This window comes from Haliotis asinina, chromosome 2 (genome assembly GCF_037392515.1).
Source record: "Haliotis asinina isolate JCU_RB_2024 chromosome 2, JCU_Hal_asi_v2, whole genome shotgun sequence".
In the NCBI taxonomy this organism is placed as follows: domain Eukaryota; kingdom Metazoa; phylum Mollusca; class Gastropoda; order Lepetellida; family Haliotidae; genus Haliotis; species Haliotis asinina.
Window position 1 is genome coordinate 5,005,680 of NC_090281.1, and position 61,703 is coordinate 5,067,382.

General features: G+C 39.9%; 1 protein-coding gene and 1 pseudogene across 1 annotated transcript; both read right to left on the bottom strand.

The window, feature by feature from the left end:
• Positions 1-17,987: 17,987 nt before the first annotated feature.
• Positions 17,988-29,230, bottom strand: LOC137274754 (high-affinity choline transporter 1-like; annotated as a pseudogene).
• Positions 29,231-34,216: 4,986 nt separating this feature from the next.
• LOC137273167 (uncharacterized oxidoreductase MexAM1_META1p0182-like) lies at positions 34,217-58,316 on the bottom strand. Its single transcript, XM_067805654.1, has 9 exons — positions 58,196-58,316; positions 45,253-45,383; positions 43,228-43,320; positions 42,269-42,407; positions 38,875-38,915; positions 38,021-38,090; positions 35,887-35,923; positions 35,560-35,635; positions 34,217-34,428 (listed from the first exon to the last, which is right to left on the bottom strand). Exons 1-9 carry the CDS (start codon positions 58,230-58,232, stop codon positions 34,282-34,284), a joined length of 771 nt encoding a protein of 256 aa, XP_067661755.1. The 5' UTR covers positions 58,233-58,316; the 3' UTR covers positions 34,217-34,281.
• Between the last annotated feature and the right edge of the window lie 3,387 nt (positions 58,317-61,703).

Below are 61,703 nucleotides of genomic sequence, written 5' to 3' on the forward strand. Positions count from 1 at the left end.
GCAGACAGGCAGACCGACATATAGGTGTGAATAAACCAGACACTGAGCGTTCTCTGAGACAGAGACTGCTTACAACAATCAACAAGTTGTTTTACGTAACGAGTAGATTATGTACTTGTTTGTGTACACAACCAAGACTAGACTACTGCTCACGACCTCAGACGCTGGACATGCATACTGTTTCAAGCTCCGCGAACCTATTCACTGCGCATGCGTTATGGACGCAGCGCAGCACAGCTGTTGAAACCAGTTTTCCCCCCAGCGCTGGGGGGAATTTAGTGAAACGTTTGAACTCCGATTTCGCGGGCTTTTTTTCATCGCGTTTTTTTCAACTTTATAGGATGAACTGGCATTTTTTATGATTTGTTTCGGTAAGTTCACATCGAAAGGTACCAGAATCTGCAAAGTTGTGTTTTACGTTGCATGTGACCTTTAACAAAAATGTATTAAGTGTTAAGCAAAACCTGGTCATGTACATAATTCGGATCTGATATATCTAGTTTACTTGTATATGTCTGTTAGTGACATATTGATAAGGAGCATTGATCAGGTGGTTCCGTCTACTTGGACATGGGGACGTGTATGGTCACGTTTCATCATCACATGATTTTGCTGGAAAAGTTGGACAAGTCCTAAATACTATCTGAATATATAAATCTTTGCTTCCTATTGACCTTACACAATAAAATGGCTTGCTATGCGCCTGATCTTTCAAAAGTAGCACATTTGGATAATTTGCAAACGTCTTGGAAATCATCTTCAGCTACGTGTACAAAATTTTCTTTCATCTTTCCGTTAATTAGTTATGGAATGTCCTGTTTAAGCACCGTACGTACAACATTATTACAACTTAATCTGTTACATGAATAGCCATGTTAAATCTCATTGGTATGTCTAATATGTGTTGTTTAAAAAATTTGGCGACTTCGTAATAGTCATAGGGAATTTGAATGATAATTATGAGTATGTAGCTGAGTATGTAGGTGAGACGATTTCCCAGTTCTTAGATTGAAAGCAATTCGACCGAAACTAAATTCAAGAGTAAGTGGGAATTTCACTAATGATGACTCACTTTTGTCGATGCACTGTACCTGTATGGGTTATTAATAGTTTCCTTGCCATGAATTCTCAGAACGCTTATTTTGACATCGTTATATTATGGATGCTTCATCTTTCATGCGATTACGCCCTTCTCATTCATTAGTGATTGAGAAAGAACGATAAGCTCGGCCAATATTAGCTTCAGAAACTGATTATGTCTTTTTCGCAATAATGACATGTATATCATATTATCATGGTTTGTCCTATGTATTTGACATTTAGACGGGGCTGTTTGCCTCTGGATATATGCAAGTCTCCGAACAAGATGAAGTTTACAGATCTTATACAAACCATAGTTAAAGTAATAACCTCGGACTTAGCCAAATTTGTTTGTCTTATATTTCAGGTGAGACAAAACAATAGCTTGAATTATCCATGAATGTTAATTTTCCTTTTAGTGCTATCTTTTAGTGCTATCTTTTAGTGCTATCTTTCGTCACCCATGGTCTTTTCAATGCGGTTTTGGTTTGGTCGTTATCCTATTGGAGGAATAAACAAAATGAAACCCAGACACAGTGGATAGAAGACGGGTGGACACTTGCTTGGAGTATGGTCATCGTGTGTAACAATCCCACAAACTGAAAATGTGTTAATGAAATAATCCTTATGATTGGATTTTATTAAATGCATCAATTTCAGTTTTGTAGAAAAGTACAAAAATAAAGAGAGCCCAAATGTAAATACTATATTTCAGTTTCTCATTGTATCATATGAGTAGGCAAAGATAAGTACAAAAGTACTAAAAAGAGAGTTAAACCACCAAAAACCCCATGTGTCTTTCTTTTGGTATGATCCAATGTTTTGATAACTAATTAATGATTAAACTCACAGTGCTGATCCGTCGAATGCATTTTACTACTCTGAAATCAGGACCGGCGGACCGGTACGCGACCCCACTATTAATTAACAGTAAACAACCTACACAATGGCGTGCTGTATTTAAAGTTATGTGTTTAATCGAAAGTGAATAAATAACATATTTATCTATTACTCAATTACGCAAATTCTTTTACATCCCGTACACAGTTTTCAACATTAATGTCCCGCCGATACAACTACCATCTGAGAAAAGCAAGATGTATGGATGTCAACATCTTTATTGTGAATAACACGACGTTTCGGAGCGTATGCTTGTCCCTTTATCAGGTGAATAGTATCAAGGGGGTATATAGGTATATAGGTAATTATAAATTATAAATATTATATGTATATATTATGTAGGTATATATAGGTATAGGTATAGGTGTATATATATATATAGAGAGAGAGAGAGAGAGACAGACAGACAGACACACACACACACACACAAAAGAGGCACTACAAAGAAAACATGTTTCACAACGTTGAAGACGTAAAAATTAATACAAACAAGAGGCAAGTAATGCACGCAAACAATACTGACTTGATGAAATACAAGACAAACAAGAAGAGACAAGTGATACACTAAAACAACATGACGAGGCCAGTGATGCACCAAAATAACATGGTAATGGTGAGGTAATATAATAATAAACAAACAACACGAGGAGGCCAGTGATACGCTGAAAGAACGTAGTAATAGTAGAGTAAGGAATACAATAAAACCGAAAAGAAGAGGAAGGCCAGCTATACAAACAATGGGGAAGAGCACAGGACAAGCAGTGTGCTTATATAAGTTGGTCCCAAGCACATTGTACATAGACTCCTTGATCACGGTTGATGACTGGCTGTTGTCTCCGTACGTCTATGATTTCCTGAAGCTTCCTTTGGCGCCAGTTGTTGTTGCTGGTGGACGACAAGACGTATGTGGCTTGCCATTTGATGGTGTGGTCCTTGTTCTTGAGGGCATGTTTTGATATGGCGGATTTCTGGTCGAGCTTGATGACGGAGGCTTGGTGCTCCTTGAGTCTGCCCGACGTAACCTGGCTGTTTAATCGAACACGTTCTAGTGGTTACGTTTCGACGTTTACAGCAATTGAGTACATGGTTATATAATGGGGTTCTATTACAGGTACCATATGGGTTTATTTTGGTTTAGTTCCACTCCCAGCCAGCAGTACAAAAATGTTACCCAAGTATGTAAAACGTTGTTCGTTGTCCAACTAAGTTGGCCAGCCTCAAAGCATCGAGTGGCGTTTCCTTTATTAGCGCTCCCAACGCATCGAGACCTAGACAGACAGTTGGTATCCATTGGTATACGTTTGGATGCCTTCATTTGAAATCCTTCGTCTGGTATCCAAGGGTGACAGCGAGGTCTTGTTGAGAGCGATGCCATAGATGCTGTGTTTGTCTTTTCTCAATGCTTTCATTGGTTGTTCGAACGTGCGTTTATCAAAGAGAGCCTGTTTGAAGATGGTGTTTCACCACGTATTTCTTCACCCCCTTTGCCTATCGGATTTCACAGTTGTCGACTTTCTTGATGGAATATATATATATCGGAAGCCACTAAAACGCAATTGGTATTTGTTGCCCTGGAATTTACAAAACTTCTATGGAAGATTTTTACAAGCGATACAGAGGATGTAGGGAAAAAAGGCTGATGTTCTTGCCAATTTCGAGTTTATGTCCCAGGGACTTCCTCTTTTATGAACTTCGATGCTTAAAACTGAACCTTTGACATTTGTCGTAAACGCAATCACATTCATGAAAACCGTTGTGCACACGCATTACCTGCACCCAGGCCCTATAAAAGCACAAGGATCAGTAAAACGCTTGACACATGACGACAAGAATCTTGTTCTCGCAATGGTTAGCGGCGTTTTTTCAGGTGTGATGACTATCAGGCATTGTAATGTGCATCCATACACCGATGATCAGCTCAGAAAACGTTTTCAGGACACCGGAAGTGATGCGTTTGTCTGCAACCTGGTGCACAACCAGCTCGACAAGACCGAAATATAAGAGTCTTACACATCCGAAATCGGTTCGAAACAGCTGCTGATACTGCAAAGAGGACATTTGAGGCAAGACAACGTCATGTCCGCGCCAAAACGGTGCGAAGATGCCTTAAAGCAAGTTTAACGTTCCCTTTGCAGATGGACGTCAACGGATTTATCAACGTCGAGAAAAACTGTTTTTGAACATGGTCGCTTTGGAAGGGGTGGTGCCATGACCAAGGACAAGTGCTGAATTGACACCGACCCTTCAACATCACTGGCAGACCATCCCACAGCTGTTTCTGAGAAACCTGTGTCTTCCAATGCCCCCGGAGACTGTCTTGCAGTGCGCGTTGGACACACACGATATTGACGGTAAGTGACCTGTTCTTTGTTTGCTGTCGTTGTTGCGTCACTGACGGTGTTGTTGATTGGACATTTTCCGATTAAGTTATCCACAGATGTTTATTTAAAACTTATCTGCCAGTTACATCTATATATGTTGAGATTTGTGTAAGTAAAGAAAGTATGAATGTCAAATTCCGTTTTCAGTATGTTTTGGGTCTCAAGCCGACTTATAATAGGTGTCACGACACATTTGTCATTCATCTTGCCGAGCACATTTTTGTTGGTCATGCATTGGGTGGTCTGGAGGGGTAGTCGCTGGCGTCGTATAGATGCATGGTTTTCTTCATGTCCTCGTATACGTCCTCGTTGACTTTCCATCAGCAGGTAATCCGTGCCCATGTACAGCACTTCCCACCGGTCGCCGTACCGCTTCTTGAGCTCGTTGTTATAAAAGTCATATATCAAGTACTTCGACAGATTGAGGATGTTCATCACCATGTAAATGGGTCGATTGAGTCTGATGTGACTTTACGTCATGTGGAGTGCTGTCAAGCCGTCATCAAATATCTTGCTCTGGTTGAACGCTGGGCTGGCTATAAGTTTCCTGATTTCGCTATGAGCTTGCACACGTTTTTCTTGAAATTTTTGGTAGCCTTTTTGCACAACTCGGTGTTCAACCGAATCTAAGGTTCTATCCGAGTTATTTTTCCACGGGCGCTAATGTATTGTTACCCAACAAGTCTCGCTGTTAGGCCGACATCCACTCTTTGTCTGCCTTCAAGCGTTTGGGAGCCAGCGGGTAACTGTTGTGGGAGGCATGCAACGCTTCAGAATAGTCCAAGTCCACCTTGAATATGTATCCTATCTCAAGGTCATTTGGGAATCGCCATGAGCTTCTCCGTTCTAATATGATCGCTGTTGAACCACTCAAAACCGCTGTAGGGGGATACTGTCTCATAGCCCAGCCGCACAGGTTGTTATCAAGATAGAGGAGATATAGAAGGTGGTTAGAGGGTGGATTCAAGAAATGCGCGGTGAAACACCACATCAACCACACCATCTTCAAACAGGCTCTCTTCGATAAACGCACGTTCAAACACCCAATGAACTTGTTGAGAAGCGACACTCACTCTCAACAAGATCCTTAGATACCAAATTATGGATTTCAAAAGAAGGCATCCCGCATATAGCTATGGATATCAACAGTCTGCCTAGGTCTCGATGCGCTGGGAGTTTCCGAAACACTCCCCAAAAAGGAGACTCCACTCGATGCTTCGAGGCTGACGGGCTTGGTTGGAATACGAACGATGTCTTAAGCCCTCGGGCATCATTTTTGGACTAGGGACTGGGAGTGGAATTAAGCCAAACTAAACCCATATGGTACCTGTAATAGACACCCATTGTATAACAACTAATGGAATTTGACTGACATACAAACTGACGACTTATGCACGAAACATGAATGTCTAGGTTCATTACTCGACGTTTGGAATAAATTATGCCAGATCAATATGATTTTTTTAACCTGTGACTTACGAGGTGGCGTTTGAAAAGGTAGCATCTGAAACTAACAAAACCTCAATCTGACAAAAACCCACGCAGACAAAATCCCATAGGACAAACTTTCTTTGGACAAAATCACACACATCATGACCATCACAGGACAAAATCCAATTTCAGTCTGCTATTGCTACCCATTTTCGTCATTATTTATGAAGCCAATGAGGTAAATTGAGCAGCATGCTTTATAGGCATGTTATTTGTACTTGTGTGCTTATGATGAATACCAGGAAATATCATGATGGTGCAAAATTAAAATATCTATTTCGAAATAAATTGTATGTCATTTTTCACATTGTTGGGAGTTGTTCTGTGGGATTTTGTCCTCGCTAACGGAATGGTCCGTGGGGACATATCTCAAGCAAATCTCAATGTCTCTGGGTTTCCGCTGACACAAAAACATCATGTTGGGAGGATTCGGGTAATCCATCTCCGGCACAGATCCCAGACTGCCATTCCAGAACTGTAGTGTATCAGTCACAAAACAATGGCTTCTAGTTTCTAACCATGTGCTCAGCAATTCACAAGCAGTCGTTAGCAACTGAAAAGTTTATACTAGCACACATTCGAGATCTTTAGTTTCTTGCTTAGAATTAAGGCTTCTGTTCAGGCTTAGCATAATGTGAAGTGACAAAATGGAATGTTACACGTAGATATGTTATATGTGTGTTATTAATTGTATGAAAATAATGTAATCACTTTACCAATGTTTGAGATCTGTACTTCACACATGAAGATCCTCACCGGTAGTAAAGTATTGTCATTGTCATATTTATTCCAACGATCACAACTTTTGAATACATTGATCCACATTGCCGTTTATGAATGTCCCCATAATTTGCAGTTTCATCTATGAAATTGCACCATTAGTTTAACTATATTGCGATATCCGTATTCGTTGGGTAGGCTTCCAAAAGATTTGCTTCCAAAATTCACAACCTTGCTCATTTATCAAGAGGGTGTATATGTCGTAGAACGTATATGGTAGGTGCACCTCCTTGTGTGCACGTGTGTGTTGGTTGGACCTCACATGTGTGTGTTGGTTGGACCGCATATATGTGCGTTGGTTGGACCTCACGTGTGTGTTAATTGGGCCGCACAATTAACGCCCCACTCAGCAACATTCCAGCAATATTCCAGCAATATTACGGTGAAAAAAATCGAGTCTGGACCAAACGATCTATTTATCAACAACATAAACATCGATCTACATAATTTGGATGATTGGCCACCCGATGCTGTTGATCGCCTCTTACGACAAGCACGATTTGCAGAAAACCAATTATAACGCGGATTTTCAATGACTTAAGTAACATCAAGACAAAGAAAACGATATTTGTGAAAATACTAAAATCATATCATGTTTCCCCTCTATAGATCTGAACAGTACTTTGTTACGAGTGTGTATTTTCTGTATATTTTGCTATTATTTAAGTAATAACTATGATGGGTCACATTTCGCATAATAGATTGTCAGCATTTTTAAGATTTTGGCAGCAGGTTTTCCGGAAATTATCTGCCCTTGGTTTTCTGTGTGCTAACTTCCGGAGAATATTCGAGGGCATTCCACGTGAGTGGAAAATGACTGAATAATATAAAAAGGCTGGTTGCCGTGTTGAGACACGGACATTCACTGGAGTTGACATCACTAACAAATCCGTCAACGCTTGAATCAGCATTAGCCGCTGTCAGACCACTCACAGTGTTACATTCTGCATAACTGTTACTCTCTCGCACTAAGACTTCGGTGAGTTTGCTGTATTATATGTTGTGTCCCATTGCCTGAAATTTTGTCTCATATGTATTGTATTTGAAATCGGTATTGTGAAATTGACTTGTGACTTTGTATAACTTGCTCTCTTTGCCAAATAATCCCAAATGTGAATGTTTTTAGACTTGTCTTTGTTCTGTTTTGCAGGTTCACCGGGGTTTCACATATCGTTTGTCATGGCAAATTCTTTACGTAACAACTTATGCAACTGTTATCGTGACATATACATTCTTTAAAAAATAGAAACTTGACATGCTGTTTTGTATTTTATTTACTGAATGTATATAAGTGATTCAATCAGGACATTATTGTTCAGTTACAGAAAACTCATCACTTTACAGACTCACCATCATCATCATCATCATCATCATCATCATCATCATCATCTTTATTACGTGCAAAGGCCACAGGCCCATATACATATTAATATACACATTCGAAACGATTTGAAAAACAGGAAACAATTTCTTAAAAGATTTAGCAGTTACCTGTCTACCTGAGTAAATTTTCTTATGCCCGCGGTTGAGAAATATAAGTAAGACGCATATGTACATGTGCAGCTGAACCGGACTTTTTAAAATAATTCAAATACCAATTTCTACTTTTCTAACTTTTCTCTTAGTTTCTATGCATATTAGAAAAAACGAGCTAGATAATACATGTGTTCAGTTTTATTTTGTTTAAGGGTAAAGTATTTTTAAACAAAATCATATTTACTTGCAGCTTCTTGGGCAAAATCTACCCCGAAGACCTTTATGAGCTAGATATGTCAGCAATAATTCATCTTCATATTCATATTCAAATCGAGTGATGGGGAAGGCCATGGTAACCGTTACATCTGAACGCTGTTTTGCTGGAAGAAGTCCTGACAAACACATGCCACGTGAGATCCAGCATTGTCGTACTAGCAAGATAACCTGTTGATGTTACATCGAACGATGTATGCGTCGAACCGTTGATGTGGCCTTTCAAAGCCAACAGCCACGTGCTTCAGATGGGGGTGATGCACAATTTTACGATTCAAGTGCATTTTACTACAAACGTGATTGTAACGTTACTTTTTTGTTCAATGTTTCTCTTTAAACGTTTTGTCGTCGCCCACTGTTAATGCACATGTTCGGATTTAGCATGGACTGTACATTGTATACATATATCAAAGTGATCTTCTGTTGTTGAAGCTCTAACAAACACCAAATGGATTTCAGTTTATAATGATAATATATCAGGCGATGCGTATCAACACAAATTGGATACATGGAGTTGACAATACACATCTGCAGAAGAGTACCTTTATATAATCTCTATCTGTAATTACCTGTAAATGTTCATGCATGCATGTAACATAATTATTTGTTTTCGTTTCAAGATATTTCATGACAAACAAAACATATGCCAGGTGTGGACTGGATTGTCATATATGATGTAGAGACAGACATTTTATCAGCGACAGACAGATAAGGTAATGCTCGATGTGCATACAAACAACATCGTACTGCTGTATTTTCGCTGACTCAGCTATATACTCATCAGGACGATTCCCCACTTGAACATTTCCCCATGTTGACATTTCCCCACGCCTGTTTTGTAACCTGTAGGACAATTCCCCACACCCATCACAAATAAACACAAGGTGCGATTGTGCATATCTTGCATTAATATAGTTATAAATGTAAAATTATGTAATGAGTTCATTTTTCATCAGTCAGTGTAACTTGGAATTCACTTGGAATGGCGAATCTTCAAACTGATAAGATATGGTAAGAGTGTAGCGCTTAGTATGCACATGTGATCTGACAGCAATTTACCAGAATATGTTATACATTATTGTAAATATCACTTTATTTTGGGGAAACTAACTTTGGAGAAGCCTATAAAATTATATGTGGATTTAGCTAGACAGGCTGATGGACACAGCAAATCATTAATCGCTGTGAAAACTTTCACTTCATCTTAAGTCCAATCGTGAAGACCACAGGAAATTGAGTTATTGACTTTGAAACAACACATCTTGATAATTACAATTAAGCTTAGACAATTCTCATTATATTGTATATTGTGGAAACTTAAAGTTAGCTTTGATAAAACCAAAATTGTAATCTTTTCCAAAGGCCGTGTAAAGAACAAATGGGTTTAAACTTGTTGATGAGGAAATAGAAGTTATTCGACTATACCCATACCTGAGGATTCTATTTAATGGCAATGGTAAGTTTGCTAAGGCAATTAAGAGACTTGCTCAACAAGCAACAAGGGCGATGTTTTCTGTCTTTAAAACCATTACGGAACTTGAAATCCCAAATGACTGTCAGCTGAAACTTTTCGATCAATGCATTTTACCAGTTTTATTACATGGGTCAGAGGTATGGGATATGAAACCATAACTATTCTAGAAAAAACGCACTTGAAATTTTGTAAATATATACTTAAAGTAAGACAGTCTACTCCCCATTTTATAGTTTATGGGGAACGTAGTAGATACCCGATTGAAGCAATGATTAAAACAAGAATCATAAGCTGCTGGTGCAAAGTCATTACATCATCACATAAGTTACCTCATATAGTATATAATGACATGACTAATGTGTCCACCTGTATGGACATTCAATTTGATCTTTTATATATGGTTTAAAATATACCTCAAAATGTTGGATTATCATTTATATGGCAGTCCCAAAGTTTTCCTTCCGCAGCCTGGCTGAAAAATTCTGTTAAATACACACTAATAGATCAGTTTAAGCAATCATCGATTGCTGACCTCCAAAACTCACAAATTAAATATTACTCCCTATATAAGAATACGCCCCACCTAGAGCATTATATAACCAGCCTCCCATTGAAACAACGTGTTTCGTTAACAAAATTGAGTACATGTAATCACAGATTACCGATTGAAACCGGCAGATGGTGAATCTGTAATCACAACGCTATATGTGACAAAGGACAAGGTATGATAGAGGCCCTTATTGGCCCACAACATGTCATGATTATCAAAATTTTACAACACGATAATTTTAGCATAAAAGGAGCTAAATTAATTGCTGAGGTTACCTTCAATTTCATTTTTATGTTTTTAGTGTTGTTAGCGCTTTCCTTTTTGAAGACCTCAAAGTTAACATATCTTACAATATCTTCTAGGAACCTACATTTTCTGATTTTCAGATTGATAGAAAAGTGTGAGCAAAGGCGTGAACCATCCCAATTTTTTCACCACGTATGAAGAGAGTAAATTAGAATGCACACCTAAAGAATTGTGGTGGGTCACGCTTTTGCTCACATCAAAATCTTTAAAAAAGTACATTACATCGGTTTATGAAATTGTCCCATACAACATCTCAAAAAATAAACATTGACATAAACTAAAATCTTTAAAAACAATTCATCACATTTACACATCTGTGCCATGATACATTATAATTTGAATGGTTTTGTGCTCTAAAATACACATATCAAACATCTTTATTAAAATTTTCAATATCATAAGGCACTCACAAGGCTGATTTATGAGAAGTAAACATTGGTTTTTGGTTGTTGGTCTCTGCTAGAAAAGTAAGAAGATGTCTGAAGATTTTCAAAATATGATCAAGCAGTACTGTAAAGGTGAGAATCTTTGTTATTATGTAAGAATTTGATCATAGTTTTTCTATCATCTGTGTATCAAACACCTTTGAGTCTCCTGTCAGTGTCAAAATAACACTGTCATTCAACAGGATTGCCATGTATAAACATATGCATTTTCCAAGAACTTATGTACCTTGATGTTTCCAATGACATATTAGATTTCATTTAACCAAAATGACTACACTTAACTGTATGAAAAGGATTTTTTAGCTAGAATAAGAACATTGTATCAAGGTCTAGCAGATGATGAACACAAGCAGACGTCAAGTCATACATAGTTGTAAAGTGTAATATATAAGCTTAAATTCACACTGAGAGGAAAAGGAATATGTAGCCTAATGGTTGCAATAATGGACTGTTGGGGTTTTTTTGTTATCAAATCCATGTAACTTTTCTTTCTTTTTTTCAAAGTTTGTTTATCAAGTAAACAATGTTTTACTAAACTGTTTCACATCAAATCCAAATATTCTAATTTTTTGGTAAGTTTGGTAATCTATGTTACAACACTGGTGAAACAAGCTTCAATTAACATCATGTAAATCTTTTCTTGAGACACTGACCATTCACCTTTTCAAGTCGGTCTAGTTGCCTTTGTTCCCAATATCTTAAATTCATATTTTATATATTTTGTTCTACTTTAGGCTTGTGTGAATGAAGAGAAACAGTGGATGTTTTAATATCTTTAAAGTGGATAAGTTGTGAATAATTACTCTGTGAAGTCTTTTGAATAATGACTTTAACATGTGCATGGTGTTAATATGAACCTGCACTGACAATGAAATTTCACCCGAAATGGGCCCCTTTGAGGTCAAGACCTGTGATTTTTTAGTGCAACATGGTTGGCTATTGTAATAACATATGATGATTGAGATGTTAGCTGCATATTTGCTAAACCTGGTTGTAAATGCTGACTTGTAACACTTACTATTTAGAATGAAGCTGCGCCAAAAATGTAGCTCTACCCAAAACAGGCCCCTGTGATTCTTAGTATAACATGATTGTTATCATGCGTACATGTTGTACAATGGACCCATGGATTACATTTGCAAAGAATGCTGTGAATAACGACTGAGTTTGGGGGGACACAATTGGCAAGTAATTGAATGAACAATGTTTTGCAACCCTAATTGGGCCCCTTGAGGTTAAAACATTATGATTGACATTGACATGTTTTTCAGCATGACTACCTGCCGTAAAACCGCTGTAATTTGTGTGTAAATAAAATGACAAAATTATGGCACACAGATATTTCAGACTTCTTGTTATTTTTCATGGGAACTGATAGAATCCAATTTGCCCCCCCCCCCCCCCCCCCCCCCCACACACACACACACCCGCAGTAAAATTACACCTCAGAACATATAAAATATAGCATTTTTATGCAAAGCTAACTTGTCTCTAAACAAATAACATGTTTTCAGCCAATTCTGTTGGTGGACCAAAAACCATCCTTATCATACCTTGTCCTTTCATATTATCCTATCATGCACAGCTCTAGATGAAGAAAACGTATTCTTCCCAGCCATGTTTGCAATAATCCCCATATTGATAAATCTATTGTCCTTATGAAATCTGACTATTATCCTTTGTTACGAGTGTGTATTTTCTGTATATTTTGTTATTAATTAAGTAATAATTATTATTGGGGCACGACATTTAGTGTTTTGAATAATACCTATGATGGGTCACATTTCGTTTTAATAGCTGGTCAACACGTTTAGGATTCTGGTTTTCCGGAATTTATCTGCTCCTAGTTTTCTATGTTTCTACTTCCGCGAGACTTATTCTAGGTCATTCTACATTATTGACGATTTTCGTTTATGTCCGAACTTTCGGGAAATGACTTAGTAAATATATATATAAATTCTGCTCCTAGTTTTCTATGTTTCTACTTCCGCGAGACTTATTCTAGGTCATTCTACATTATTGACGATTTTCGTTTATGTCCGAACTTTCGGGAAATGACTTAGTAAATATATATAAATGCTGGTTGCCATGCCGAGGGTGACACTCACATTCATTCATATTTGCAGGAGTTACTGCCATGCTTACCCGTCAACGCCTGACCTACATTATCTGCTGTGGCACCGATCGCTGTGTTGACATTCTGCCACAGCTGTTCTCTCTCACACCAAGACTTTGGTGAGTTTGCTACTATATATATCTTGTGACCCACTGACTTAGATTTTGTCTCTCTAGAATTGTACCTGAAATCTGCATTGTTATAATGACTTGTGACTTTGTATAACTTGCTCTCGTTGTATAATAATACAGAATTTGAACGTAAACGTCTTGTCTTTGTCCTGTTTTGCTGGTTCACAGGGGATTTCTTAAATTGTTGTCACGGTAAATTCTTAACCGCAACACCTTTAGTAAAAAAATTGTCTTATTTAACTAAAATTGTATTATCCCTGTTTTAGTTGCACATCTATATTATATTCATATGCATAGTAGCCATAATTGCACATTGTATTCATACCAACACATGCATATCCTCTATATCATTTTGTATGATTTATGAGAATTGAGTAATCCTGAATCTTGAATCCTGAGCATGCACGGTATAGAGAACTCTTCCTGTTCCGTAATCCGCACCAATCGTACAAACCTTCCAAGTTCTCGACTCTGAGGCAACAGATCCTTTATCAGCAGCTTGTACTCACAGGTGAGCACTACACCTGCTAGACCAGGTAAGTGCAAGGTCTGTTCGACAGACAATATGTGCCTGCCCCATCATCTGTTGCATGCATACCCTGACCAGTGTGTTTGTGGCAACCAAAGGACCCTGAGCCTCTCCATCCTTGGACGTGTTTGTCATGATGGAACTTGATGAACTTGATGAACTTGATGAACAATCACAAACTCTTTCTTGCGGGACATTCCCTCACTTTTGAGGATCTGCTACACCTTGTGGGACTATTCTTCTTCTCTAGTGGACTCATCTTCCATTAACTAACTCGCTAACTCTTCCCTACTGCTCAGTTGCAAGTCTCTAAGTTTGGAGGAGCTAAAGACACTCAGTTAATCATATCGCATCTATTGCACTCCAAATTTATGGTGATTAAGAAATTGTACTTCTGGTTACAAAACAGGTGTTGGGAAATGTCAGCACGGGGAAATGTCTTCGTGTGGAATTGTCCGTACAAGTGTATATTCCTAGGGATGCATATACAAACTACAATGTGATTCTGGCTCCACATACATAGGTGAAGTATTTGCCCATTTGACATCTGACCGCAAGAGCACAAAACACGTGTACAAAAACTGGGCCAAAAATCAGCTCACTCAAGCTACATCATAAAAAACCCTTTTCACCTAATTGACTGACAACAATCAACCGTATTAACCACTAATGTCCATCAGCAAACTATTACAGTCTTTTATGACAACCGCAGCTGAACAGGGACCAAGGAGTTTACCTTCGAAGTGCCTGAGAAGTCAAATAGGTCATGACTAGCTTCCACCAACATCTGTAGTAATCATTTGCATAAACTCTTCCTTTGTGTAAACAGTATGGCTGTTGTCTCTATGATATTCATCTCATGTTTCTTATTTAATATATTCTACATACATGTGGCACTGGTTTACACCATTACAATTAGTATATATCCTCATTGATGTATCTTGTTTGTATCAATTCACTTGGTAAAGGAATAGACAAACAATAAAGAAGACGTTGTCATCCATAGTATTTGCCCTTTTCCTCAATACCAACCTCTAAATGCCACTCAAGAACCTCAGGAATAGGTTCACCTTTGTGTCAGTCACATATCTCACCTCGCACGTTTTGTAATGTCTGTAGAGAGGGATAGGTTTACCATGGTGTCAGTCCCAGATGTCACGTAGTCCTTTATGCATGTCTGTAGAGAGGAATAGGTTTACCATGGTGTCAGTCCCAGATGTCACATCGTCCTTTATGCATGTCTGTAGAGAGGAATAGGTTTACCATGGTGTCAGTCCCAGATGTGACGTCGCCCTTTATGCATGTCTGTAGAGAGGGATAGGTTTACCATGGTGTCAGTCCCAGATGTCACGTCGTCCTTTATGCATGTCTGTAGAGAGGAATAGGTTTACCATGGTGTCAGTCCCAGATGTCACATCGTCCTTTATGCATGTCTGTAGAGAGGAATAGGTTTGCCATGGTGTCATTCCCAGATGTCACATCGTCCTTTATGCATGTCTGTAGAGAGGAATAGGTTTACCATGGTGTCAGTCCCAGATGTCACATCGTCCTTTATGCATGTCTGTAGAGAGGAATAGGTTTGCCATGGTGTCAGTCCCAGATGTCACATCGTCCTTTATGCATGTCTGTAGAGAGGAATAGGTTTACCATGGTGTCAGTCCAGGATCTCACGTCGTCCTTTATGCATGTCTGTGGAGCTGTATAGTTTACCATGGAGTTATGTTGTAATCAACATAAATTATCCTTAGTGATGCCATCTCTGGCATCAGTACAAAAAAGAACTGTGCCATCACTTTAAATGTGTGATATGTGTACTTTGCATGCAAATCTAAAACTCCATATACTCTCTCATAACATATTTCGAAAACTGTTCCCGAAAAAAAACCTCGAATTTGTAAGCAGCCACAAATCAAGATATTATTTTAAATTGCTTCAAGACCCTATGTAAATAAAGTGTGTTACCGTACATGTGGGCTAAAGATTCATTTACATAATTGGGAGCTAAATACGAATGGAGTAGTTATCTAAATAAATATTCTATCATCGGTGAGACTACATTCTGAAGTGGCGGTGTCATTTATTGTGTAACAATCTTCCAAGTGTAATAGATTAAATATGTCGGTAGGCAATGAGGAGTAGTGATATACCGTGTTTAAACCATGTGTGCCTTTGCACTATATTCTGACCCAGAGAGTTCTTTTTGTGGGGTGTATTTTGTTGGCATATGAGCCGGCATATCTCTTGCCTCATATTTCACAATACATCTCAAGTTACAGCAGAATTGTGATGAGCTGGTCTTTGCGTCACATTGGCACTTTTCCAGCCATTTAGTGACGAGATCAAGCTTGCATTTATTACCGTTCTAAGGACATGGTACAAAAGGTTTCGTTACAAAAAGCTATATTTTCATTTCCCTACCGTTTTAAAAACAGAAAATGACATGGCATGAAATGCAAAATTCCATATTCACTTTGCAAAACTACTGTTTATGGTACAGGTCAACTTCACTCAGGTAATTTGCCCCCTGATTTCTCGCAAGGAGTTCCTTGCAGTCGAAAAGTCCGTACAGTCAAGCAACATATGCTTGATGGTGAACACTTCATCACAAGAGACACACATGGGAGGTCCATCCCCATCCGTTTTCAACAGATTGTCAGGAGGAAGACGGATGTGGCCAATACGTAAAACTACTTCATCAAATCTTGACTGACAACTCAAGTAGGTATAAGTTGATTCCTACCTACCTTTGTGTCCACCTTTTTTGCATCAGCTCATGAGTATATCTTTTGGTAGTGGGTTTAAAGTCACTGTACGGGATCAGCAACGTGTATTGCCCCTCTATATATAATTATCAGTTGATGAGAATTGTGACTTTGTGAAGCTTGGTGACATTGGTGACTATTCAGCACTTTAGCTAGCTTGGATGTTAAGTGACCGCAATTGCCACCAGAGCAAAAGGTCTTAGTGACAGAAGTAATGTGAAGTCATTCAAATACCTAGCCGTACATTTTGAATGCATCATGAAGTACAGGCAGATGATGTTGCAACAACATTTCCATCGAATATACCGAAGCTTGAAACTTTGAAGAATTAAATTCAATACATGGTAACAATGACGTATTTGACATTTTCGAACTGGTCGTAGATGCTAATGATATTTGTGGTGGAGTTTTTGATCATCCGATCTGATATTTTTCAAAAGAAATTGGCAACCCTGTCCAGAACCACCAGAAGTCTCTATAAAAATTAGAGTTGATAGCACACTGTGATGTGATTCCACTGAAAAAAAACATCCATCTGGAAGTGCATCCTTTTTTCATCATGAACGCGGATCTTTGGGGATATGGCGACTTGCATTAACGTCACGAGTGAGTATGCCACTTGATCTCGTTTTGTATCCCTTTTGCTAGGTTACTGGAGGAATGCGTAACCTTCATTTTCAGGTTGAGAGTTCCAAACAATTTTAACAGTCATTTTGGAACCGTGATATCTGCAGAGGAACAGTGACACAATACAAATACCAGTCACAATATTTTAAACGCTCAATGCGTATTTCACATTAACCTCAATATACAGTTAAAATATTCAATATGTACTATCAACATCAGAGAAAAGCCAGTCAGGAGTTTTTGACAGATCCCATTGGGCATAATAGGCACAAATGTGGTAATAAATATATGTGAGTGAGTGAGTGAGTGAGTGAGAATGGTTTTACACGGATTTCAGCAATATTCCAGAACTATCACGACGGGGGAGACCAGAAATGGACTTCACGTATAGTACCCATATGGGGAATCTACGTTCCACCGCTTTAACCACAAGCCAACCACACCGCCCCCTAAATGGTAAAGACGTCCTTGCCCTGCAGTGTCATCCGCTTTTCCTACAGTTGACATAGAACTGGTATATCAATACGTTCCAAGGTCGGTAAATACCTTATTATTTCAGAAGCCGAGATGGTTCCTGCAGAACGTAATGTCTGTCGCGATACTTGTTAATCCTCCCATCCTCCAGGGACCGTCCAGTGATCAACATAACAATAAGGCAATGTCACTGGCGACGTCGACTGTTGGCATTTTAATAAACATTGTACAGAAAACAATGAAAATATAGAGTTACAAGGTATTCAAGGGTGTGATGAATCTATTATACACATATAAATATGGATTCATTTATATCTACATATGTTTATATGTATGCATCTATACTATACATTTACATTTCATTTAGAGTATGTGCTGTTCATGAGAAATAGGACACTCATTGTCAAATGAGTACATGTGTACACAAATATGCACTTTTGTTTTAAGAATTTCGTAAACACTATGTTGCATATAAAAATTAATTCGACCTACAATTTGGGAATGTACCTCTAACTTTCATCATAGCGATGAATACAGCGGAACCAGGGCATGGTCTCTGTCTAAATACGTGTAATAAAAATATATAGTGTCTTGCAAACATTGTTCATTCCTGGAACGGTTTCCCTTGGACGTTGGTTCCAAACGCATCACCGTCTGATGTGTGAGACGTTGGTTATTTATTAAGCATCTCTTCAACCTCTGCAGTCTCAAAAGTTGGTTTGTTCCTTGACCGTTTCAAAACGTCGAACTTTGGCGGAAGAATTTCTTTGTCAAACAACGCATCAGTCAACCGGGATACGCAGTATATCACAACGAACGTGATGATGCAGATGAAGGTCCTATAGGGGAACCTCTGACCATCTGTCCCTGTGTAGAATGGGAAGTTGATGAAGGTCGGGAGGTGGATGAGGGGCTCCCCGGCACCTATCCGGAGTACAAATCCGATGATGAAGCCAACTAGAGACCCGTAGGAGTTAGCGGTTTTCGAGTACATGACGCTGATGAACTGGGGGAAGAGGATGACGTACATGAGGTCAGAGGAGAGGACAAACAGGCCGTAGACGCTCTTCCCGACTATGGCTAGTATGGTAGCTAATGTTCCAGCCACGATGATAGTCAGTCTCATTACCCAGATCATCTCTCGAGGGGAAGCCTGCAACAGGATGCGCTGGATGAAAGGAAAGTGTCATAACATTTTGCATAAATCGGTTTAGATCATGTTTGAGAGTGCAGGGCGAGTTGCGAACTCGACCGTCTATCTCATCAAAATCACTCCACGGTGGCGTTGTACAAAACAAGGGTAGAACTATGGTGAGCCTCATACCTCAACATAGACTTATGACTTTCTCAGCGCTAAGGTTGTTTTGCGTAACTGCGCCCAAATATGTTGCCTTCACTGTAGTTTTGTCATCTTGATAGTACGACGTCATTGCATTCTGACATCATGTACAGGATATGTGCGTACAGTAGCCTATATTTCTATATTTAATCGCGACACTTTGGCAACTTAAACTTAAAACCACACACTTTGCGTAAATCCCCGTGACCGTGTAAGCAGCATCTACGGCAGTTGTCATTTAGGAAACTTGAGACTGACTTTTGACATGAGTTCGAATGTCTGAAACCCGTGAAGGGCTGTGGTGGAATAGGTCTCCAGCAACCCATGTTTGCCATAAAAGGCAGTTGACGCAATCGGGTGGTCAGACTCGCTGACTTGGTTGACACATGTCATCGGTTCCCAGTTGCACAGATCGATGCTCATGCTGTCTGGTCCAGACTCGATTAGCATAAAATATTTATCACAGCGACATTTAGCTTGGTTCGAATATGTTTTCGTTATTTCAATAAATTTCGAGTTTCTCGATTAGTTTTCCGTTCATTCGAACATTTTCGCGTTACATCAAGTTTCAGTCTACAAATGTATTTACGTGATCGTTTAACTCAAGCTTTCTATTACATCGACGACTTAATATAGTTCAATAACAGTCAAATAATCACCTGCCTTCAACTGATTCACACACCTGAACCTGAAATTACGGAGACAAGCCTCAACTCTTTCATATTTGGATCTGTGCATTAAGATTCAAGTCAAAACATTAATTACCTAACAGTCTCGTTTCCTGTGTACTGGGTTCCGTCTTATTGTGCAACTTAGGCCGATGACCAGCCAAACTTTTTAGACTATTTCATTTAATAAAGGTCACATGCAACCAAAAACTCAAACATAATTAAAAGTTGTCACTTACTCATGATGTATAAAATGCATTGCTATCTGATAAAGAAAAAAACAAATAACCCAAATTATAAGCGCATAAACGCAAATCAAAAGTGCTAAGTGTGTGCTGTGCTAGGAGTAGATTATTCACTTTTTTGTGTACACAACCAAGATTAGGCTACTGCTCACGACCTTTTACTCCGGACACGTATACTGTTTCAAGCTCAGCGAATCTATTCACTTTTCCCTCCAGCGCTGGGGAAAATTTAGTGAACCGTTTGAAATTCTATTTTGCGGGGTTTTTTCATCGCGTTTTTTGTTCAACTTTGTAAGTTGAATTGACATTTTTGATGATTTGTTTTGGAAAGTGCATACCGAAAAGTATCAGAATCTGAAAAGTTTTACGTTGCATGTGACCTTTAACTGGATGCGTACGTATCAAAGTCTCAGCACTTGTAAATTGCAACACTACGCCCCATCTAATCCTTGCAAACAGGTCGTACAGCGTGCTCTGTCGTACAGTATGCTCTGTCGTACAGCGAGCTCTGACAAACAGAAACCTAGAGATCATGGAAATCTCAAAACGAGGCACTGATGCTAGAAAACGTTGGGGGTCTGTAAAGGAACTGATATATATGAGTAACAGAATTACGCTGAGAAAGCGGGAAAAACGCATAACACGTGTAACCAGTGAGCCAGATGCATTGTGAATCATTGTACTTCATCAAACAGGGACGTCTGTGATTTCTTAGTTAAGGTATGCTGCCCAAACCTGGACATAAAATATAGAAATACGGTGTTGTTAACGTTTAAAAGTAATATTCATGTGTAAATAACGTTTTTTTATGAAACAAGGAATTGGAATCCAGTGTAACCAGAGATGCTTATGGTGTCTATTTTCACTCCCACACGAGAAAATTCGGAGTAGGTCATTGTCTAAATATGTGAATCAGACTCATATTTCGGTATGACAGTGAAAAAAGAAGGGCAATATTCTAACTTTTGAGGTACAATCGAACATTCAAGCCCTGAGTAAAGTCTTCAAGAAGTTATACGGTAGACGTCGAGGAAATTTCCAAAATCGATGTATCAGTGACAAAATGAGGGGTCAGATGCGATTCCCTATTATCCCTTATACCGTACGTTCCTGAATTGTTTCAGGTGAACAAATGATTAGACTTGGCATATGGTGTCACCTTATCGAGACCACCTGGTAACATCTCTATTTCATAATGATGCATAAACACATGCTCTGCCATCGTATCGCATGGTGATAATCACTAGATACAGCTGAAGCAAGTATCTACTCGTGATATAGTCACAGCTGTACAATCGACTCACATAATTCTGAATGATAATGAAACCTCATCATACAGGTATACGGTGGTTTGAATGCATTTGAATGAACATTACAGAGCCTTACTGGAGTGCTTAAAAAACTAAAGTTTAAAATATATGATCAAATTACCGAGCCGATTTCAGGGCAAATGGAAGTTACCCCATGTGTGCCCATGTATTAAATGGCTACCATATTTTTATACCTGTTAAATACAGATTCATCGTCAGTAGATTGCTCTGTTATATGCTTGGCCAATTGAATGCAGATTCAGTCTGATGGTGTCATATCAGTTTCCGTCCACGTGAATGTTAGAGCTTACCGTCGTCCGAATGAGGCTTTTGTAGATATTCTTGGTGAAGACCGACGAGGTGACGAGAACACTGGAGTCAGTAGAGGACATGACTGCAGCGGAGACGGCACCAAGACCCACGACGGCGACGGGGGTGGGGCACAGATACTGAAGGGACAGAGGCAGGATCATCCCCATCTGGCTTGGGGGAATCGGAACTTCTCCAGTGTACGATGTAGCGTTCCAGTCTGTATAATCATCAGGATATGGAGGTATTAAACAATTCATTAGGAGATGCTAATCCTTAAAGATCCCTATTTCTGAGCTGTTTCATTGTTCACTTAAAGCAGTGTAGCCAGGTTATTTCTACCTGCAGCTATCCTCGGCGGAGGTAGCCTTATGGAAATGAATTGCATGTATATCAATTTATTTAATTCGTCACAGATGAGAAAATGCTCGAAATGACTACCTACCTGCTGATGCTCCAGCGACGCCGATAATTGCTGGGGGTACCGACAGCAGCAGGCACAAGATACCGGCAATCATGGTGGACGACCTAGCCTGCTCAGGGTGCGACAGGCAAGTGCCCGCTGATACACCTCCTAAAATATACATCAGCGTTCATAATTAGGGCAGTAAAATACTTTCAAAGGACAAAAATTCCTTTTGTTTCCGTCATGAAACCGTCAGTATGTTGTCCCTGGTATGGGGATCTCCTTTAGTTGTTGGCGGTCTATAGCCAGGTTTTATATTGCACTGTCCAAATAGTGCTAACAGGTTTAGACTTCTCATGCTAGTTTTAAATTCTAACTGTCATATTCTTGTTGTTTTAATGTCCTTCGTCGACAGCTTTTTCATAATATGCATATAAAAAGCTGACGTCAACCAGTCAGGATTTGATTTGATTAAAATGAAATGTCAATGAACACGTCAGTGTTAAGAATACAATTGTCATGTGAAGTGTGAATAGTGAACCCACAACTATACAGTCGAGCATTCGAGACCAATAGCGACGTATTGCTACTCAGTCATAGTTTGTTTATTCGAAAGTGAATAAGGCCACCGGTCCATTTTATAGGCGAGGGTATAAAAACAATCATATTACCTTTAGAGCGCCAGTTGAATTGAACAATATAGTTATAATGAATACATATATAAGTACAAGTTACTAACTTCACTTCAGTAAAGTAAATGTGAAGTAAAGCATACGGAAAAACATACTTAACAAGACAGTGATATAGCTAATGAAATTACAAAGTGGAAAAGTTTCTTGTAAGACATTAAGTCATGGTAATTCATGGATGAATGCAGCATAAAGCGATACAACAACAACGTTATTATGGAACACCACATGTAATGGATATGCAAAGTTATAACAATAACATATGAGTAAATACATTATGTTAACTTTAACTTTGCTACTCAATGAATACAATGAATGAAAAAAATGTGCTTTTTTCTCAGACCTGCCACGTTGTACCTCCTAAGGCGATGAGACAGTAGACGTCAATGAAAATTCCGATCTGTCCAGGAATTATCTCCCCTTGCCACGTGTCTTGAATACTGGTTAAGTCAACCGCCGGATGCATCATGGCGAATGGAGCTGCTATTGCCTGTCAGAGAATACTAGATATAGATCAGCTCCCATACAGGGAAACTGTAACTTTCTATGAATTGAAGCTATATTCTTTTGGAGAAAGGTGGCACAATGGGGGTTGGAAGATTATTTTCCTAAGAAAATCCTCTATGCATGATCATAATTATGGGGAAAACAAACATTGTATGTCTGCAATTGCCTCATGCACCATACATTGTGTTCCTCCATTATAACACCGTGTCGTGAAAAACATATAAGGTTAAATAAAAAAAATGTGCAGTGTTTCTGTGATATCGGCTCGTCACTTTTATTTGTGCGCGTAATAATTTTCCATTGCCATTAGAAAAAAACAAGTTTGACTTGGTCGAATAAATACACTTTTTTCTATCAAAAATTGAAAAAAAGTGCTACCACCCTCGTCATTTTTTAAACAAATATGCCCTAGAAACTTTTTTTTTTTATGCAGCCTAACATATATATAGATTTCGTGTGATATTGCGTTACTTTAGTCGACATGGCAAAACACAGACGACGAAACATATCTTCCTGAGGGATACGAACACCTGTCGTCATTCCGGGACCAGGTGGCCAGGCTTGCTGACTTGGTTGGCACGTGTTCTCGTATTCCAATTGCCTAGATCAATGCTCATGCTGTTAATCACTGGATTGTCTGGTCCAGACTCGATTATTTACAATATAGCTGGCATATTACTGAACTCACTAACTCACAAGGGCTGCAACGATTCAACCAGACCTCGATTCGAGTCGATTTTCGATATTGGGTCCTCGATTTGGTCATGTTCTATTCGATTCTTCATATGTGTGAAAAAATTGTTATGAGAGTGTATTTCCTGTAAATTGTGTTATTGATTAAGTGATGATTATTATTTGGGTCACAATGTTTAAAGTTTTGGGTGAATGTTATTATGGGTCACATTTCGTATCATAAATGTTCAGTGCTTTTAGTATTTTGGCTGGAGGCCTTTCAGGAACTGATCTAGAGTTGCCCCCCCCCCCCCCCCCCCCCCTTGATTAATTGTTTACTTCCGGAGACTACTAGAGATTTCTACGTTGATGGCGATGATCTTCTGAGCTCGAACATTCAAGAATTAGTGACTGTATATATAAGGGCTGGTTGTTGTGTTGACGACACGGGACACACGCAGATTAACTTGAGTACTCTAAACTGTCCGTCTTTGTCAACGTTCGACCTTCATAACCGCTGCCTGACCGATCGCTGTGTTGCTTGCAGTAACAATGTTTCTCACTCTCACACCAAGACGTCGGTGAGTTGACATTATATTTGTGACCCATTACTTAAGAACTGACTCAGTTGTATTGTACGTGAAACCTCTGTTGTGAATCTCTGTATCTTGCTTTCTGTTAATACAAAATTACTGGAAATTTTAGACTTCCCAGAGTTATATTTTGCTGGTTCTGAGGGGGTTTCTTATACCTTTTGTCACGGCAAATTTTTAACGGTAACACATTAAATACAATTTAACTCTCAGACTCGGCTTTCCCAGCGTGAAATCCATCATCAGCTTAGCCACGTCAACTAATAACACTCCTCATTGGACAATTTCACCTCGTGTCAACCAATCACGTTTCGTCTTATTTTAGCGCATGAAATTGCTTGAGTTGGAGCCAAAATTACTTTCTGCCAGTGAGGAAATAAGTTAAATGGGTATTCAAATATCGAATTCAAATAGTGATACTCGTGGTTATCGAAAATCGAAACTAAGGTGTCAGATTCGATTTTCGATGAATCGAACCGAGTTGTTGCAACCTTGTAACTCTCTCCCCTCGTCACTCACCAGACCGACGGCCAAGCAGATGAGCTGTACAACGTCCGTCCAAGCGACTGACCAGAGTCCACCCAGGAAGGTGTACATGACCGCGATGACTGCAGACACGATGATGGACAGCGTCTTGTCCATGTCTAGGATGATGTGTACGGTGGATCCTGTTCGAGAAATGGCGAACTACCAAGGCCCCACGAAGTGTAAAGTAACACAGGCTTCGTAATGAACACTGTCGAGTTGAGATATTTAAATAAATTAGGGGATAAACATACCGTGTGTGAAAATCAGATGTATATAACGAAGTTATAATAGCTCTAATTTAAAAATGTACCCGTAGCGTTAATTTAAAACCGAACGCACAGCGTGAGGTTTCGTATGAAAAAATGTAGGGCTATAATGATTTCGCTATATACCACCCACTTTCAAACACAGTACGTTTATCTCCGTTCTACCGTAACTGCGTTAAGAGTTTTAAAACATACACACTGTGTTGGAAAATCAGACGTATTGACGTGATTTTATACCTCTGAATGACTTGGGTTAACCAATCACACTCCAGTATTTACTGAAGTCATGGTAGAATACATGGTATTATATGAGTGCCCAAGTGATGAATGCCTAAATGTTGGTACTTTGTCCGAGCGAGATCGAAGGACATACCGATATTTAGGCACGAGCGTCCAGAACATAGTATGATATGGGCACTCATATAATATTCTGTTTATTACTGAAGTCGTCAAACTGAATAAAATATACCCAAATCTACCTTGGAACTTAGGCTGGCTATCCTCCTTCACCGCAAGTATAACGCAACGTCACAGAAGAAACGTGACATCATAGCATTGTTCATGATGTCAGGTCACCATGATGAAGAGATATTTTGCCCTATGGCATCGTATCAAAAATATGAACATCGATCTTTTCGCCCTCGTAGGTGATATAATGATAATGATAATGATAAGTAAATGATATTAACAAAAGCGTATCTTACCGCTACTTATGTTTAAGAAAGGACTTACGATGCTGACCTCAGGCGAATATCGTATTGTTCTTTGGGACAAGTTGCAGTTTGTAAAATGCAAGACTGTGTGTTTCATACCTCTGCTACAAACATCCGCTTTCTGATGTGTTTTGACTTACCAAGGGCTGAGAGAATGGCTGCCGACCAAAAGAGATCTGCCAGGAACTGGGGGATGCACATGAGTGCACCAACACGTGTCCCGTATCTCTCCTGGAAGGGGTCAAACATGGTCACGTAGTTGGCACGTCTCATCTTTGGACAAAAGAAGTAGCCACCTACAACAATACCTTCCGATGCAAATACGACAAACCAATCAGAACGAGCGCAATGCTTGTGTGCATTGATAAAATTAATCCCGAGAACCTAATATTTTTCGGCATTGAGTTGTTCTTTCAAAAATCCTGAAAATTGTATCGTCACACTGGGAGTACAATAAACATGACAGAGTTGTGCTGCCTTGTGTGAAGTAAGGATGGAAGTAAGGTGTAATAAGAATAAAGTCATGAAAGGTGAGGGATTCAAATGCACACGCATGCGTTTGTTTACATAACAACTCGAAAGTTTGAGTGTCTTTCTGGCGAGTTTTAAATATATATATGTCTATACGACTAATGAGTATTAATCTGTAACATTTCTGTTATATTTCACATCTCCAGTATAACTTAGTAAGACTTTCCTGGGGTCGTTCATGTGTGTGATAAATAGTTTTTCCGCTTAGTTGTATCAAAGAGGTATAATACGTAAGAATAAAAAGACAGCAATACAATGTACCATAGGAATCAAACAGAAAGTGTATTTATCGTTCTTGTTTGAAGTAGATCTGATGTTCAAGCGCCAGTATGAAATCCTTCGTGGGGGGCACGAGGAGGAATTCGGCTTGTCCCGGAATAGCACGAGTTGGTCACGAATGACAACAGTACATCACACAGGGGAGTGGAGCGCTAGGTCGTGTTCATTCATCATAAACGCCCCCAATATTAAAGGCACAATGCCATTATTCACTATTTATTTATTCAATAAATTGGCCTACGTTTTATATAAGACTTATTAACCATTACGACTGAATTCAAGAACTCAAACTTCGAGGCGAGCAGCTTGTAAACAGATAACGCTTGCCATATATGGACTGTAAACGATTGCGCTGTACATCGAACACTGTCGCATGTGGTGTTTTTATTTACCGGAGTGAGCCTCAAGCGCAAGTTGAAAGGGATATAACTCTATGGGGTTCGCTTACAATACTTTTCGACCATTAGAGGGCGCGAGAGTCGATTTAATGCAACATTGCATTAATTAATTCGAACTTTTTTATTTAATATTGTAATCCAAACACGTATTTATAACAAATTACATGGAAGCTTCCTTGATGTCTGATAGTATTACTGAAAGCAATGCATTATATATTCTTAGAGAAATGTGGCCGTCTTCAATGTTTTGACGGTGACTTTGTTTGATCTCGAAAAAAATGCTGTGAAACAAGTATGGCCGCCTTTTGAAGGAAATCAAACCAATGGATGATGAACATCAGTTGAAGACTATTTCAAAATTCAGATATTGTAAGCGTTCATCCCACGACCACGTCATCATTATGCATCAAACATACATCCGATTTTGTCCTAAAAAACTGATATCATCCTCAAGATCTATTTATATATAGATAGGTTCAAAGACGCGCGGGTAGAGATAATTAAGAGCAAAAGAAGCGCTAATTTCGAAAAAATGAAATTTCACAAACGTAAGCGTTCATGTCTTCTATTTAACACCTTGACAAAACAGTTGCGTTTCTTTTGATGTTCTGCATATATAAAGCAATCCCGAGGTACATGTACTCTGACTGTACTTGTCCTTGTATCCCAAATAGTCACACTATATCACATTGTGAAAGGACATATAATTCATCTTACCACTTTTTCAGTTACTTTTGAAAAGGAATACCGCTCTCCCTTACGCAAATTTTACGTTTAACATAGGCCCATGGGTACCCATACTTACAGATCATTAGAGAAGCAGAGTAACCGAATGGACCTTGAGTCCACGCTAATCCTTGCAAGGACATTATCTCAGCAGTGCCGTTGATGAAGCCGCCTCCTACCCAGGTAGCTGGAGAAATACTAGGAGATATTATCGATAATGTTGACATTTACACCATAGTCCAACTAGCCATACGCCGACTGTCTCAAGAGACACATCAACATATCTGTCCTACTGTGCTAATCAAGAACTACGAGACAGTGACAGTTAAATGATGAGGCTGTTTTATTTCAAAGAGTGGCAGTACCAAGAGTATGAATGTACACAATCACATCGTCATATGATAATGAGTGAGTGGGTTTAGTTTTACGCCGCTTTAGCAATATCACATCAGGGGAATAGCCTTGGCTTTACACATAGGTCCCATGTGGGGGATCGAACCCGTAGTCTGTCACAAGTAACTGAACCACGTTAATTTCCCAATTCTGTTACTGTCAAATAAGACATAATCCTGGAGATGGGTTCGTCTATCGATCCAAGCTCTGCCGCGTGACGAACAAACGCTTTAACCACTTGATCAACCCACCGCCCTATATAGTTCATAGGATCTGTAGGACTTATTTAAACATAGGCATATGTCTTACAATTAAAACTGGCCATAAGTAGACATTGGCGACACCTTTCCCTGAAGACCCGTGAAGATCCGGGTTAGAATATTGGTCTTCAATAACCCATGGTTGTCGTGAGAGACTGCGAACCGGATCAAGTGGTCTGGTTCGTTGACTTTACTGATACATGTCATCGTATCCCAGTTGCGTGGAATGATACTGGTGATGTTGATCCCTGCATTGGCTGGTCCAGACTAGATTGTTGTCATATAGCTAGAATTTTGCCGAGTGCATCATTATTCATATACACACGCACGCACGCACGCACGCACGCACGCACACACACGCACACACCATCCAACCTTTCAGCTTTCGCTGACACACAGGGAAATGTGACAAAAACCAATCACAAGCATATCTTACCTGTGATGGTAAACAGGGACACAACGGTGCCCATGTTTCTGTCTGCAAGGAAGATCTCTGTTAGAGTCTTTGATTTGCTGCTCTTCCTTCCGGCATAGATGCCAATGACGAGGATGAGAATATAGAACACCAGAACGGAGATCAACCCAGCAATGTTGACAGCCATGATGCACAATCTCTCACTGCGAAATATCTGAATGTCTTGTGACACCTTGTGACTGTATGATGAAGTGACTGTATGATGAAGTAACCATCCTCAGAACTTAAGACATGTGATTCAGTAAAGCCGCATCAGGTGATTCAGTAAGAAGTCATGGGCTGAGGCATGACACGTGAGGGTACAGCTCCGGCCCACGTGCTGGTCAAACCCATTCATGGTCTAAATACACAGATTATATTCTCTACATGTCTGTTTTAACCGTATCTAATTGGCGCCTGACTTATCATTTCAACACGCTCACACAAATGTTCAAGATGACCAGCTTCCTGGTGCCATAGGTGTCAACATCGGTTCAAACCCGGAATTTGCCATGGTCAAATTGACAGCACATACTCGTCCTTTGTTCTCTCTCCATTCACTGCATCTCTGACTGGTTAGCTAACTTAGCGGGAACTATATATGACCTTGATATGTCACCCACATTTGCTATGATAATTACCTTGACGCGATCCAGTCTTAGAAATTCCAGGCGTACAAACGACGAAACTAATACGACTTACACAGTCATGTTTTGCCGAATGGAAGTATCTAAAAACGACAAACCAAAAACAAAAGCAAAACTAGACAAATCAGACTATACACCTATTTCATCTTTCGACAATTTTATTAGCATGTGTTTCACTATGACACGGTGACACAATATTCATAATGTTCGCGAAAAGGTCAGCGTATCAGCGTATCCACGCGTGAACAAACACATGCAGAGGCTAATAAATCGTGCACTTGAAAACCCCAAGAACACAAGCCTTTATAAGGATATGGGTCTAAAATGGGGCATGACAAGTGGTAACAATGGTGACCAGCTTTTAATAGAAACTCGTGCATGGCCTTTATGACAGAGACGGATATTGTGTCAGTGTAAAGGTTTCTTGTCTTTGTTTTGAATTACTATCACAACAAAGTGATATGATATAGGTACACTTCTATTTGTTTAATCATATGAGCTTATACACTCCACTAGAAACCACCTGTTTGGTAAATGACATAATTTCTCAGTGATTTCAGAACTAGTGCCTAGTCTAAACACTATGAGTAGTAAACTGGGCCACTGTTCACATTAGTGAGTGAGTGAGTAAGTGAGTTTTGTTTTTAGCGGCACTCGGCTGTATTCCAGCTTTATGGTGGGGGTCTGTAAATAACCGAGTCTGAACCAAACAATCCAGTGATTAACAGCATAAGCATCGATGTCCGCAATTGGGAACCAATGTCATGTGTCAACCAAGTCAGCAAGCCTGACCACCCGATCCCGCCAGTCGCCTCTTACAAGTATTGTCGCCTTTTATGAGATGCATGGGTTGCTGAAGACCTCCTATTCTCCCCTGTATCTTCACGGGTCGCTGTGCATATACAGTAAACAGTGAGGTTCAGTTTGGTTTCCAACATTCATTTCCACGTCAGGGTACATACATTTGCTGACATTGTCAAGTGGGGTAACACAGCGCGAAAACTGCAAGCAAGGAAATTTGTTTCAGCAGACTCTTACAACTCTTTATTTTGTACCATTCAGATGAATTCACGCTCAAACTGGCCGTCGATGCCATACCTGCCGTCTTAATATATAGTCGAAAACGATCAAGGATCAAGGATATGAACTGATTTACGAAAGGAAACAGATCAATGCTCTCGCTGTTGACCACTGGGAGTTTGTACAGTGAGCACTGAAACTCAGGTGTAAATGAAGCATGCACCCCACCCCGACCCACCCCACCTTGGAAATATTACTGAACTCTTGGATTTGCCTGTGATCTTTTATGTGTTGCTCTCAGAATAGTTGAGCTCAGTATATTCAATCTGTTTTATTGTCATTTTAGTTGGTGAGTAATAAGAAAGTGAGATTCTTTACGGATAACGACCTCTTTATGATATATGATGCGACGTTTCGGTATGGATTCCTATGCCGTTGTCAAGCAGGAAGAGTTCATTTATGCCTGTTGTCAGGTGGGTTGTATTGAAAGACGTGTCACTACCTGTGCGAATGTTATTTCTTGCGGGTTTTTTTGTTTATGTTTTTGTTTGTTTGTTTTTGTTCGTTTTTTGTTATTTTTTCAGAGGATACGTGAGCCTACGCGCGCTCGCACGTGTGTGTGTGTGTGTTTGAATTCAAACGTATACGTAACACGTATACTTCACATATATAGCCAGCACAAATGCTTACCACATGTTCTTTACACATTGCACGGAGCAATATTCCACTTGTATGGAAATGAACGCCTGAAAGGTCGTCGGTCTCTACTATGCAGCCTGGTACATGCCGTGCGTTGCCTGCTGATCAGGCGGGGTAGTCACTGATGACATTCTTAACTGCGGTTAGAACCCTGCCTTATGTTGCTTAAAGCAGCACCAAGCAATGTCCCAGTCACATGGCATGTAAATGATTGAGTGTGGACCATTTCCTATATTGATTGATATCGTGCACTGTCGTGCAATGACGACGTCAAGCACCTGGACACTTGACTGACTGATACAACCAATTTAAAAATTGGATAAGGGCTTCTAGTCACAAGGACTTTTTTATGTACTCATTTACCATTTCTTCTATAAATAACTTGGCTTTTCATCGGTCCTCGTTGCTCACAGGCAAAGTGTAGCGTACGTAGGTTTGCGCAACAAATGAAAATGACCAGTTGTCCTAACTGAAGTGCACAGAGGTTGTCAACCAACTTTCTTCGATTCGGTTTGAAAAATAGTGTTAATATCACAATGAAATATCGCCACCATCAAAGGTGGACACACATTTCCTCACAGGGTTGTGCTCTCAGATTCCCAACCTCATATTTAATGATTCCACACGTATAATATATACTACCGACAGAAAATAAGGGAACCAAGAAATTGAATGTAGATGACTTTGACTGTGACAGGGTCCGTTATCGTGGCGTATCTCCCAAACGCAACATCCAGTGACAATGGAATTTCGCATAATGCATGCCCAGCACGTGCTACACATGCATACAGAAGTTAACTCCTGTAAATGTACTGGAGAAGTCGCAATCACTAATGCAGTAGAGATTGACACTTACTAACAGAAAGGCCTCCGAGGCAGTATCTCGGTGAAGCAACAAAATGGAGAATTGTGGGGAATGATGATCATCGTTATGTGGAGTTGCCCGGCAGATGGGTAAATCAAAAAGTGTAATTTCACGCCTGTGGGATAAGTACCGTCAAACGGGTGGGGTTGCAACGAGACCTGGACGTGGTAGACCAAAATCAACGACACCACGACAGGATCGTCTCATTACGTTAATTGCTCTACGCGATAGGTTTAAATCGGCCCCTGCCATCAATACAGAATTCCGCACACTCACTGGAAGACGCATTTCAACCTCAACCGTTAAAAACCGACTCTATCAAGCTCGTCTGAAAGCAAGACGGCCTTTTAAGGGTGTCACCCTTTCAGCTCACCATAAGCGCCAAAGATTGGCATGGGCTAGGCAGCATCAGGGACGGGCTATGCGCCACTGGCGTTACACCATGTTCTCTGATGAGTCAAGGTTTTGCCTACGATTCACAGATGGCAGAAAACGTTGTTGGCGTCGGAGCGGGGAGCGATATGCCAGAGCAGCAATTCTTGACCATGATCGATATGGAGGTGATAGTGTCATGGTGTGGGGTGGGATTATACATGACAGACGATCAGATTTGGTCATCATTAACGGAGCCATGACTGGTCAGCGATACGTTGACCAAATATTGCGTCCTGTTGTGGCTTCACTGGCTGGAGTTATCGGCCGAAATTTTGTATTCCAAGATGATAATGCCAGACCACATTGGGCCCGAATTGTCTCCGTTTATCCCAGACAAGAAGGTATCCTGACATTGGACTGGCCCTCTAAGTCCCTAGACCTGTCCCCAATTGAACATCTCTGGGACGTTTTTGGTCGACGGGTGTACGCCAGGGACCCAGGACCCGCCAACCTGGCCCAGCTTGGTGCAGCTCTCCAAGAGGAATGGCGGGCAATACCAAGGGCAACCATAAGGAAATTGATTAACAGCATGCCATCAAGGTGCCGTGAATGTGTTGCCCAACATGGTGGACACACCAGATATTGAAACTTGACGCCTAAAATTGATTTACTGGACATTTAAAGCAGTTTCAAATTCGCCATTATTTCATTAGTTCCCTTATTTCTTGTCGGTAGTATATTTAGCTGTAAAGCTCCACTCGTGGTACTTGGACTGTAGGAATCCCACCCTAGTACCATATAAAAGGAAAGTAATGTAACGACGAACCCACTCCCTCTTCAATCAAGTGTTACAACTGAATCATTATTTCAAAAGTTATACGCCACGACACATCGAAACCAGCTACCTCCGCAATTTCACTCCAAAATCATGGATCACCAAAAACATCGAAAACTCACCTTTTAAATTCCTTTATACGCACCGGCTACGTTGAGCACGCCTATGTATTCGATCGGCAGTCTCATTCCACTGGTCTAAAAATTGGTTGCATCATCTACAGCAGTTGCTCCTTAATGAATGGTAATCTTACTCACTTGTCGGCCATAGGTGGCCTTGACATTTAAGTGATCTGCGGTGATCAGCACAAACTTATTCGAGTCATGCGATTGGTGGAAAATAACATATACTGTACGATTTTGACCGATTACTGATGAAATGTGAACTTTGCAATACTCCTTCTATTTTGGATGCTGCACTGAACAGTAAATTGTAAGAATAATTTTAGAGGCTATAAAAATGCATTTTGAAATAGATTCTCTCTCAAGAAATTATATTTATAAATATTTAACCTATAAAAACTATTCTTAACAATTCAAAAAGACCTTATTTGCGCCATAGCTTTCTTCAGTGCGTCATGCAACATGAGTTCTCGGAGCTCATCTGTTATTCTCATAACCTACCTTAACAATAGTATGCATATTTAGTATAAGAGAACGTTGTATTTGTGAAACCAATATGAAGACAATAGCATTATCATCTGAAGAACGTTTAATATACAACGTTTTCAATACATGCGCACTGCTGAAGAGTGAGTCTCAAAGTCTCCAGCCGCCGTCAGCGAAGAGAATGTCTCCCGTGACGAACGCTGCCATGTCGGACGCAAGGAACGCTACTGCTTGTCCAATCTCTTCTGGGGAGCCTGGTCTTTTGAGAGGCGTTGCCGCAGTCAGTTCCTTTGCCATCTGTTATAAACATATATTGGACTATACTTCGTGTACAACATAAACTTCCCTTGTCAATGAACGCAGATTTGAGTCCTTGCCAAGAAACATTAGATGCTTGTAAATTGCTCGTGTTATCGACCATTGCTTTGCCTGCTTCTGGTTTGCATTTGACCGGCCAACTTTGTGAGTGAGTGAGTGAGTGAGTTTAGTTTTACGTCGCAATGAGCAATATTCCAGCTATATGGCGACGGTCTGTAAATAATCGAGTCTGGACCAGACAATCCAGTGATCAACGACATGAGCATCGATCTGCGCAATTGGGAACCGATAACATGTGTCAACCAAGTCAGCTAGTCTGACCACCCGATCACGTTAGTCGCATCTTACGACAAGCATAGTCGCCTTTTATGGCAAGCATGGGTTGCTGAAGGCCTATTCACGGGTCGCCAACTGTGTGCTGGTTACCTGTGTGAGTATGGTTTTGCGCCGCTTTTAGCAATTTTCTAGCAATGTCCACCAGAAATGGCCTCTACCTCTTTAACCACTAACTCTCTAACTCTTTAAGCACTATGCTACCCCTGGTGCTGTTAATGTGGCGGTATTCAACCAACAACTAGCATATTTGCGACAGTGTGTACAACACTTCCTGCACAAATGCATTACTAAGCACCGACATGTTGGGACACAATTTCAACTCTAGAGGTAGTGACTATATCATTCTTTACGCAGCATTATGATGATTACCTGAAACGACTCGAACCCAAGTCTTGAGCCTGACGAGCGGACGCTTTAACCATTAGCCTACTCCATCGAAGGACTGAAGGACTATGTTTTAGTGAAGGGTCGCAATACAATCAGGTTATGTCCACGAAGACACGAATACATAGTCCGTAGTAACCCATGCACCGTATTCTCGTTGTGGGCTTTGCATAAAACAACTTTAATGAAGGGAGTGCAGGGAGTACTTTGTTTGTAATACACCTGAATGAAACGCGACATTCCACATGATTATTCATATCGTATTGTCTGTTTGGTGTTGCATGGAAACGTTTAGTGGAGCTTAGGGCACAGTGTACAAATTTACGTCCATACATAAGACCGCACAGATTTTTTTCACTGGTTATCTACATTCTGGACTGTACTACTCACCTCATCAGGCTTGTACCCGTCCAACATCTGGTCAAGGTTGCTTCTCCGGTAGATGTCAGTGGGAACAAAACCTGGACTGGTGTCAAAGGGTAAAGCAGGCGGTATGGTTTCAGAAAAAATGTTTGTGGGTTAAACAGGTATACAAGCAGGGTTTGCCGGTCGACTGAGCTAAACTAACGAGCAAAATAAACGACACAAAGTCGAATTCACTCATATTACAAAACGACAAACCACCACTGTGAAAAAGGAATGTGGATGTTTATAACAAGTGTATGACCAGCACACATGTACGTGTTACAATACTTAGCAAAAAACTTTCATACATACTTGACAGAATTAACTCGAACTCCTTTGGGTCCAAGTTCTGTAACACAGATGACGAAACAGTTAATATGAACTAAATCACAGTGAGCTGATCAGCATTAACGCCACTTTTAACACAATTGTAAAGTTTAACCGACGTTGGAGTTTCGATAGGACCACAATTCTAAACCTGGGGACGGCTGTTCAAAAACCTGTTAAGTGTTAACGGACCGTTAACTAGTCCTTAAAGAGACCTTTACGAGTTTATTATCATGATAAAGTGAGTGAGTTTAGTTTAATGCCACTTTTAACACTATTCCAGAAAAAGCACTGGGCGTCCACACACACATTTATCGGAACTTCTCACGGAACCTTATGTGCCCACAAGTAATTGCCTCACTAACTGGTAATGAACGTTTCTTACGGCAACCTGTGAAATGAAATCCGCGGCCTGGTAAAGGTTAATTGTGTCTACGTGCAATGTTTCACGAACTCCGCCAGGTGTAATGGCATATGTTGGGTTGACCACCATAAGATCACAAGCCGGTAGAGATGTGATTTGAAGTCGTGCTTTGTAGACATACCGCTGGTGTTGGAAGAACGGATTAGTTTTCACATTACCCGCTTTAGCTGGAATATTGCAGAGTGCGGTGTTAAGCGACAAACAAAACAAAACATATACTCTTAAAAAAGTAGCGGAACTGTACTTTCAATGTAAGATTGTCGAAACTGGAAGATATATGTGATTGAATGAATGTTGATGTATTAATAATGGATGTTTTGAGAATGCATCACCACATGGATTTCAATCAAAGCAAAGCTGTTCGTTCAGTTATCCACCTTGTTAGGTGACTGGAGTATGACATGGAATTTTCAGGTTTACAATTTTTAGTCAGTAGTGTGTGATTTTGACCCTGAAGAGTCAGACATTCATTCAGACGACGCGGCATACTGTGTATGAGTCTCCCAATAGTCCTTGGGGGGTGGGGGGTTGGGAGATGAGAGTGCACGGGTATTATCATCCTGAAAGATGAACTGACGACCGCCCTGCCTCGCAAAGGGAACAACAAAGGGTGTCAGTATGTTGTCTTGGTAGTACTGCCCTGTGACCTTTCCTTGCACAACATGAAGAGGGGTTCGGTCAGTCATGGTGATACCACCCCATACCATTACTGACCCACCTCCAAATCGGCCGTGTGGTCTCACACTGCTGCTAGCATGGCGTTTATTTCGCCTGTCAAGGAAGTCCATTGTGAATCTTGACTCGTCTGAAAACATGACACGTGACCAACGACGATTTCTCCAGTGTCTACGTGCTCTACACCACTGTCGTCTTTGAGCCATGTGACGATCAGTCAAGGGGGTACAACACGGGACCGTCGGGCATGCAAAGGCGCTGCATGAAGGCGATTCCAAATCGTCTGACCAGAAACTCGAACACCAGTAGCCTGATTCAGATTGGCTGCACTTTGATCTGCCGTATGAGCTCGAATCCTTAAAACCTGGTTACGAATGAAAAGAAACGGTCCTGTACTCTTGTTGCTGACCTTGGACGACCTGGTAGATATCGACATCTCGAGTTTGCTGGTATTTGTTCCAAAGTCTGCTAATGACTGGCTTGGAAACATTGAAGGCGTTGGGCACTGCTCGCTGGGTAGTGCCAGTTTGCAACATTCCAGACTGGCTTGGAAACATTGAAGGCGTTGGGCACTGCTCGCTGGGTAGTGCCAGTTTGCAACATTCCAGACTGGCTTGGAAACATTGAAGGCGTTGGGCACTGCTCGCTGGTTGCCAGTTTGCAACATTCCAGTTGCACGTAAACGTTCATTATGTTGCATACGCCGCATTGCAAATTCAAACAATGAAGCATACACACACTAACAACGGTGCGATTCACAGATACAAGAAAAGTATCGGAAAAATGGTCTACAGTGATTTATCGACCTGCCTGAAAAACGTCACGATTCATGACACCCCATGCACGTGTAGGAGGCTCCCCATGCATTCTGTTTGTGTGTGGTGATAACGTGAAATGATGCTACATATAGAAGATGAATGTCATTGTAACGTTCCTCAATGGGTTTTCTTTCAACCAGACTTCAAAGTTCAGGTTCCCCTACTTTTCAGAAGAGTATATTTAACACTTCAACTAACACACCTAGAGCCAGCACTTTGGTGTACATGTCTAGGGCAATCTTGCTCATGGAGTAGACTCCCTCGATATCGCCCTGAAAAACATACAAAAAGGGTTTTCTCATCAATATGAATTCATAGATGTTAGAAACATTATTATCACTGACAAGTATGTGGGTGGAGTGTTTTACAGTGACCTGTTACGCCCGCTTCTATCAATTACTGCTTGGCTAACAGCCCATGACTTGTACAGCTTGAAACCAGCGTCAGTGTTGGGGGATTGGTGTACATGCAACAATATGCCGTGGAAGCAAATTGTGCATGTATATACAACTACACACAGGTCGAGGAAGTATATATAGAAGCAGGTGAATGAGATTATTGCATTTTGTGGCACAAGATTGGCACATTGACGTTAAAAGCTCATCGGTGATGTCCCTGCCGAATGCCACTAAAACCTATGCTGTATACATGGGCACAACATGGGTAAATAACAGTTGTTAATGTGATTTAGAGTCTGTTTACAGAGATAAAGAGGTCAAACCGTCATCACTACGTGACACCGCGAATGAAAGACGAAGACGAAGTAACTTACATTCTCTCCCAACATCATTCTATACCATTCAAATAAATATTGGATATTGGATTTATCAGACTGATAAAATGCAAATGGTGAAGCCAAGGAGTAACTGAAAATGTGACAATTTATTCCATTCCAACTGTATGAATACAAATGACTTTTTCTCATATGCATTGGCATTGGTTAGTGGTATGTTCGAAAATGAAATATCCCCTACTTTTCATAATGATATATGTGCAACATCACCTACATTTATAATAACATATATGCGAAGCCAGATTGTACTTGTGACTACTTACCGGCTTGCTGGATCCGGTAGACGAAATATTGACAATGTTTCCTGGAACACAACAGGAGTAGAAGCAACATAGGGAATGGGCCGGCTGTAGATTCTAATGCTCACCTTCATTTGGTAAAACGAGTTTGTCTTGATGCTGTTCTACCATTAGGAGATAAACATCATGTGTTGGCCAATGTCCGGGTGTTATTGAGTATTTGAAGCACGGGAATGCATTTGGAACCGACGGCGTCAGCCGGAGGTTTCAAATGGAATATTCCCGTGCTTCAAATACTCAATAACACCCGGACATTGGCCAACACATGATGTTTATCGACATTGTAAACACAAAAGTAAACCAAAGGGGGTTTAGTGTCTGCACTCGTTTACATCGAATACGGACACAGCAGTGAAGTGTCATCAGCTGGCCGTTTCAGCTGGTTCCCATGGTAGCATCTGGAGTTGCTCATTTGTGACGTCATTCTAACTTTACGTCACAATATGATTTGAATGACGTCACCACTGTTGATGACACAACAAAACAATTGTTTAGGTGTAAATACGCAGTGAATAGTCTTGCAGTTTCCGGGAATCTAATACCATTTGATCATGTTTTTCAACCAATCAGATTACAGAACACAGTGACTTTTGGTTTACAATTAGAAATAATGAGTTTGATAAAGCCAGTGAGAATGCTGTTCATAAGCCTCTGTGTCTATGACGAACTTTTTATATCCATTGATTGAATTAAGTCGACGGTGCATTATGAGCATACGTACAAAGCAGTGTGCAGGTAGTCAATAAAGACGTACCGTCATACTGGTAAATTCATACCTAAGTCAACCCTGCACATGAATAAATGAACAGTAAAAACCTGCCAGTTCCGTCATACTGATAAATTAATACCTAACTCAACCCTGCACATGAATAAATGAACAGTAGAAACCTCCCAGTACCGTCATACTGGTAAATTTATACTTAAGTCAACCATGCACATGAATAAATGAACAGTAGAAACCTCCCAGTACTGTCATACTGGTAAATTAATACCTAAATCAACCCTGCACATGAATAAATGAACAGTAAAAACCTCCCAGTACCGTCATACTGGTAAATTCATACCTAAATCAACACTGCACATGAATAAATGAACACTAAAAACCTGTCAGTACCGTCATACTGGTAAATAAATACCTAAGTCAACCCTGCACATGAATAAATGAACACTAAAAACCTCCCAGTACCGTCATACTGGTAAATTCATACCTAAGTCAACCCTGCACATGAATAAATGTACAGTAAAAACCTCCCAGTACCGTCATACTGGTAAATTCATACCTAAGTCAACCCTGCACATGAATAAATGTACAGTAAAAACCTCCCAGTACCGTCATACTGGTAAATAAATACCTAAGTCAACCCTGCACATGAATAAATGTACAGTAAAAACCTCCCAGTACCGTCATACTGGTAAATAAATACCTAAGTCAACCCTGCACATGAATAAATGTACAGTAAAAACCTCCCAGTAGTGTTTGGCTATGAACATAACAAAGAAAGTAATCAGAAATCAGTTAAGGTCAAATATAAGAGAAGACAGTGTATTTCATGGAAATAAAAGAAAAACCAGAAACGCGGAAGTATATGCGTTCGGATAGGTCTTTTTACTGTGTATGGGGTATAATCAAGCTGCATGGACTAACTGTGAACAGCTTTGTCATTTCCACACCCAAGCGGTATAAATGGTTTATCGGAGAATCGAGGAGATAAATTCCAAATTTGATGCCTCATTAACCTAAATATTGTTAAATGCATTTCGCTATTTTGGCGCATACCATACGTTCCGTATTCAAATGAAAATTTGACTTGCATGTATATGTGTTTGTGACGTAAGCTGCCAATGGGGCAAGACTTCATTCTCCATCACTATTCTTACTCAGCATATAGAATATAGTGTGGTTCGTAAAATGTCTTCCTCGGATGTTTCGTCTTTCAGAATCACCACCAACTTCCAAAACAGGTCACCAATTTCTTCAAACATGCTTCTCTCCTCTGAATCTTCACACAACTGTGCGCTTTGTGTATGCATTGAGCTTAGAATCAGCGCTATACAAATGATATTTAACTCTGCGGAGAGTGTTTAGTTACTTGTATTTTATGCATAAAGTAAGCGCCACCCACCCACCCCTCCGCCCTATATGTCATGTACAAAAACAATTACACCGTCCACACCCCACTCCCTAATTTTAAGGCCTAACATTTTAATATTTTCAGGTACAAAATTGCTGACCCCTCCTGCTGCGGGTGTACAAAATTGATGACACAACCTCCTCCATCCTAACCCGGCAGAACAAAATGGGTGAACCACGCCCACCCCTTAGATTCATACACACACCCGAACATCGCACCCCCAACCCCACCCCCCTCCATAAATTACGAACGGTCCCTCATAGCTAAAATACTGCCCTCATTGACTCACTCATGCACTGACTGACTGACTGACTGACTTACTCACTGCCAAGTAAACAGGAGAACAATTTATCTATGCACCTTGCTACTACCAGAAATAGCAACCAACAGGCAAACTATAGCGCAAATGGGATTGCGCAGCATAGAGAATATGACAAGTCGTCATATATGCGAGCGAAGCGTGCAATGGTTGGCAACGTACTTTCCTTTCAACGCATCGAAAAATATTTTTCACCTTAAAACAAAATATCGCCATCATCAGAGGTACACTTCCACTTCCTCACTTGATTGTGTTCTCACATTTCCAACCTCATGTTTAATAATTACTCACGTGAAATATGCTTTATTCAACATTTTAAGCGCCACTCGTGGTATTCAGATCGTTCTTCGCCTCCGTTACCCCTGCCAGCTTCCGGCTGAACGGAGTGACGGAACAAGAATAAGCAGACATTGAAGAGAAATACCATGTTGCCTAATTTTATCATGAACCTATTGGAGTTTATTTGTCTTATCTGTCGTCGCTATTGTTAGAATTTTCGTAACATTTATTCTACATAAAAACTCTTCTGTCGTTGTGGGCGAATGAAGCAGGGGAGTTAACTGTAAGTATTCCATGTGGAATAATACCCTCCCGTTCCTTCACTCCTCTGAACCGGAAGCTGGAAGGAGGAATGGAGGCAAAGAACGGTATGATGAATGTTGAATAAAAATATTTCACGTGAGTAATTGTTCAACATGGGGTTGGAAATGTGAGAACACAACCAAGTGAAGAAATGGGTGTATACGCTTGATGGTGGCGATATTTTATTTTGACATGAACATTATTTTTCGAACTGAAGAGAGGAAAGTACGTTGCAAACCTTTGCTCGCTCCGCATATTCTCTATGCAGCGCAACCCATTTGCGCTACAGTTTGCCTGTGAGTAAACTAACACGTCAAATACACACCTTTGGTTTCAATCAGGTGTGGGATGGCGAGTTTCGTGAGAAGCACCTGTGCTTTCAGATTGATGTTAAAGATGCTGTCGTAATGTTCCTCGGTGACGTCACAGAGTGGACTCACCTGAAAGACGCCAGCGTTGTTGACCTGTAACCAATCAAGCAGTCTCTTAACCTCCACAAACCACCCGCAACGATTATATTTACACGACTGATGCCTTTAATAGCATGTTGTTCATGTTGAGGTGTGTCAGGTTTAACATGGGTCGAGTGCCTCAAGTGAAACAGTCCAGTCACTCACAAGCATTGGACTGGTGAGGCCTCACAGACGGGGTCAACCGGGTACACACTCAAGGCCATGGCCTCTGGTGTGCCCAAGGGAGATAATTCAGCGATTCCTCATTTATGTACATTATGATTTTGTGGCTTTTGCATTTTATATCAACGTAAACGCTGTCCACCCAGAGTATCAAAACGGAAATGATATAAACTCGATGTTTCGGATAATAGCTAAGGAGGTAAATAGGCGTTTTAATTATTTTTATTTCTTGGGTTGCATCTAAGCTTTAATTAGTCTAGAGAGATTCGATCTTTCTACAGGAACATATTCTCCAAAGTAGTCGACACTGTTATTAGAGCAGTGTTGCGCATTGCCACACTCCTCTGCTTTTCGACATTCCGGGTGTGTATTCGATATACCATTCGACAGGCCAGGTGTAAACCACGTAAACACTGCACCATGTCCTCCCGTTATATTATCTGAGGCGGATGGGTTGCCTAGAGGCGAAAGTGATCGCTCGTCAGAGGACCCGTGGTCACTAAAATGGATAGTATTTGTGAAGTCCATTTCCTGTATGTCAAGACCTGAATATTTCTACAACCAGCGTAAAACCCAGTTCACTCGCCAACATCCATTGGTTTGAACTTTCAAGATGTCCACTTAACTGCCCGTCTTACCTTGCACTCACCAGAACATCTATCCTACCGTACTTGTCAATGGTTCTGTCCACGAGGCTCTGTCGGTCCTCTGTTTTGGTTATATCTCCAACGGTGGTGACGATCTGCAGACAATCCGAATAATTCTATTAATTACTACATAATACCGCGGTATTGTCAGATATTGAAGGTGTCTGTGTAACGGGCTCCACCAAAAAGCAAGGTCAAAGAACGAATAAACTCACAATGTTTGCACTCTTTTAACCAAATTCATTCTTTTATAAAGCGTGGTACCGAGCGACTGAAAGTGGCCAAAGAGCCGTCTGCTTAACTCTTGCCTGCCAGCGAAACCACAGACACGTTACTTAACTCTGTCGCCAAAGCCCTGCAGTGACGTCACGCGAGGAAGGTTTTCAGTTAGTTGTATAGAAAATGTGTAACAAGCTCGCCAATTTACTGATTTCCCGACGTCAACATGTTGCTGTCAAATGCTCCTAGGTGTCGGGTGATGGTGTCACCATACGCAGATTTCCACCGGACCTCTCAGTTTGTGCTAAATATGTTGTTATGCTTAAAGAGCACTGTACGTATTAAATCGCGTGGTTCGACACCTGTACCTCGTTTCAAAGATACAAGATGCTAATGAGATTTGTTTCCGTCGAGTTAAAAACATTAGAATACTTACTAGTTGTAGTGAATGACTGATGACCAAAAGGATTTTGCATGGCACAACTTGTAACATTACGCGGCACGCTTTCTTCCTCGGAAGCCAGGTTTGGGGTGAAGTCACAATAATATTGTAAATAGTGTCATACTGACACACACCCCGCTCCCAGGTGTGAAACTGTTATAACTTATAAGCAATGTCATCCAAGATCCTATTGTCCATCAATCAAATACATATTTTACTACCAGAAGAAAGAAGTTAAGATTTTGTAACAATCGTAAATACTAGCACCATTTACACTCATACTGGATGATGTTCGCGACAGGGCCAGTTTTTAAATCGTGGCGTCAGTTTGAGAATCATTTTGATTATGGTTTTGTTACAGTTAATAATTTGCTGTTGCCAAAAGTACAAGAAATCCCATCAGAACCAGCAAAACATAACACAAACAAGTCTAAAATGTTCAACATTATGTATTGAGTAGACAAGAGCAAGATTCACAGTAGAGGTTTGTAGTATATACAAACCTAAAGTAATGGTGCACAAATATAATATCAACTCACCAGTCTAGGTTATCAGTGGGAATCAGTTCTACTAAATCTTTCACAAAGAGCTTTCTTAAATGTGGGTCAACGTTGGCGAAGAGGCAGACAGATACAGACAGGCCGAATAATGACACTTCTCCAGTAAAACTATGTGTGTAAATCCGTGTGTATCCCGTCAACACAATAACCAGTCTTTATTTACAGTCACTGATTCTTGAGCATTTCAGCGAAGTATGGAAACTTCGCGATCGGCCGCGTGTTTAAGAACTGTCAAAAACACACACCTATATGCAGAAGAGCGCCGAAAGGGAGGCAGCTCTAAGCCGATATTTTAAGGCGTGCAGCTAAAACACTATTACCGATGATACGAAAAGTGACTATCACATAACTATCACTCAAAACTCTAAACAATGTGACCGAAAAAAATACTATCACTTGATCAATAACAATAACAGTTACCGAAAATACGCTCTCGTAACAGTTTGTTTTCATTAAGTTAAAACTACTTCTTACTCGAAGTGGAATATGTTTTTGAATCGTGACCAAAAACGATTTTGCTTGACAGAACTACAAGAACGAATTTTAAACATTATGACAACAAGCGACTTTGACCGAATCGTCTAGGAAAACAAGTTGTATCTCGGAAAATACGCAAAGCAGATGACAAGATTAAATGGCAGTAGATTTTGAAAACACAGAGACTTCATTTTTCAAGACAACTGTCGCGATTGCAAGTTTAGAAATAGATGCCAGAAACATGAATTCATGCTTTTAATATTTTTTTTCGAAACGTGCGTGTCTTTTCTTGTTCAGTATATTATGAGTGAAATATGGGGGCTACTAACATCACTTTCACCCAAACCAGTTTCCTTTGCCACAGCCTCCAGATTGTCTTGTTTTCGTCCAGTTAAAGACAGGCGACATCCTTGTTTCGCCAAATACTTCGCGATTCCAGCTCCGATGCCCGAACTTGCGCCTGTAACGATAAGTGGGTTCCGATTGTAGGCTTCACGTCATGATCAAATATAGATGGATCTGATATTATCGACATATCTTATCCTCTGAGATGAGAGAAACAGGATCGTAGGTTCCAGCGAGGTAGCTACCATTGTGAAATATAGCCCTGGCCATCACATGATTACTGCTGAAATGGCTGGGCACGAACTTGTATCTAAATAACAAGCTTCGCATTCTATAGGACTTAAACGAAAAAAATGGCTTACTAAGCGCCTTGGTTCGAATCCTAAAACATGTTTCTGTATGTTGGTGAGCATCATGACCGAGGGTTTTACCAATATGTTAAACTGGCTGGAGATAAACGACTGTTCATAGTCCTGTAATTGTTACGATAATTGAACAAGATATCAACAAGAAGACAAAGTCATCAATATCCCCCACAACGGCAAAATACTCTCCATGAATATGTCTACTAATTATGATTACAGCGTGTCAGTGTTTTGGTGTGCATATGGCAGAGTGGACGGAGAAATTTTTAAACTTTAAAGATCTGCTCCGGAAGAGAACACTACCATCAGTCAATTCAGTCAATGTCGAATTTGTTGCCATGGAACACAAAAAATATTTTACTCAGAAATATAACCCAACCAAAAGGCATCAGTGTACCACCAGACGTATCAATGTGTCAAGTCTGGTGAACAAATAGTGAACGGTTTTAAAGTTGTGGCCAGAAAAAGGGCATAACCAACAATCTCACAGTCAAATTTGTTGTAATGGAAACCACAAAAATAAAATTCACACACTGGTGAACATGGCGAACAAGTGTACCAAGTTTGATAAAGGGAAAGTTTCGGAGATGGACGACGGAACTCGTTTCCATATCTTCCGCTACTTTGTTGCGGGGGATAATAACGAAGGGGCAGAGGATCAGATAAAAACTTTTTTTAAAGTGCTTAATATTAATAAGATTATCTCACTTATATGACCTTTCCAAGAGCATGGCGCAACAGCAGATTCTTAATGTTTATGCATGTGACCTTTGACCAATTCCAAAACGAGGTTATACCCGCAACGATGGCTGCTTACCACTATTGTGTACCTCATTGTACATCGATACACGAAACGACTGTTCACTGTCATTTCACACGTTTGCAAAGTCCGAAGATGTTCGAAAAAGGTGAACACTTGCTATTCGACGGGACGAAGGACGCTTCTTTTACGGTAGGCTATAATTTTCTTTCAGGTTTTTCGAAATTAAATCTCGAGTAATTTGAGGCTCCAAATACAAACTGCAACCAATATTATCGGAGCTACAGCTGTCAATCGGCGTATAATAAAAAAAAGTGGCAGTTGGACCCAAGAACAATGATTAATTAAACAAGCAAGTGTGTATACAACTGTTTAGTGAAACATGACTTAGATTTCAAAATTTATAACAACAATATGCTTACTTTAATTTAACTTGTATTTAGATAAACAGGAACATGGTGTATGCTCGAAGCATTTCCGGCCTGAGGACTATGTACAAGTACACACTGGTAAGGACCCTCAAGCAGGGATCTGTGCCATCCATATTTCCTTGGAACTTGGAAAATATGAAGTCGTGGAAAGCACCAACCATCCGTCATCCACTGATGCCGAAAAACTTAATTTAATCTGAAAGGTTAGTTTAAAAGTTGGAAACAAGTTTGTAGATATGAAAACCTTTTTATTTTAAGCTGTACTTCAGTTCAAATTCTCTTTCAAACAGAGTTTTCTTTCTTTTGTGCAGCATTGCTTAATTTTAAAATATTCAATCTGATCATTATTTGAAAGACCTAAGGATTCATAATCATTTATTCCTTTAAAATGAAAATGAATTTGACCTAAAGAATTCATGATATTCAGACATGAACACACGCACGCACGCACGCACGCACGCACACACACACACATTTCTTGATTTCCACTTAAAGTAAAATTCTTTTTCTTTTTCAGTCCTGAAATTACAAGTTCCCTGTCACATTGAGACCTCTATGAAGAAGGCGCACACAGTTTGTCAGCTCAGACCCAGACAGATGTCAGTCTGTCAGATACACAGCTTAAAAAGAATTTACGAGCTTGAGGGGGAGAAAGATTTGTTAAAACAACAGCTTATCGTCGAGTGATTTGGTTTGGAAAGATTTGCTGGAAATGATGATCTCATCCAATACTACACATCTTATAAATGGTTCAGACTGCTCTTTGAATTTGTAAAATCAAGAGCCTCCAATATGTGCAGTATATATTACATATGCGCAAGTGCCTTTTGGTAGGCCAAGAAACATGACCCTTGTTGATGAAATGTTAATGTGCAGTATTGTATGCCTGAGGCTTGGTTTACCAGAACAGAATTTTGCTGATCGTTTTAATTGTCATATTCTGACTGCTAGTCGAAAAATGATCACCAGGGCATTCTTTTGTATATTGTTCTTGGCTCAATTCCTAGCTGGCCTTCCAGAGTGACAACAGACAGATACATGCCTCCCGAGTTTCAGAAAGCTTGCCCATCCACAAAAGTTATTGTAGATTGTACAGAGCTCAGGATCCAGATTCCCTCAGCTTTGGTGTTGAATTCCATGTTTTATTACCATTACGTAAGGGACAGTGTTATGACTGACACAGGTTTTACTTTTGCCAGTATACTGAGTGAGAAAGGTGTTGGTGTGAACATTCCTCCGTTTCTGTATTCCTCTGAGCAGTTCACACCTAGTGAAGTAGAGGAGACCCAGTCTATCGCATCCCTTAGGATGCACGTGGACAGACTGATCAGAAGGGTTAAAGAGAATCACCTCACATATAATTTTTTAAAATTTAGAAATATGTCATAATTTTATTCTGTTGAATACTATTATAACAAAAGAAAGATTTATGACACATGCTCAAATATGAGTTAATGAATATGATTACAGATCAGTAATATTTCGACTGTAAAATTCGTGAATATACAGATCTTATACATTTTATTGGCTGATAGGTGTAAGTATTTTTCAATGTACACAGAAGATTGTAAAATTAACAAATACACTTGCGAATAGGATATGTATCACGAATATTGGGTTATTCATGAATAATAATTGTAGTTAATGATTGATGCGCAGTATAGAACCCCCATACTGACTGCTGATTTGTTGTTGTCACTCATCTGACATGACGCTCAATTTAGTATGTAATAGACTAATAGCTATAGTCCACAGTGCCATGCTAGTACAAACTAGCTAGTACATATTCCATTCTTGCATATCATCTCACGTTCAAAAAGAACATAAGGGCACAAATAAAACATGATCCAGTAAAAATATGTAAATGTTCACTCATAAACTGTCCTTGTGACCACGAATAACGAAATGAATTCATGAAGGGCTACAGTTCATTTCACCGAATATACGAGTGCCTAGTAACAGCTTTGGCACAAATGCTCAAAATTATTATTTCCTGGAATTGTGATTATCTCCCCTTAGCCCATACCGCAGTACCTGACTAGCACTGAATTAGATCACAACTGCAATGGTTTGTTTCTAATGATACATTACAATACACGGTACATGTTTTATGTAGATATGACATACTTACCTCACATAATGTTTATCAATTACACAATGAAAGAAGTTTTTCTTGTACGTTTCTGAATGCATGGACTAAAGTCGTGATGTTAAGAATAATGTTGATTATATAGGTAACTGAAATAGAAAGAACATGACTGCTAAGAGAGTGGTACAGACCCTAAAAAAGAACGTAATCAAAGCAAAATTAATCTGCCTAGTCTTTCACACTTTGTCAGCTCTCAGGACAAATGTCAATCTCTCAAGATGGCGGTTTCAGAACAGACAAACAAATCACACCACTTGAAACCAGTCGCTGCAAGCTGCATCTGCATCTGATGATAGTAGTTATCTCAAGAGCAAGCTGACCATTGCTCTTCTGACTGAGGTATTGTAACCTTGTTCCCAGGGTCTGGACACGTCACCTCCAGTAGGCCAACAGAGGGGTTGGAGCTGTGGTCTTGCACCTTCCGGTCTAGAGATGCAGCCATCTATGCTCCTGTTAGACCTATTACAATCCCACAGGGATATATACTCACTAAGCCCTCCTTGAGCTGAAATATCAACGTACCATTTAAAATACCAGTATGTGCGTACACCTCCTTATAATTATGCATGTTGATATTAGCCTCCTCATCAAAACGTGAGCTGGGACAGCTGTCAAATCGCTTCCGGATTTCGTTGCCATCACGATTCGCAGATTCCGCGGGAGATTCTTCGTTTTGATATCGGTCAGAGGTCACATGCGATGGCATTCCAGCAGAAATAGCGATTTCAGTATATGTACCAATATGCAAGGGTTGAGGGCTTCAGCTGCTAAAATTCTCGGGACAGACATATATAATGTATTTATTGTACTCTACCATATTGTATATCAATAACAAAAGGTAAATGATTTATATGAACACATTACATTATGTGAATAAAACCGACACCAATATGCCAAAGACACTGTTTCGTCATTTCGATTGTACAATTGCAATCTATGAGGGACAGTGCGATTTTCAATGAAACAGGTCATTTTGCTTTCTACTTTAGGAGACCCAGCCACCACCACTAACACGACCCTTCCATAACCCCACAAATAACCATTACTTTCCACACATGTCAACAATACGCTGTCCCATACACTGCTCGGATTTGTACTTCATACATGAAATAGGCAAATTAACGACAGATTCAGTCCGTTTTAAAATACGCTAAATCAAATTTAGATTTTTTTATTAGAATCCATCCTATTTAGGCGTCTCCTTTTCTTGCATTTAACTCTAGTCATATTGTTTGTGTGTCAAGTATACAGGTAATACTACTTTAATCAGGTGTGCCTATACTGCAGATGCATAAAACATTACCTTTGTAACTTCGGGTAGATGATGTTCATAAAGTTTATATCGATCTAAATATTTCGTTTGTCAGCAAATCAGACACCGTTTGATTATATTCGATATATTGTATATGTACATTTCAGGCTGGAGTACGCGTATGACGAGATTTTGCAGTTAGAGGAGATTGTCGAAACGACCCCACCTGCTAGACTACCCGATCGAATTAAAGGAGCGTTTCGTAAATACCAATTCAGACATTCGAGAGACACTTCATGTCCCCATGACAGAGCAAGACTTTAAGGAGATAAAATCTGCTCGGGGAGTTTAGAAGACCTCTTCAAGACTTCACCTTGGTTCCTGATCACATTGGAGAAAGCTATCTAGATCGAGGCCACCAGATTTCGTTTTCGTTCGTCAGAGCCCCAGGAAACTCCTCTCTCACAAAGAGTCTTCTTAATGCATCATGTTTATAACTTCATGATGAAGATCGTGACATTTATATTGTTAGTTGTCGTTATGGTCCTTATTGCATGCCGCATGAACAGTATTTGGGACAAAGCATGAAGTACAAAAACAGTTAAAGACTATATAACTAGTGTGGGAAGTGTTTTAGGTATACCCTTCGACACCTGCAGAGGCGACGAGGAAAGGCTTTGATCGGGGTTTTTCAGACTTAGAAGAAGATGATCTAAATTTAAGGTGGGAGACAATTCAAGGCGTTTAAGGACAGACCTGCAGCATCTGACAGAGACACGTGTGAACATCACAGTCAGTGCCTTAAATGTGGATTAACCGAAGTGAAACAGGAGAATAAGAACCTTGAAGAAAGGCTGAAATTATTGACCGGTTCCAGAAGCGTGGAAAACTAAAATGATTCCGCCAACCATACATATGAAAGGATACCATGTCCTTTCCCGTAAAAGGAAACGATATGCTGATTGTTATATCCCTGGAAAATGTAAACTGAGAGACGTACTAGAGCGATGTAAAGACGAAGGGAAGGCAAAAGAGAAGTGATAAAGTTTTATGCTGATAATGAAACAGAGAATGACAATTTACTAAAGCTTGTGTATAGACTTGATATTTTACCATTAGTCATGAAGCATATCACAAACCGACAATGCTGTATATATCACTTCCTTGTTCTTATTCAAAGAGTATATTCCAGATTAAATGAGGATTTTCATATAAAGCACATTCCTTGAGGGCTAGGCGTCCATCAGACACTCCGCGAGAGACTTTGACCAGATGGTGTTCCTGCTTTAATTAATGAGACAATTTGAATGAGGAATTTGAAGATACAAGAACCCTTCAAGTGAAGATTGCTGCCGATGGAACCCGTATTGGCCATGGTAAACGAATACAGATTGTAAATGTATCCTTTACCATTATGAATGAAAGGAGTTGTGGTTCAGGGGAAGGTGAACTACACCCATGCAATACTTTACACAAACGAGAAACAAAATGATCTCAGCACAGCACTGCAGACGCAGTGAATAGAAACAAAATATCTGCAAGGTGCAAAGATGATATTTGCAGGAACTGAATTTGACATTGAACTATACGTGGGAGGTGATTATAAGTTGTTATTGCTTGTTGTAAGGATACGTTCTATACAAGTACAGCACAACTGTATTTACTGTAAATATTTCAGAACAGAAAGGCAGCAGCTAAACAGAGTGTGGTCGATGACAGATCAAGCACATGAAACAAGACAAATGTATGAAACGCCAGCAAAGGAAGGAAACTCAAAGGCCTTTTCAATTTCAAATGAGCCTTTATTTCCAAGTATTCCCCTTCGAAATGTCGTGATAGATACCTTACACCTCTTCTTGAGGATCTGTGATAAACTGTTCAGCTTACCAGTGGGTGAACTTCGGCTGCTGGACAACATTTGTGATCAGACAAGGTCTAGAGGTCACCTATCTACAGACTCGGTAAGCCACATAGCTAAACTCGAAAAAACAGCTGGAAGATGCTGGGATAAAAATCGAGCTAAACGTTAGCAGTGAGACAAACAAACTCGAATATCGAGACTTTCAAGGACCGAAAAGAACAGGTTTTTCAAACACGTTAACGCTGCTAAGTTATTAAACAGTCGGCAAAGAGCGTCAAATGTTCAATCCACATGGGATGGATTCTCGCCATTTAATGACATGTGACAAAGTGTAAAAGATTTAACAGATAAGGTTAAATGGTGACATTCAATATACGTTGGTACATGTCAGAGTTGTGCTATAACGCCATACATCCACATCCTCCGTCACCATTGTTCCTGGGTTCATTCAAATTCATGGTAATGTTGTGAAGTTTACGCAGCAAGGATTACAAAAGCAAACTGACATCCTCACCAAGCAGTTTCTACGCGCTAATAATCATGTGAGGAATGCCCTGAAACAGGTGCTTCTGAAACAGAACCGTATCACGCTGCTTGAAAAATGCAAACGTCACAAGGAAAGGGCCGTAACGTGTGGACATTGGCAGACAAAAAGACACAGAAAAAAACAAATGTTCTACAGAATGCGACCTGAACCAGCCTCAACTGAGGTGATTCAATAACCGAAACAATAGATGTAGACCGAGAACAATATACCGTTTACACCAGGAGACGAAGAAACTGCTGATTGGTTCTGTTTGTTTAAATCTTTTCACATAAACCTCTAGTCACTCAAATACGAAGACTTCAGGGGGCTCGTTGCCTTACTTTAGTAATCATCGGGAAAGTTGGAACACCCCTGTCCTCTCATAAATGATAGATAATTGGAGCATTTTAACAGAGGGTGGTAGTTTCATGATACAGGAATTTATCCAATCAGAATATTATTTCACATACCAGTAACATATGATCATCGCGTCATGAATGTTTTCCTTGTTATCAATTAGATGGCAGTCGCTGTGTTTGGAATGCAACCATGCATTTAGTTTCTTAATTCTGTGAATACAACTGTAAACATTTTGTCTTGTTTCCTTTCATTTATCAGCAGGATGACCAAAGAATGCTGACGTACACACATTACATTACTTCTCAAAAGCGCCGGGGATACCGGATCACTGTACAAGAGGTGGGAATTCCAGAGAGGTATACAACCAAAGCTGTCTGTTAAGAGGGTGCTGGCACCTCCTACTAGGTACCAGCTTGAACTGTATATATAGCCTTTTGGCTCAAGGTGGCTTTATGTGAAAAATTTAAATAGTCCTAAAAATACTTGCTGATATATTTACGTAATTAGTCCATTAAATACAGTGCTGCAGCTTATTGCTGATTTATCCACAACAGAACAAACACAAATCCGTTTGGCTTACACAGCATACGCATATATGTACACAAATTACAATGTGTGTAGGGATTCGTGTAGGGATACAGATTGTGGTAACACAGACCTTAACGCTTTGTATTAAAAAGACAGCAATTACTAGTCACCAGAACATTGTTGCATTTTCCAACTGGCAAAACCCTTTCCTAGCTAAAGCCGAATGCATTAAACTGCATGTGCATTGACACAACCAAGAAAATCAGTTTTCTAATGGCTGATACTAAATTAAACCTAAGTCTTAAGGCAATATGTTGCTTACAAGGAAATCTATTTGAACAAAACAAACGGTGGAACGGTTATATTAAAATATGCCGTGTGCATTTTGTTCTCACCAAATGACATCATTTGTTAACATATGTACTTCATGCAATGTATCCTAGTCCTATGAAAACAGGTGTCAAATTGATTTATTTCCTCCAAACGTTCGTGTAATTTCAGACCTCCCCAAGTCATTTAACAAAATGGCGATAACTCGTGCACAAAGCAGTGTTCACGTTCATGATTTCACGATATGTGAGTAATGTCATGTATTGCAGAGAAATCTTTCTGGCCACAGTTATATGTTATATATCGTAACAGGAACGTAATGGTCCGTACAACATCCCGCTTCTTGCTGGGAGTCGGATGTCCAGGTCAAAACTTCTCATCTCTGTCTTACTCTACCCAATGTTACCCCATAATGTCAGCACATACACTTTTTTGTTTGTCAAGGCTGTGGGGTTGAAGCATCCGCTGGTTTCATTCGCTAGTTGTGTACAATCCCATTTCGGGTGTCCCCGCCGTAACATTGCACTGGAATATTTCTAAAGGCTTGCTAAAGCCCGAAATGTTATTTATAGGAGATATTATTTGTCATGAGATATGAGACATGGATAATGGCTACGTCGATATCGACGACCTTGAACAGCTGCGACCCTCGTGTTGACACAGTGCATGAAACTCCTAAAAAAACGGGACGCCCACCAGGCTGATAACTGAAAATGTTGCTGGCCCTGTGAACATGCAACCAGCCCTGTATTAAAAACCGGAATCTGAGGTAAGGTATTGCTTGTGGTATTGCTATCCAAGAATTGCTTGTGGTGAGGTAAACTTAAACAAATGCAAAAGCAAATTTTACAAAGCCTAACTTGATCATGATATTTACATACAGCTACCACAATTGTAAACTATTCTCAAAATATCACCCGTAGTCAATGACATGGTAAAATGTATACTTATGGAAAATGGACTGTCCCGGCACAGGGCTGGCTATTTTCCCCCTGGATGCCGAGTTATTTTTCAGGCGCACATTTTCGTAACGTTTGAAAAGTGAGCGTTGTGCGAGATTTGCGATCGCGTGGCCCAGGTTCTGCGTACGGCTATGAAATTGCACAGACATGTAGAATATTTGATTTCCTATCCGTTGTTATAAATATAATTGCGGCTACCTCAGGGGTTTGAGAAATAGACACTGCTAAAAGTTGTTCAAAACTTTTGTGTGTGTTAAAAAACAGTAAATTTCTCAGTTTTTTATCGTGCACCAATAAAAGCACTCTGCTACGATTTTTTTAATTTGGCATCTTTACGGAAAGTGTGAGCGAAGAAAATACAGCTTGATATCTGAACGACATGAGTGTATATGAAATGGATGTATGTGTTAATGCATAATGTCATACTCACAAAATCACAAATGACCCGCAATAAATGTCAAAAATCGATTTTCTACTATGACGTCAAACGTCGACAGAGAGGTCATGCACGTATAAAGATAAGGGGGCATAACTCAGCTATGGTTTACATTAGGTCAATGTAACTCAGTTCACATGGAGAGAATTTGCTGTGGATATGGACAGTACATTTTCGTGATGTTTTGTTCACAGTGAACCAAACTATTCCAATACAAATTTCCCCAATGTGAGAGGATACCTTTTGGTAGTTTCACAATTTGTAAGAAAAGATGCAAGTGTACTACATCAAAAAGCAGGCAATAGCGATTTGGATGTCCCTATCCGATACATATTTTAGTTCTTAGATTCCCATATTCTCCTGTTTGTGTATATGTATTTTTATTAATTTTGCATCATTATTAACAGAGTAACAGCCACATTTTCAAACGTAATGAAATAACTGAAAATAATGCGACATTTTAGTTGACGTCACAGCATGTTTTGTGCATTTTGTGACGTCGGAAAAAGACTACTCTGGTTGCTGATTAGTATATATCTAACCTAATTTCCATTCAATGTGTAAAAGATATCGGCTTCTGTGTCAGAATTCAACACTTTTTAGCCAAAATATAAAATGAATGGTTTTATCACTGAAATAGTGTCCTGAATATATCAACAATTACACGGTTTTACTACATATCTTATTGTGAGCAACACGCGCACCTGCCTAGCATCAATTTAGCTTAAATGAAAATTTCACAACACCTGAATATTCATTGAGTATTCATTTAGGAAAAAGACTTTTCTTCTCATGATTATGAAATCAATTCCCTTCATAAGTATGCAATGAAAGGTACAAAGAGATCGCTTTTTCAGTAAAGAAGTATTAGAAAATGGACGTAATGCTTGTCGAAATTAAGACTTGACCTGATGTATATATTTTTAACAATTTCCGTATAAATATTGTTTGAGTTAGACATTCTGCCATCAGATATATTTTAATCGCATTTGAATTGACTTTATTATCGAAAAACAATGATAATGAATCATGTAACGTTTTGACAAAGTCGCACCTGGTCAATTAATATTCATAATAGTTTTGTCTATAAAAACGACACAAACCAATACAATGAACAAGACAATTCCTTTAAACAGTAGTATGTGTGCCCCTACATTTGATAAAATGTACAAATCATTTTCATTAATATTATCCGTTTTACTTCTAAGTTGGAATTAAATCGCTGTTTATTAACCTGTTCATATGTAACTGCAATATTTGTCCCAACGTATTGAATATTGCACATCACGTGAACTAAAGCACATGTTGCAGTAATGGCTACGTGTGATCTTCCAACACTTGTGTAGAGGCTTAAAATGTGGTATAATACACTTACTGAGTCAATTTCCCATGTAGATATTATTAAAACAATCAAAAGCTTTCAAAGAATAAAAACGGATACCTTATATCCACACATGATATGGTGTTGAACATGGATATATGTAGATACTGAAATCAGTTTCATGAAAAAATATCTCAACGATGCGCAAAATATACATCACAATACAAAAAGTGCAATCGGAATGGTATGGGCATTGTGTTTACTCTTGTTCAACCGACCTTCACCTCAAAGAAATTGCCTAATATGTGCAACAATGTTGACGTATGACATCACTACCGATGACAGATTTCTTTCAAAATGGCGGCTTCGCTGAGAACGGTACACGGGATTTTGCGACGACTTTTTGCTTGATTCAGGGATCTTTTGTATATAAATGTGAGATGTAAGTAATCAGAATTATTCTGACTATTTGTGTATTGTGATATGTTCTTATCGTTTACATTGTAAATGACGGAACAAGCCAGAAATGCCGATAAGTACCGTTGTCGTTCTGCGTGATTTTGCGTCAGTCATGGCGTCACGCTGCACTGAAAGTTTGACAGTTTCTTATGAATTACCAAATTATTTCATTGTATCTATTTTCAATTTGCTATTTTTTGCCACGATACTCTTCCCCTGAATATACTAAGCGTATTGAGCCATTGTAAGCAATGATTAGAGAGCTGGATGTTGGGAAATTTCCGAAAATGGTACGCAGTGTAAAATTGGAAATTTTCTTTGTTTACATTTCAGTCAAGCGCTGTCTTTCGAGCACAGCGTTCGTTTTCATACTAAATATATTTCGTTTCGTTTTGTCTAGACAGTTGGTATTGGTGACAAAGACCATTTGTAATTTGATTCTAAGATATATGGGGAATTCAATGATGCATTTGTCGCAGCTAACTATGAAGTATACATGATGTAATGGGCTTCTCAGTACCGGCCTTCTCGAAACGTGATTTTGTAAACACTATCCAATATGGCGGAAAGCGCACTTCGGCGTTCGTGTAAGTGTATTTTCGAAAACATCCCAACCGATTCTGGGTACATCGGTGACGTTTCAGAATTATCATTCCTGGTTACATGAAAACTTGATATCAGTGATCATTAATATGCTATTTTTGAAATTCATTACTCCCAGTAATTATCCGATTTTCACATTTCAAAACATACTGCAAATAACGCTGTTAATCTCGATTTTGTACAGTTTGAAAAATGGCGACATTTACGATGAAGCCTATTTTGAAAGGCGATTTTCAGCACTTTAGCTTGGTCTGAGATGATAGTGGATGGTATCAATAAACTGGGAATTTTCCGCAGAATTCAAAATTGTGAAGTATTTGTATATGCGTGGTATATTTAGAATTTTATTGGACTTCCAAGTGAGGTATGTAGAGGAAGGACATATATGTCCCTGTGGCATCCAGGGGGTTAAAAAGAGTTGTGAGCCCGCCATGTATCTAGCAAGAAGCGGGCAGCCCGGCAGACGCCATTTCATACACTGCGACATCACATATTCACCACCAGAGTCTGCATGCAGCAGCCTCTGCCACCGCTGCTCCACTCCTGTTACCCAAACATGGGCGAGGTTGACAGCATGTACCTACCCGTTACAATCGCCACCTTCCCCCGTAGAGACTCCATTGCTGTATGATAATTTGGGAACAGCTTTTGTTGACAACCCTCGATCGACTGAACGTGTTAGCTTGCCAGCTCGCCTTGGTGTTTGAGTTTTTTTGCAAGTATCTCACAAAGCTATGCATGTTCGTACGGAAGCCTATTAGGGCCACGCTCCGCTATTTTTCGGCATCTTGCATCTTGAAAATTCAACTTAGTATGTTGAATATTCAGCTTGCTATCTTGAAAATTCAACATCCTATCGCGAACATTCAACATCCCACCTTGAAAATTCGACTTCGCATCTTGAAAATTCAACATCCCATCTTGAAAATTAAACTTACTTTTGTTGAATATCCAAGGAAATATCTTGAAAATTCAACTCGGTTTCTTGAAGATTCAACTTAATATCTTGAAAATTCAACCTACCTTTGTTGAATATTCAAGAAAGAATATTGAACATTCAACTTAGTACCTTGAAAATCCAACATAGTAATTTGAAAGTTCAAGATACGAGGGTTGGCTGAAAAGTTCTCAGGCTGAGTGGTTTTTCCCCACCAGGTAGAGACAGGTGTTTGCCACCAATGAGGACAATCGGTGTCACCCCGGGAAAGCCACATTATAAAAATGACATATACCGCGAGAGCCACATTTACGGTTGATTGCATTTCACCTACTCTGGACCTAATTACCTAATCCGATTACCGTTACCTGTAAAAGAGCGTCCCGTCTTTTTTTTTCAGAGCGTCTCGGTATGGGTGAATTCAAATGAAAATATCCTGTTGGGAGTAAGTAATGAGTTAGAGATCAAACATTTTCTTAATTGGCATTGAGTCATGGGTGATTCCAAATGAAAACATCCTACTGAAAGTAAGTAACGAGTTAGAGATCAAACGTGTTCTTAACTGACATTGAGAATATCCTGTTAGAAATAAGATATATAAGTGACATTGCGCTCACTAAGTGTCACAATCATGGCAAATGCACAAGGTGAGATCAAATTCATCGAGAGTGTTAGAGGTGGTGTACATTTGTACTATGACGGCTTCAAGTTTCGGTGCAGAAGTAGTCGCCAGGGGAAAAGGTACTGGTCTTGCGTTGTGAGAGAATGTACTGCCAGGCTCACAACTGAGGGCGAGATACTCTATGCCATAGAGATTTTTGGACACTCCCACGATCCACTTCCCTTCGAGTTTCAAGTCGACGCCTTCAAAGCAAGACTGATGGAGAGAGCAAGGACAGAGACGACTCCCATACCTACTATTTACGGCGAGGAGATCTCAAGACTGCGTCAGAACCACGACATCATCTCAGACGACATGCTGAAGCAGATCCCATCATTCAAGTCACTGAACACCATTCTGTATCGTCAGAGACACAAGACCTTGCCCCGCCTTCCTGAGAGTCGACCCGAAATCAACTTTGAAGACAAGTACGCAAATGTCCTAAATTGTTTGATCAGATATATTGTGTACATGCTGTGGTGTTTTGTCACATAGTTCCACTAGTGTACTGTTTACTGTCCAACAGAAGCGCAGAATGCTACACTTAGATGTTTGAGTAACTGTGTGATCTTGCTGGAAGTCAAGACTTGCAGTTTGCCCCGCATACTGTACAACTAGACTTTGAACGTGCAGCTCACAATGCAGTGAGAGGTGTATTTCCAGCTGCTTCTGTGAGAGGGTAATCCAGCTCTTCCAACGGGAACAGTCCCTCACAGAGGTCACCATACTCAGACTTTCACATCAGCCCAAAAAACCTTCACGTCGAAGGAGATATCGTGCAAGCAGCTATTAAACCAGAGTCTCAATGAGATAACGTATGCAGACCATGTGGGAGACCTTCTGCATCTGCAATGAAGTGATTTCAGTGAAGTGAAGTGACTATTACAGTGGCTATAAGCACACAGCTGATCAAATCATAATTATTTGTTTATTTATTAGTATTTATTTTATTATTTCATTATTATTTCATTATTATTTCATTATTATTTCAAATGACCCCAAACACTATAATCTAAATAAAGAAAGAGAATGAGACCACGATATTTGTTGTGTTTACTACGGTAGTTATAGGCACCGCCCGGTTTGTTTTGACGACATACCCCGCGAAAGCAAAATTCTGTAATCACTTGACCGTAACTATTACCGCGAGAGCCACACCAACATCAGCTACTAATTCTCGAAATGTGGCTTTCCCGGCCTGTAACCGGACAATCATTTAGTGAATCATAGACACAAGAACTACAAACGTACTAATAGTGTTATCTCAACTACAGCTCTTTTGGTAAACCTACCCTCTGAAATCATCAGAAATGGACAAAACTGAATACAGGGCAGTCATCAAGTACTTGCAAAAGAAAGGGATGTCCCCAACACAGATACATGCTGATACGGTCTCCACTCCACTAGGGGATGGGGATGATGCTCCTTCATTTTCCACAGTAAAGAAGTGGGCTGCAGAATTTAAGCGTGGCAGACAAAGCCTTGATGATGACCCACGCTCAGGAAGGCCTTCAACAGCAACCGCTCCAGAAAACATCACGCGAGTGCTCGATATGTTGATGGATGATCGACGATTGACTACTCGACATATTGCTAGCGTAGTGGGCATCTCTCATGAGAGGGTTGACCATATTATCACCAACGAATTAAGAATGACTAAAGTTTCTGCAAGATGGGTGCCAAAGCTCTTGACAGCAGAACAGAAACGTGTCAGGTTCCAGACGTCCCTAGACAATTTGCGTAGTTTTGAAGCAGATCCCGATGATTTTGTGGCTCGATTTGTAACCATGGATGAGACCTGGATACATCACTTTCAACCAGAAACAAAACTACAGTCAAAACAGTGGAAGCATCCTGATTCACCAGCTCCGAAGAAAGCCAAGTCTGTTCCTTCAGCTGGAAAGGTGATGGCATCAGTCTTTTGGGATTCCAGGGGTATTCTGCTCATTGATTATCTTGAAAAAGGTCAACTATCAACGGCAGATACTATGCTGATCTACTGAACCAGTTGCGAGAAGCAATCAAAGCCAAACGACGAGGGATGATCGCTAAAGGTGTCCTCTTCCACAAAGACAATGCGCCTGTTCACAAATCGGTGGTGGCCATGTCAACAATCCGCGATTGTGGCTTTGAACTCATTGACCATCCTCCTTATTCACCTGATTTGGCTCCTTCTGACTTCCACCTGTTCCCCAAAATGAAAAAGGAACTCGCCGGTCGCCATTTTGCAAGTAATGATGACGTCATTTCCGCTGTGACTGATTTTTTTAGGGTAGCTGAAGAAGATTTCATCCTGACCGGGATTCGGGCCTTGCAGCATCGCTGGCAAAAGTGTGTGAACTTGGAAGGGGACTATGTAGAAAAATAAATTACAAACGTGGACTTTGTAACTTTTTTTCACAGTGAGGCTTAGAACTTTTCAGCCAATCCTCGTGATTAGTATTTAAGTGAAATGTCCGTATGCATTTCAATCTTTTCTTTACATGAACTATGC

What these genes read in the sequence shown, in the direction of transcription:
- LOC137273167 (XM_067805654.1), bottom strand. Translation starts at nt 58,232, where the DNA reads ATGGAGTCTCTACGGGGGAAGGTGGCGATTGTAACGG. An exon ending in CTGGTTTGGGTGAAAGTGAT is followed by an intron (nt 43,321 to 45,252) that starts GTTAGTAGCCCC and finishes GATTGTCTGCAG; the next exon opens with ATCGTCACCACCGTTGGAGA. An exon ending in ACACCTGATTGAAACCAAAG is followed by an intron (nt 38,916 to 42,268) that starts GTGTGTATTTGA and finishes GTTGTGTTCCAG; the next exon opens with GAAACATTGTCAATATTTCG.